Source organism: Oncorhynchus gorbuscha, linkage group LG15, assembly GCF_021184085.1.
Source record: "Oncorhynchus gorbuscha isolate QuinsamMale2020 ecotype Even-year linkage group LG15, OgorEven_v1.0, whole genome shotgun sequence".
Lineage (NCBI taxonomy): Eukaryota > Metazoa > Chordata > Actinopteri > Salmoniformes > Salmonidae > Oncorhynchus > Oncorhynchus gorbuscha.
In genome coordinates this window covers 76,617,112-76,689,200 of record NC_060187.1, presented here as the reverse complement: position 1 = coordinate 76,689,200, position 72,089 = coordinate 76,617,112, and the positions used below count along the sequence as shown (strand labels likewise).

Genomic DNA, 72,089 nt, shown 5'->3' with positions numbered 1-72,089 from the left:
CTTCTCCTCCTTCCCATTTCCCTTTCCCTTTCCCTCCCTCCATCTCTATCCCTTCTCCCACTCCCTTCTCCTCCCTCCCCTTTCCCTTTCCCTCCCCTCCATCTCTATCCCTTCTCCCCCTCCCTTCTCCTCTCTCCCCTTTCCCTTTCCCTCCCCTGCATCTCTATCCCTTCTTCTCCTCCCTCCCCTTTCCCTTTCGCTCCCCTCCATCTCTATCCCTCTCCCCTCCCTTCTCCTCCCTCCCTTTCCCGTTCCCTTTCCCTCCCCTCTATCTCTATCCCTTCTCCCCCTCCCTTCTCCCCCTCCCTTCTCCCCCTCCCTTCTCCTCCTTCCACTTTCCCTTTCCCTCCCCTCCATCTCTATCCCTTCTCCCACTCCCTTCTCCTCCCTCCCCTTTCCCTCCCCTCCATCTCTATCCCTTCTCCCCCTCCCTTCTCCTCCCTCCCCTTTCCCTTTCCCTCCCCTCCATCTCTATCCCTTCTCCCCCTCCCTTCTCCTCCCTCCCCTTCCCTTTCCCTCCCCTCCATCTCTATCCCTTCTCCCCCTCCCTTCTCCTCCTTCCCCTTTCCCTTTCCCTCCCCTCCATCTCTATCCCTTCTCCCCCTCCCTTCTCCTCCCTCCCCTTTCCCTTTCCCTCCCCTCCATCTCTATCCCTTCTCCCCCTCCCTTCTCCTCCCCCCCTTTCCCTTTCCCTCCCCTCCATCTCTATCCCTTCTTCCCCCTCCCTTCTCCTCCCTCCCCTTTCCCTTTCCCTCCCCTCCATCTCTATCCCTTCTCCCCCTCCCTTCTCCTCCCTCCCCTTTCCCTTTCCCTCCCCTCCATCTCTATCCCTTCTCCCCCTCCCTTCTCCTCCTTCCCCTTTCCCTTTCCCTCCCCTCCATCTCTATCCCTTCTCCCACTCCCTTCTCCTCCCTCCCCTTTCCCTTTCCCTCCCCTCCATCTCTATCCCTTCTCCCCCTCCCTTCTCCCCCTCCCTTCTCCTCCTTCCCCTTTCCCTTTCCCTCCCCTCCATCTCTATCCCTTCTCCCCCTCCCTTCTCCCCCTCCCTTCTCCCCCTCCCTTCTCCTCCTTCCCCTTTCCCTTTCCCTCCCCTCCATCTCTATCCCTTCTCCCACTCCCTTCTCCTCCCTCCCCTTTCCCTCCCCTCCATCTCTATCCCTTCTCCCCCTCCCTTCTCCTCCCTCCCCTTTCCCTTTCCCTCCCCTCCATCTCTATCCCTTCTTCCCCCTCCCTTCTCCTCCCTCCCCTTTCCCTTTCCCTCCCCTCCATCTCTATCCCTTCTCCCCCTCCCTTCTCCTCCCTCCCCTTTCCTTTCCCTCCCCTCCATCTCTATCCCTTCTCCCCCTCCCTTCTCCTCCTTCCCCTTTCCCTTTCCCTCCCCTCCATCTCTATCCCTTCTCCCCTCCCTTCTCCTCCCTCCCCTTTCCCTTTCCCTCCCCTCCATCTCTATCCCTTCTCCCCTTCCCTTCTCATCCCTCCCCTTTCCCTTTCCCTCCCCTCCATCTCTATCCCTTCTTCCCCCTCCCTTCTCCTCCCTCCCCTTTCCCTTTCCCTCCCCTCCATCTCTATCCCTTCTCCCCCCTTCTCCTCCCTCCCCTTTCCCTTTCCCTCCCCTCCATCTCTATCCCTTCTCCCCCTCCCTTCTCCTCCTTCCCCTTTCCCTTTCCCTCCCCTCCATCTCTATCCCTTCTCCCCCTCCCTTCTCCTCTCTCCCCTTCCCTTTCCCTCCCCTGCATCTCTATCCCTTCTTCTCCTCCCTCCCCTTTCCCTTTCGCTCCCCTCCATCTCTATCCCTTCTCCCCCTCCCTTCTCCTCCCTCCCCTTTCCCTTGCCCTCCCCTCTATCTCTATCCCTTCTCCCCCTCCCTTCTCCTCCCTCCCCTTTCCCTTTCCCTCCCATCCATCTCTATCCCTTCTCCTCCCTCCCTTTCCCTTTCCCTTTCCCTCCCCTTCATCTCTATCCCTTCTCCCCCTCCCTTCTCCCCCTCCCTTCTCCTCCCTCCCCTTTCGCTTTCCCTCCCCTCCATCTCTATCCCTTCTCCCCCTCCCTTCTCCTCCCTCCCCTTTCCCTTTCCCTCCCCTCCATCTCTATCCCTTCTCCCCCTCCCTTCTCCTCCCTCCCTTTCCCTTTCCCTCCCCTCCATCTCTATCCCTTCTCCCCCTCCCTTCTCCTCCCTCCCCTTTCCCTTTCCCTCCCCTCCATCTCTATCCCTTCTCCCCCTCCCTTCTCCTCCTTCCCCTTTCCCTTTCCCTCCCCTCCATCTCTATCCCTTCTCCCACTCCCTTCTCCTCCCTCCCCTTTCCCTTTCCCTCCCCTCCATCTCTATCCCTTCTCCCCCTCCCTTCTCCTCTCTCCCCTTTCCCTTTCCCTCCCCTGCATCTCTATCCCTTCTCCCCCTCCCTTCTCCTCCTTCCCCTTTCCCTTTCCCTCCCCTCCATCTCTATCCCTTCTCCCCCTCTTCTCCTCCCTCCCATTTCCCTTTCCCTTTCCCTCCCCTCCATCTCTATCCCTTCTCCCCCTCCCTTCTCCCCCTCCCTTCTCCTCCCTCCCCTTTCCCTTTCCCACCCCTCCATCTCTATATCCCTTCTCCCACTCCCTTCTCCTCCCTCCCCTTTCCTTTTCCCACCCCTCCATCTCTATCCCTTCTCCCCCTCCCTTCTCCTCCTTCCCCTTTCCCTTTCCCTCCCCCATCTCTATCCCTTCTCCCCCTCCCTTCTCCTCCCTCCCCATTCCCTTTCCCTTTCCCTCCCCTCCATCTATATCCCTTCTCCCACTCCCTTCTCCTCCCTCCCCTTTCCCTTTCCCTCCCCTCCATCTCTATCCCTTCTCCCCCTCCCTTCTCCTCCCTCCCTTTCCCTTTCCCTTTCCCTTGCCCTCCCCTCTATCTCTATCCCTTCTCCCCCTCCCTTCTCCTCCCTCCCCTTTCCCTTTCCCTCCCATCCATCTCTATCCCTTCTCCCCCTCCCTTCTCCTCCCTTTTCCCTTTCCCTTTCCCTCCCCTCCATCTCTATCCCTTCTCCCCCTCCCTTCTCCTCCCTCCCCTTTCCCTTTCCCTTTCCCACCCCTCCATCTCTATATCCCTTCTCCCATCCCTTCTCCTCCCTCCCCTTTCCTTTTCCCACCCCTCCATCTCTATCCCTTCTCCCACTCCCTTCTCCTCCCTCCCTTTCCCTTTCCCTCCCCTCCATCTCTATCCCTTCTCCCCCCCTTCTCCTCCCTCCCCTTTCCCTCCCTCCATCTCTATCCCCTCTCCCCTTCCCTCTCCTCCCTCCCCTTTCCCTTTCCCTTTCCATTTCCCTTGCCCTCCCCTCTATCTCTATCCCTTCTCCCCTCCCTTCTCCTCCCTCCCCTTTTCCTTTTCCCTCCCCTCCATCTCTATCCCTTCTCCCCCTCCCTTCTCCTCCCTCCCCTTTCCCTTTCCCTCCCCTCCATCTCTATCCCTTCTCCCCCTCCCTTCTCCTCCCTCCCTTTCCCTTTCCCTCCCCTCCATCTCTATCCCTTCTCCCCCCTTCTCCTCCTTCCCCTTTCCCTTTCCCTCCCCTCCATCTCTATCCCTTCTCCCACTCCCTTCTCCTCCCTCCCCTTTCCCTTTCCCTCCCCTCCATCTCTATCCCTTCTCCCCCTCCCTTCTCCTCCCTCCCTTTTCCCTTTCCCCCACCCCTCCATCTCTATATCCCTTCTCCCCCTCCCTTCTCCTCCCTCCCCTTTCCTTTTCCCTTTCCCTCCCCTCTATCTCTATCCATTCTCCCCCTCCCTTCTCCTCCCTCCCTTTCCTTTTCCCACCCCTCCATCTCTATCCCTTCTCCCCCTCCCTTCTCCCCCTCCCTTCTCCTCCCTACCATTTCCTTTTCCCACCCCTCCATCTCTATCCCTTCTCCCCCTCCCTTCTCCTCCCTCCCTTTCCTTTTCCCACCCCTACATCTCTATCCCTTCTCCCCCTCCCTTCTCCTCCCTCCCCTTTCCTTTTCCCACCCCTCCATCTCTATCCCTTCTCCCCCTCCCCCTTTCCTTTTCCCACCCCTCCATCTCTATCCCTTCTCCCCCTGCCTTCTCCTCCCTCCCTTTCCTTTTCCCACCCCTCCATCTCTATCCCTTCTCCCCCTCCCTTCTCCACACTCCCCTCCCCTTTCCTTTTCCCACCCCTCCATCTCTATCCCTTCTCCCCCTCCCTTCTCCTCCACTTTCCTTTTCTCACCCCCTCCATCTCTATCCCTTCTCCCCCTCCCTTCTCCTCCCCTTTCTCCCCCCCTCCATCTCTATCCCTTCTCCCCCTCCCTTCTCCTCCCTCCCATTTCCTTTTTCCACCCCTCCATCTCTATCCCTTCTCCCCCTCCCTTCTCCTCCCTCCCCTTTCCTTTTCCCACCCTACATCTTTATCCCTTCTCCCCCTCCCTTCTCCTCCCTCCCTTTTCCTTTTCCCACCCCTCCATCTCTATCCCTTCTCCCCTCCCTTCTCCTCCCTCCCCTTTCCTTTTCCCACCCCTCCATCTCTATCCCTTCTCCCCTCCTTCTCCTCCCTCTCATTTCCTTTTCCCACCCCTCCATCTCTATCCCTTCTCCTCCCTCCCTTCTCCTCCCTCCCCTTTCCTTTTCCACCCCTCATCTCTATTCCCCCCTCCCTTCTCCTCCCTCCCCTTTCCTTTTCCCCCTCCATCTCTATCCTTCTCCCCCTCCCTTTCCCCCTTTTCCCTCCCCTTTTCCCATCTCCATCTCTATCCCTTCTCCCCCCTTTTCCCCCTCCCTTCTTCTCCATCCCCTTTCCTTTTCCCTCCCTCCATCTCTATCCCTTCTCCCCCTCCCTTCTTCTCCATCCCCTTTCCTTTTCCCTCCCCTCCATCTCTATCCCTTCTCCCCCTCCCTTCTCCCCCTCCCTTCTCCTCTCTCCCCTTTCCTTTTCCCACCCCTCTGTCTCTTTCCTCCACCCCCCCACCTCCCTCCCTCTCTCCAGAACTCGCGCTACCAGACATACCAGCGCATGTGGAACTACATGCACTCCAAGCAGCCCAGTGTGTTTGTGAAGAGCACAGAGGAGGGCATTGCCCGCGTGGTCAACTCTAAATATGCCTTCCTCCTGGAGAGCACCATGAATGAGTACTACCGCAAACTCAACTGTAACCTCACCCAGATAGGTGGTCTGCTGGACACCAAGGGCTACGGCATCGGCATGCCACTGGGTGAGAGAGGGATGGAGGTATGGGGGAGGTATGGGGAGAGAAAGGGATGGGGGAGGGAGGTATGGCGGAGGTAGGTATGGGGGAGAGAGGAATGGAGGGCGGGAGGTATGGGGTCAGAGGGATGGAAGGAGGTATTGGGAGAGAGAGAGGGATGGAGGGAGGGATGGGGAGAGAGAGGGATGGGGGAGGGAGGTATGGGGAGAGAGGGATGATGGAGGGAGGTATGTGGGGAGAGAGGGCTAGAGGAGGGAGGTATGGGGAGAGAGGGCTAGAGGGAGGTATGGGGGAGGGAGGTATAGGAGGAGAAAGGGATGGAGGGGGAGGTATGGGGGAGAGATGGTTGGAGGGAGGTATGTGGGGCGAAATGGGAGAGAGGGATGGAGGAGGGAGGTATGGGGAGAGATTAATGGAGGGAGGTATAGGAGGAGAGAGGGATGGAGGGGAGGTATGGGAGAGAGATTGATGGAGGGAGGTATAGGAGGAGAGAGGGATGGAGGGGGAGGTATGGGGGAGAGATTGATGGAGGGAGGTATGTGGGGAGAAATGGGAGAGAGGGATGGATTGAGGGAGGGAGAGATGGGTGGGAAAGAGGAGAGATGGAGAGATGGGAAAGAGGAGACATGAGAAGAGATGGGAAAGAGGAGAGATGGCAAAGAGAGAAGAAGAGATTGGGTGAGAATGGTGGTGAAATGGAGGGAGGATGGGAGACAAGGAGAGACGGGGGAGTGGTAAAACCCACAACATCTGGATGAGAAGGGGAGGAGACCACAAGCCTTTTAATTCCTCTTCCTCTCCATCTTTAATACCCTCTTTCTCCTTCTCCCTCTTTCCTTTCATCCTCCCAGGATCTCCATTCAGAGAGGAGATCACTATGGCCATCCTGCACCTGCAGGAGAACAACAGGCTGGAGATCCTGAAGAGGAGGTGGTGGGAGGGAGGACAGTGCCCTAAAGAAGAGGATCACAGAGCCAAGGGTCAGTACACTACTCTGTTTCCAGTGTCTTTGCAGATTTGTATCTCAACTAATGTCTGAGTGTTCCGAATGTACGAATGTACTGTAAGATGGGAGATTACCAGGGTCTGTGGTTTTGTGTGTGTAACTGTTCTTGTGTCATATCAGGGGCATATTGGTGGTACTGTATGTGTGTGTATTAACCATCATGCCTCTCCTCCACAGGTCTGGGCATGGAGAACATCGGGGGTATCTTTGTGGTGTTGATCTGTGGCCTCATCATCGCTGTGTTCGTGGCCATCATGGAGTTTGTGTGGTCGACGCGCTGCTCTTCAGAGACAGACGAGGTACGCCCTCAATCCTGCCCTCGCCGACACCACAGACCCACCTCAGTAGGTCCCCATGGCAACACACCAACCCTGACTCCCCATCCTCTGCCGTGCAGTGTGTGTGTTTGTTGGGCCGCCTCTGAAACTGTGTGTGTTTGAATATGTGTTCGCCGGGCTGCTTCTGGCACCATTTGTGTGTGTGTGTGTGTGTGTTAATCAGTGTGTCTATTCTGTGTGTTTCACTGTTGGGTTTGCTATGTATTGTGCATGGATGATGAGGGTTGCTATTTTTACAACTGAACTTCAAATGAAGCAGGACAGATTTTTGTGTTGGCATGCTATAGTACTAGCGTTGGTGTGTGATCGCGGGAGGGTATTTTGACTGTGATCAGAAAGTGTTCATGTTTAGTACAGGGTATGGATAAGCCAATATTGTGATGCCAATATTTGCTTGCAGTGTGTAATGATTTCCCTGGCATTAAATGTCACAATCTATCTTCTTTTACATGCCTCACATGCTGGTACTCTTCGTTTCCATTCTTGGATCACTCCTCTCTCTGTGTGTCTGCCACACCCGTCATTCTGTCAATCAGTGTCTGTTTTCTGATAAGGAATACTGTTTCTGTTTGTGTAAGAGTATTATTCATCATTGTTTTGATTTTGTAGATTAGAATATTCCATAATGTCTATGTCTATGTGTCCTTGGTGCATTTTGTTGGAACGTTTTGTGCAAGTGTGTGATGCTGTTGGAATGTTAAGAGGTGTGTTTGTGTCTGTTTGTGTGTGTGTGCGTGTGTGTGTGTGTGTGTTTGTGTTGTTTGTCTACATGCACCTCAGTTTGCTGGCCTGCCTGTTTGTTCATAGTTCATTATGCACTATTATATATTATATGTAATGTGTAATGAACACAATTTGTTGTGCTCAGTTGGTAATTTGCATGGATTGTATTAACTCTCTCTGCTCTTTGGATATTCTCCAACCTCTCTACACCTCATTATCTCCAAATCATTTCTATTCATTAACACTTTCATTGCCATCCCCCCATTTCTACCTTTCTATTCCCTCATTCGGTTCTCCTCTCCTCCTACCATCTCTTTTACTCCACCTCCGCCCTGTTTCTGCTTTCCTTCTCTTTTTTTACCCCTCTATCTCTCTCCCTTTGCCTTCCCTCTTTTCCCCCTGTCTGTCTACTTTGCTTTTGTGGCCCCCTCTCTCTCCCTATTCTCCCCTTCCCATCGTCCCTCTCCTCTGTTCTCCCAGGTGTCTGTCTGTCAGGAGATGCTCACCGAGTTCCGAAACGCTGTCTCCTGTAAGAAGAGTTCCCGTTCCCGTCGTCGCCGCCCCCTGGGCAACTCTGCGGCCCTCCGCCACCCCACCCGCATCGCCCTGGGGGCCCAGCGGCCACTCCGCCTCGTACGGGAGATGCGCCTCAGCAACGGCAAGCTCTACAGCGGCTCAGGACCCCTGACTGGTGGAGCAGGGGGGCCAGGAGGGGGTGTAGGGGCTGGTGGAGGTCCCTCAGACATGGGCCCCGGGCCTCAACGACTCCTGGAGGACCCTCTGGGGGCCAACACCACCCCTCCTCACCCGCCCCAGCCGCAGGCCGCCATGGCGCTCCCTCGCAGCTGCACGCACGTCAGGATCTGCCACGAGTGCAGGAGGATCCAGAGCCTGAGGTCTGGGATGGGGTCCACGAGGATCCCCCCCTCATCTGCACCCTTGCCCCGCCTGCCCCCTCCTCCTCCCCCCTCCTCCTCCAACACAGACAGCGAGGGGGGTGGTGGGTCTAGCCCCCGGCGGCTCCCCCACAGCACCCCTGCACCCTGCCTACCTATACCACCCCCACAGAGCAGCATCGACACAGACCTTCTGGGGAAGCAGGACTAAGACTGATGATCTAGGAGGGGCGGGAGGGTACTTAACGGTGACTTAACTGATGTTTTGAGCTGCTCAGTGACACACTATTGTGACCCCCTCTGTACATTGGCCTCCAGGAGGGAACTACAGGGAGAGAAGGAGGGAGAAAGAGAGAGAGAGAATTAGAAGGCTCAAAGACGTTGTGAGACGTGTGATGAAGCAATGGAAAGGATATATTTGCACAGATGCCAAAAGACACACCCATACAGAAGGAGAGAGAAGGAGAGACTTCCTTTGCTCTCCAGTGCGCTGCCCAGCTGGGTCTGATGTTAGCCCAGTCTGTTCACACAACCATGCTCCATTATGTTCTGGCTTTGTGATTTACCTGAAGATGGCTGCTCGGTTCTTATCTTGACTTACCAGTGGATCAATCAGGACTGAGCTACACTGGATAAAGTAGTCAGGTAACGCACATCATTTGATGCCAGACCTACTGGTTTCTCTGTTGGTCTCTCTCTGTTCTCCCCACTCTCTATCTCCATCTCTCTCTCTCTTTCCCTTTCCATGGTACCACAGACTCACCTAGAGCGTCCAGCTCTTCCTCTCTGGACGGTGACCACTGGAGGAGGAGCCCACATCAATCCTGGAGGACCTTTAATCTATGTAACATACAACAACAGAAGACTTTAAAACTGACTCAGAGAATTATATGATTTTCCAGATTTTTTTGTTGTTGTCTTTGTCGTTTGGTTACCATTGTTCTAAGTGGAAGTTAAAGAAAAATAAAGACTATATATGTGACTAATGTGGTGGATCACGACACACTATGAAGACAACACTCCCCTGAGGTTTACTGTGTGGAGGAGGTGTTTTGTCCCTCTGTGGACCACCTAGCTGCTTTTGAAACGACATTGAAGAAAGCAGATTTGGCTGGAAATGAGTTGCAACAAAGTCTGATATGCATAATGTGTGTGTGTGTGTGTGTGCGTGCGTGCGTGCGTGCACACAGAGGTCTGTCCTTACAGTAAGTGAGAGAAACAAATGATCATACCATTTCCGTGTAAGTATATGATAATCAGAGGCTTTGCGATGTGAAATGACTTGTTATCCTGGAGAATACTTGCCAAGCCTTTTCTCCTCTTTACCTCTGTTCATAGCACAGAGAGAGATGACGAGGAGAGAGGAAGAGGAGAGAGAGAAAAAGGAGAGAGCAATGGAGAGATGAAGAAGAGAGAGATGAAGAGGAGTGGGAGAAAGAGAACAAATAGGAACGCAACAGTGAGGAACAGAGAGATAAAGGTGGACTGTATCAGAATGACAAATCCCTAATTGAACTTCTTCCATCATGAGATCTCTCCTGATCTGGTAATTCTGGGCAGCATCTTGCTGGGGGCTTGGCTCTGCTGCCCGGAGGCTGGGACTAAAGCTCCCTGCTCTACATCACGTTGAACTGGCTGTTTGCAGCACAGACGCCTGCCAGAGCTCCACACAGAGCTCCACACCACCCTGAGCCCTCTCATTACAGCCTGTGGAGCTTTAGATCTGGTAATTATTCCCCTTTAATAACTAATAGCCACACAATGACTACGGAGGAGACTGAGGTCATGGTTTAATGTTATAAAAGTATGACTGGGAATGATGTTAGGGTTCAAGCCTCTCTGATGATTTCTGCTGCCTCTCTCACATATACACCACAGATCATCTCACACACATGCACACACGCACACGCGCACACGCACACACGCACACACACACACACACACACACACACACACACACACACACACACACACACACACACACACACACACACACACACACACACACACACACACACACACACACACACACACACACACACACACACACACACACACACACACACACACACACACACACACACACACACACACACACACACACACACACACACACACACACACACATAATTATCTCTGTGTTCTTCTATTGAACCCACAGTGCAGCAGTGAGCCAGACACACACAGCTGCATAGGTCACCACATTGTCTGTGATCTCCCTCTAGTCTCAACTCAATGCTGTGAAACCACTGGATGGCTTTGTTCCAATACACTTCATTGGCCACCTTTCCTCATCTCCTTTCCTACACAACAATTGATCTTACAGTTTGATAGACAATTGATAGACAGGTGAAAGCACTGGTGCATCTCTAACCGGTCCTTTCACCTATCAGTGGTGAAGAAGGAAAGGAGATAAGAAAATGAAGACCTTTGAGTATTGGAACGCACACCAATGCCAGGGGGAGGGAAGGAGGGGTAGCCAAAGTGAATCAGAGGGGTGTCTGTGAGGGGAGAGAGTTTACTCAACAAAAAAAACATTGTTTTTGTTTACTTTTCTGTTCTCTCTGTTATTTTTTCATATTTATATACCAGTGCTAAATGGATTATTAAAAGAATGAAGTTGAATATTATGGATACATTTGTTTTAATATTATTGCTGTTACGTAACTAGGAGTGGTGGGTGTGGAGTCAGGCGCAGAGAGCAGAGGTCTAAGGAAAACCGTATTTATTCCGGTGAGAAAAGGTCATGCCAAAACAAATAAATAACCGGCCCAAAACAGGACACAAACAGTCCGGAAAAATACAAACAATTACCATCCACAAAACAGAACAGAGAAACAAGCCCGCACAAAAGCAGGCGGGCATAACAGGCTTAAATAGCCCTAAACCAAACCCCAAACGAGAAACAGGTGAAACCAATAAGACATAACTAACAAAAATGGAACGGTGGCAGAAACGGTGGCAGCTAGTAGACCGGTGACGACGACCGCCGAGAGTCGCCCGAGCAGGAAGGGAAGCCACCTTCGGTGGAAGTCGTGACAATTGTTCCTATTGAAGAACGGATAGGAGGTTGCTGCTGTTTTGGGGAGATGTGTGGGGCAGGGGTGGGTTGATAGAGGTGAGAGGTGACAGGTACGTCCTCTCCATAGCAACCACCTGGTGTTAAAGCCTATAGACACACTAACTTGTTTGGAATAAAAAAATATTCAAACTGTCCAAGCTGGCATAATGTATTGTCTCTTCCTGCAGTGTTGAAGTGTGTGTCTGTGCGCACGTGCATGTGTACGTGGGCACTTGTGTATTTTGTCTGTGTGTGCACGAGTGTGTCTGACAATTTGTCTTGTAAATCAAATCAAATCAAACATATTGTATGTTTCTCAGTTTCAGGCTGAGCACCTAATTATTTTTGTGGTATCCATCTTACCTGGGTCTTTCCACTGATAGTGTCTTTTGGGTAGTTTAATAACTATTGATTTCACTACATTTTAACATTCTGTCATAAAGAGCACATGTTCAACTTCATAACAAACATGTTTTATCTCCAGAGGTTAAAAGAAGAAAAATGACCATAAAAGGTTACAATTATAGTAACAGGGTTGAATGTAACAGGTTTGACGATTTCATCTTAATCCAGCCAAATTTGCTGTGTGCAACAGGGAGGGGAAACTGAATGTAAGTTTATCAGAACATTTGAACTTGTTTTGAAATGTGTATTTATTTATTTACAGTATGATGAGAGTTTATAAGTCCAATGAAAATAGCATGTGCAGGAGAGGTAAGAAAAAACATTTGAGAGGCTTGTAGGCACCTCCCTCTTTCAAATATTTATAAAAGATAACATACAAAAAAGTATCTTAGTGCAGATTAGTGCTAAAATGACCGACATCTGTTCAATTACTTGAATTCCATTTAGTTACTTCTCTAGAGGGAAATCAAATCACTCACCAAAGAAATCAAGTCAAGAACTATGTGGGACGCTGGGTTGAAGGGAGTTGTAATTTTCATTAAGCAAATATTCACCCTTATTCAGAGCAGAAACTTGGTAATTAACTACAATGACCCTAATCCATTGCGCATGTTGTTTCCAGCTCAAACAGAGACTGTTGTCACTAGTTGCCACTGCCACTGCCACAAAGTTATAAAACCCTACCTATTTCTACAATTTCTCTTCATAAAATGTGATTTTAAACCTAACCTTAACCTCACTGCAAACCTTATGCCTAACCCTCACTTTATGACCAAAAAGCTATTTTTTTTTTTTCATGAATTTGCACAATATAGCCAATTTTGACTTTGTCGCTGTGCTATCTCATGGAAACTCACAGAGACTTATACAGTTTTAATTAACTAGGCAAGTCAGGTAAGAACAAATTCTTATTTACAATGACGGCCTACCACCGGCCAAACCCGGACAACGATGGGCCGCCCTATGGGACTCCCAATCACCTCCAGATGTGACACAGCCTGGATTTATACCAGGGGTAGTACTAGTGACACCTCTTGCACTGAGATGCAGTGCCTCAGACCGCTGTGCCACTTGGGAGCCGTTAGATACACACCGATCACATGAGAGAGGAATGTACACAACACAATGACTAGAGGGATAGAGAAAGTTGGAGAAAGTATGCTTTATCTAATTTGAACAACTAGTAAAATTATTTCAGCTCTGGAGCCGCTACTACTTGAGCAGAAATGAGATGACGACTTTAAGGAATGAAAAACAATATAGTCATCAAATAAATACTAAGTAATATACACAACTGAAATATTTTATTATTTCATAGTAATTTTCATTGTAATGTTTCATGAACTGAAATAAAAGAGCCCAGAAATGTTCCATTCACACAAAAAGCATATTTCTTTCAACTTTTGTGAACCAATTTGTTTATATTCCTGTTAGTGAGCATTTATCCTTACCAAGATAATCCATTTACCTGGCAGGTGTGGCATATCAACGTTGATTAAACAGTATAGTCATTACACAGGTGCACCTTATGCAGTTCTGTCACACAACACAATAGCACAGATGTCTCAAGTTTTGAAGGAGCGTGAAATTGGCATGCTGACTGCAGGAATGTCCACCAGAGCTGTTGCCAGAGAATTTAATGTTAATTTCTCTACCATAAGCCGCCTCCAATGTTGTTTTATAGAATTTGGCAGTACGTCCAACCGGCATCACAACAGCAAACCACGTGTAACCACTTCAGCCCAGGACCACCACATCCAGATACATTTTGAATTTGGCCTTTACCATTATATCCCATGGAAACACTGAAACACATATTGAATCACATACAGTATTAATAGTTGGCAAAGAGACAGTCAAAAATCGAATAATGAGGAATAAAGTTTTGAAGTGTCTGTCCTATATTCAGACCCCATGACTTTTTCCACAGTTTGTTACATTACAGCCTTATTCTAAACTCGATTAATTACTGATTCCCCTCCTCAATCTACATACAATACCCCATAATGACAACACAAAAACAGGTTTTTAAAAATGTTTGCAAATATATATATATATGTATTTATATAAGTATTCAGAACCTTTGCTATGAGACTTGAAATTGAGCTCAGGACAGGTGCATCCTGATTCCATTGATCATCCCTGAGATGTTTCTACAACTTGATTGGTAAATTCAATTGATTGGACTTGATTTGGAAAGGCACACACCTGTCTACATACAGTTGAAGTCTGAAGTTTACATACACTTAGGTTGGAGTCAATAAAACTCATTTTTCAACCACTCCACAAACTTCTTGTTTAACAAACTATAGTTTTGGCAAGTCGGTTAGGACATCTACTTTGTGCATGACCCAAGTAATTTTTCCAACAATTGTTTACAGACAGATTATTTGACTTATAACTCACTTCCAGTGGGCCAGAAGTTTACATACACTAAGTTGACTGTGCCTTTAAACAGTTTGGAAAATTCCAGAAAATGATGTCATTTGAGTCAATTGGAGGTGTACCTGTGGATGTATTTCAAGGCCTACCTTCAAACTCATTGCCTCTTTGCTTGACATCATGGGAAAATCAAAAGAAATAAGTCAAGACCTCAGGAAAAAACATTGTAGACCTCCACAAGTCTGGTTCATCCTTGGGAGAAATTTCCAAACGCCTGAAGGTACCACTTTAATCTGTACAAACAATAGTACGCAAGTATACAGACCATGGGACCACGCAGCCGTCATACCACTCAGGAAGGAGACGTGTTCTGTCTCCTAGATATGAACGTATTTTGGTGCGAAAAGTGCAAATCAATCCTAGAACAACAGCAAAGGACCTTGTGAAAATGCCGGAGGAATCAGGTACAAAAGTATCTATATCCACAGTAAAACAAGTCCTATATCGACATAACCTGAAAGGCCGCTCAGCAAGGAAGAAACCACTGCTCCAAAACCGCCATTAAAAATCCAGACTACGGTTTGCAACTGCACATGGGGACAAAGATCGTACTTTTTGGAGAAATGTCCTCTGGTCTGATGAAACAAAAATAAAAATGTTTGGCAAATTCAAACCTCCGAGCTGACAAGGTAAATATCTGTCGTTCTGCCCCTGAACAAGGCAATTAACCCACTGTTCCTAGGCCGTCATTGAAGATAAGAAATTTGTTCTTAACTGACTTGCCTGGTTAAATAAAGGTCAAATAAAAAATGTATAAAAAATTAATAAAGGGTCTATTTATGAAAATGTGATATTTCCATTTTTACAAACATTTAAAAAAAAAATGTTTTTGCTTTCTCATTATAGGGTATTGTGTGTAGCTAGATTGATAAGAATATATATATTTTAATCAATGTTAGAATAAGGACTTAACAAAAAGTGAAGGGGTCTGAACATTTTCTGAATATTAGAAAGCTCAGGATTTGTTTGTTTTTGTTGACACCCCTTATTTTTGGGGGGCACAAAACTACCTCCATACTTCCACACATTCGTATGGGTCCTGTGACACGTGTGGTTGTCATAGCAAAACAGAGAACACCATTGTGTTTGTGAGAGTCTCCCTTTCCATAGAGGGGTCATAATAGTTTTGTAGGCCAAACCATTTGGACGCTACAGATGTTTCGTAAGAAGACCAATTTTCGGGATGTCTCATGGACTGACAAACACCACTGTAACTCCAAATAACACAGAGCCAAAAATGAACCCAGAGGCAGCCAGTTCCCAGGACCTTGTTGCCATGCTGTCCCACCACCAGGAGACTGTCCAACGCCACGAAGCTGCCCTGGTTCAGCAAGAGGCCTTAATGGCTATACATTCTCATCTTCTGTCGGAGATGCTGACTTCCATAAAGCAGATATCTGATCGACTTACCCTGGCAACAGTTCCCGTCCCAGTACCTCAGATTCACGTACCCATGGCAGTTAACCCTCTGGCTGAACCTCGTCTTCCACCTCCCCAATGGTTCTCAGGTGATCCAAGTGCTTGTAAAGGGTTTCTCACCCAATGTTCTCTCTCCTTCGATCTGCAACCCTCGCCAGCCCCACCGACCGGTCTAAGATCGCATATATCATCACCCTGCTGTCGGAAAAGCCCTGGCCTGGGCTAGCTGTGAAATGCCCATAGTTCCTGCTGTGCCAGCTACTCTGCCTTTGCTGAGGAATTCAAACAAGTGTTTCAAGGCCCAAGCAGTGGTCCTGACTCAGCCAAACAGCTCCTGACTCTCCACCAAGGTCGGCGCAGCGTGACGGACTATGCCATCCAGTTCCGCACGGTGGCAGCAGCGAGTGGCTGGAACAACGAGGCGCTCACGGTGTGCTTTCTGAAAGGCCTTTCCGACACTATCCAAGATGAACTGGCCACTCGGGAACCACCGGACAATTTCGAGTCCCTGATCAAGTTGGCCTCACGCATTGACCAGCGTCTGAGAGAGAGAGAACTCAACCGTAGACCTCTAGCCCCTATCAGTTCCAGCTCCGAGTCCCCACCCTTATCCTCGCTGGCTCCACCGGAACCCATGCAGATTGGACGCATCTCCCAGGCTGAGAGAGACCGCCGGATGAGGAGCAAAATAACTTTCCCATATTTTCTCCAACCGGGCCATTTCTGTTCCACGTGTCCCGGGCTCCAGGGAAACGCTCTGTCCCGTATAGACCGGGGGAACTGTAACGGGAAACATAACCTCCTCCCATCCGTCCAACTCCCGTCTGCTCATTCCAGTCACCCTTTCCTGGGACAACCACAAGCTTCACCTTCAAGCCTTGGTAGACTCTGGAGCCGCAGGTAACTTCATGGATGGTGTCTGGGTGAAGGAGAATGCCGTTCCCTCTGAACCTCTAAGTGACCCCATGAGGGTTACTACATTGGATGGAAGCCCTTTGGGATCTGGACTTGTCACTCATGTCACTACCTCCTTGCGACTTTCAGTTTCACAAAACCCAGCAGCATTGCAGTTCTTTATGCCAACAGTGTGCACCTGGCACCTACAGCCATACTCCATTCAAGGCACTTAAATCTTGTGTATTTCCCATTCATCCTCTGAATGGCACACATACACAATCCATGTCTCAATTGTCTCATGGCTTAAACATCTTTATTTAACCTGTCTCCTCCCCATCATCTACACTGATTGAAGTGGATTGAACAAGTGACATCAATAAGGGATCATAGCTTTAACCTCAATTCACTTGGTCATTGGAGGAGCGGTTGTCAGGATTTGGCCAGGGTTGTTCCGTTTTTGGTCACTAGATGCCCCCATTGTGCCTTTTGACCTTTTGTTTTCCCTTGATCCCCATTATTTGCACCTGTGCCTCGTTTCCCCTGATTGTATTTAAACCCTTTGTTTTCCTCAGTCCTTTGCGCTGTGTTTGTATGTTAGCACCCAGCCCTAGTACTCTGTGAACTCTTGTTGATCCCGTTGGACTCTCTTGTGGAATTCTGTTTTTTGTTCTTGTTTGTTTTTTTGGAGTATTTTTATAGGCTTTTTGTGCTTTACCTTCCACCTTGTGGATTTACCTTTTTGTCTTGGAGGATTACCTTTGTTCTTGTGGAATTCCTTTTGAGGTTGTGGAGTTACATGTTTTCCTGAAGAACTTCACTTTTTACTTCATTAAATACACCATCTGAAGTACTGCTGTGTCTGCCTCATCTTCTGGGTTCTGCCAACTATTCGTGGCTCAGTTGGTTAAGTGACTGTTTCTCACTCCGGAGACCCGGGTTCGTAACCGGGTCCTGACAGCGGTTGTCTTTAATGTTTTGTACACTCAGTGTAAGCCTCAATAGAGAAATCTGTACACAAATGTTCACAGACAAAATGTAACAATCAGTAACAATCATCATTCATTGTGATGTGACAACAGTATTCAAAAGGCACTCGCACATCTGAGCAATCTTTTTTTGCAGGTGCATGGCAACAATTGAACAAGATGAATGAAAAAGGAAACCGCACACTGCTCTTGATAGTATCACTGATATTTAATAAGCTTACGTATCAGCCACACGGCCTTTGTCAGAGCTCTTGTGATTACAAAAAATGTGCACCCTTGTGTAGACCTGGTCCCACCCACATCCGTTCTACACATCGAAGGGGGTTGGAGGCAAAGGAAAAACAAATAAGTGCTACCAAATATAACAACATGCATTTCATAAATATTACAAAAGTGCATAAATAAGGTGTATTGAACATGTCTGTAAAATCTCAATGAGGACATAGTAAGTTTTCATTAGTCACTGGGTACATCGTTCGAAAAACGTCAGAATAATCTACAAGAGACACATATTTCCTGTTCAAATCCACAACATAACATACATAGGCATTTCATCATTAAGACCTTTAGGAAATAATGTCTAGAGGGTGAAAATCCCCAAACATTGTCTTTTACTCAGAGTATTATTAATATCTCCTCCCCCTGTCTGATATCTTAACTTTCTCTATGCCACAAAATCTAAAGGTGGAAATGTCATGCTTCAGGTCATTGAAATGTACAGCGACTGGATAATCCCTGTCGTTTCTCCTGATATAACTTTTATTTTCACTTCAATTCTCTGTTTGAGAGAGCGGGTGGTTTTACCGACATAACAAAAGCTCTGACGAAGGCCGTGTGGCCGATACGTAAGCTTATTAAATATTGGTGATACTATCAAGGGTGATGTGACAGCAGTAAAAACACATATTGCAGAATTTGGTATTTCTAAGATTTAAAAAAATATTTTATACTGTAGGTATTGAATGATACATTTCTGACATAAATCATTCTTAATCTGCTAGCCCTACTCTGGGCAGACTTGAGAGAGGATAATGTCCATCATGTTCTTGATGATGATAGGAGGTGGGTGGAGGGCATGGGGGAGGTGGTGGGCAAGGGTCATCTCCCAGGCGTCTATCAGTACAACATCCAGACCCTTGAACATAGCCCTGAGCACCCCGTCCAGCTGCACTGAGAACCAGTCACTATTGTACAGGCTCACTTTCGGGTCCAGGGCCTGGAGGTTGGCAGAGCGCAACACCACCAGGGTCCCCGAAGCTCGGTCCAGAAGCCGCACCACCGCCCGCCGAATGTGGCGTAGTCGGCGAATGTATACCTGCACAGGGAAGGTGCTGAAATGGGACCATATGCTGATGAACACCACAGTATTTGACCCACCAGTTAGGCCATCCAGCTCATTAGCTACATAGCGCATCTCACTGGCGATGACAGTGTTGAAGCGGATTGGAGGACCATGACAACGGTATTTCAGCAGGATGTTGTGGGTGCTGTCCACTGCCATGAAGGGCCCCACATTCTTAGGACTGTAAAGGTTGAACTCCTTCAGGTCTGTCACAAAGAGGAAGGGAGACTTGGGAGTTGGACAAACAGAAGAGAGTGTTAGAAAGCACAGTAGAGAGTGAAAGATGCCGCAAGACTCACCTGGTACTAAGGTGTTGAGGTACTCGAACCACTGTCTGACAGTAGAGTCTCCGTACATGTACACCACCTTGCCCTTCAGACACTGAGTGGCAGATGAGATGTTAAACTGGCGCATCACACCACCACCCAGAGCTCGCCATGACCCTTGGAAGTAATATCCGGAAGGAGTGATCCTGGTAGACTCTGTCTTCATGCTGCTTCTCTCCACGTCTGCTTTGTCTGAAAGAGAAAAGCAAGCATCTTGCACCAGCTAGCATCATCACTTTACAGGCAATAGGAGTGCTAGGGCTTTCCCACCTTACATTACTGTAGATGCAGTAGTTGGCTCAAATACTGTCCTGCACACCCAGAAACTCTCCAGAGTTGAAGTAAACAGCCACACAGCGGAGCAGAGCAGTTAGTAGGCTGGTTAACTAGTGTTAAAAAGATAAACACATAGTTGTACTGTGGTATCTCCTTGATTGCCTACCTTTTTTCTCAGGCAGCACAATGACACTGTCAGACCCTGAAGGATGAATGGGAACTTTGATGTTTACACCACTGAGAAAAAGTGGAGAAAGAATCATATTTCAATGTTAAATAAACACATTTCAGCAAGAAATCTGATACATTGGAAACAAAGTCTGAGAATACATTTCACACACTTTTAAACTCATTCACTTGCATACTGTAAAACTCACTAACCTTTGAAAGAGCAATGCCTCCTTGTTCACGAGCAGATGGTTCACATAGGGTCCCCTGGCATGGTTGATCCGTGTGTCACAGCTCAGCAGCTTGGGCTTGTAGCAGTACCAGGGCTCCCCTGTGTGAGGGTCTGTGTAATTGCACAACGGCTTCTGGTTTGTCGGCAGACACAGGTTACACACAGTTGTCTGGGACAGTTTTCCAGAGCGGAACAGACTCTGAAAGGGAATCCGGTCGGGCCGTTCCTCTCGTATCCGTCGTAGAACATGAATTGCCTCACTAGGATGGACCAGTGTCACCTCCACCTGTGCAGACCCCTGCCATAGTAACGGGAAAATGGCAGAGTAGGTCCCATTCCTGTGGTCCAGCACCTGTCCGGCAACGCCTGCCCCCAATGTGGAGGAATGCAGCCGGGCCAGCAAGAAGTCTCCACCATAGCTTTTGGGACGCCCCTGGAAGTCATGCATATGGACCAGAGCCTCCAACTGGTTCCCCACGTGCCACTCTCTCCTGCCCCCTGCTGGCAGGATCACAAAAAGGCTGTGTGCAGGGTCACTGGTCTGGTTCAGGGACACATTCACAGAATGGGCCTGAGGCTGTGGCCAGGCGATGGACTCTAGGAGGTCACGCTCCTCCAGAGCCTCCTCCGGTGAGGGCTCCTGGCTACAGTAGCTCTGGTTGCGGTCCAGAGGAGAAGGGCCCTCTGGGAGCAAAGATGAGTGGATGTTGCTTTGGTGCTGGTAGAACATTGACACTGCTTGGCAGTTGAGCTTCTGCTGAGTAAAGAGGAGAGGTCACTAACAGGCATGCTACACTGGACACTAGCTTTTGTAGAGCGTGTGACGCTTCCATTAATTTTAATAAAACCTGGACATAAGCAGCATAGCTCTGTGAGAGGCTTGCGCTGTTCAGTGTAAAATGACTCTCTGGTACTATTTTCAAGAATTTGATGCATGACTCACACCCAAGAACACTTGATAAAGTTGGCTTGCATTCTGCTGATGCTGGCAAAATCTATGCATCAAATGTAGCATCTAAAAACCTACTGTTTTCGTGACGCCCTTCCTGCTCTTAGCAATGTGGGTGTATTTACATACACTAGCTTTGCTTTCAATTGTATTGGGTTGTAAAAAAACATTAAATCCATTTCAACTTACTGTGCCGATGGGTAGGACTGTTGGTCATTATGAAGGCTGACTTTGAGTAAAAAATAGCTAAAGGATCGTAATTACAGATTTTCCAAATGTGGGTCTGTTGTCAACCGACTTCCTCTGCTTAACTCAGGTCAAAATAAAAGTCCTTCACGTGTGCCATATGTGGACAGAGAGGAAGTGGGTCTACAACAGACCCACATTTGGAAAGTCTGTTTAATAATACGATTCTTCAGATATTTTGTCTCAAATTCCAAACTTCATAATGACCAACATTCCTGCCACCCAGCACAATAAGTTGAAAAGGAATTGTATTTAACTTAATTAAGGCAACGCAGTGGACTGTTTTTGTGCCACCCAATATAATTAAAAGCGACACTAGTGTATGTAAATACACCCACGTTGATAAGAGCAGCTAGAGACGCCCCAGTGTAGCTCCCCTGATGAGGGGGAGAGGGTGATAGAATTCATGTGAGATTGGTTCGTATTAGGCCAGATGGATTTACCCTACCTCCAGAATGTTAATGTTGCTGAACAGGAAGAAGAGGCCTGACAGGGCCAGCAGGAAGAAGATGCATATATATCTGGACAGGCTCCTCCACATGGTGTCCATTCTCTGTCAGTCAGCCTGATATTGACACAAAGAAGCTGGTAAGGGACCGATAATAATTGTATTTAATTCTGCTCAGCCATTTTCTTTGACCAATTTAAATTGTAAAAAATAGTTTTAAAATGTAACATTTTCTTTCTTATAGCTCTCAGATATAGGACAGAAACAAAGACCTTTCTTCTGAAACTCGTCAGTCTATTCTTGTTCTGAGAAATGTGTACAACTCCCTTCACTGAGCAGTGCAAACGGGCTCTAATCAGAATAGAAAGAGGAGTGGGAGGTTTCAGCCTTATCCTAAAATGTATTAAATTATTTTTTTCCCTCATCAATCTACACATAATACCCCGTAATGACAAAACAAAAACAAGTTTTTAGAAATTTTTGCAAATGTATAAAAAAAAATGAAATATCACATTTACAGAAGTGCTCAGACCCTTTACTTTGTACTTTCTTGAAGAACCTTTGGCACCGATTACAGCCTTGAGTCTTCTTGGGTATAATGCTACAAGCGTGGCACACCTGTATTTGGGGAGTTTCTCCCATTTTTCTCTGCAGGTCCTCTCAAGTTCTGTCAGGTTGGATGGGGAGAGTCGCAGCACAGCTATTTTCAGATCTCTCCAGAGATGTTTGATCAGGTTCAAGTCTAGGCTCTGCCTGTGCCACTCATCCTGACTAGTCTCCCAGTCACTCCTGCGTTGCCCTGGCTGTGTGCTTAGGGTCGTTGTCCTGTTGGAAGGTGAACCTTTGCCCCAGTCTGAGGTCCTGAGCGCTCTGGAGCAGGTTTTAATCAAGGATCTTTCCCTCGATCCTGACTAGTCTCCCAGTCCCTGCCGCTAACAAACATCCCCACAGCATGATGATGCAACCAAGATGCTTCACCATAAGGATGGTGTCATTCCTTTTGGTGCCTTTTGGCAAATTACAAACGGACTGTCATGTGCCTTTAACTGAGGAATGAATTCCATCTGGCCACTCTACCATAAAGGCCTGATTGGTGGAGTGCTGCAAGATGGTTGTCCTTCTGGAAGTTTCTCCCATAACCAGAGGCAGCCAGCTCCAGGAAGAATTTTGGTGGTTCCAAACTTCTTCCATTTAAGACTGATGGAGGCCACTGCCTCAACACAACACAATCCTGTATCTGAGCTCAACGAACAATTCCTTTGACCTCATGGCTAGGTTTTTGCTCTGACATGCCCTGTCAACTGTGGGACTTATATAGACAGGTGTGTGCCTTTAAAATCATGTCCAATCACATGAATTTGCCACAGGTTGACTCCAATCAAGTTGTAGAAACATCTCAAGGATGATCAATGAAAGGAGGCACCTGAGCTCAATTTTGAGTCTCACATAAAGGGTCTGAATACTTATGTATATAAGGTATTTCTGTGTTGTATGTTTAAAACATTTGCAAACATTTCTAAAAACCTCTTTTCACATGATGGGTTATTGTGTGTAGATTGATGAATAAAAAGAATGAGAGAAAGAGAGGGATAGAGGTGTCATGTCTGTGCTGTCTTTCTCTTCCATATCCATATTGTGATGCAAATCTTCCCCCATTCAATACAATACATTCACATAGGCATAAACTCTGTGACCCATCTTTTCCCATTCAATGTAATGCCAAACATCCACCCCGTGACACACCTCTTTTTCCATCGACTGCAATGTACTGAGAAAAACGTCAACCCTGTGACACTCATCTTTTCCTATTGACTGCAATGTATTGCGAAAAACAGTGACATTTATGTTTTTTCAAAACAGTTTCAGAATGCCGCCATCAGGCTGATAATGGGCTGTCTCAGTCCACTTCATCCGCCCTTGTCATCCTTACACATCTGCTGTGGAAGATGGGAGAGCTACAGCAGTGTTTGTCAGACCAAGAATCTAAAATAACCTAAAATCGGTCTTCTCACGACAACGTCTGAATCGTGCGAACTGAAATCCATACTCGCACGAACACAATGGTGTTCTCTGTTTTGCTCTATGACCACCACAAGCGTCACAGGACTTGTCTGAAGCCAGTACCGCAGATATGCTAACGTCTGTCTGTAGCGTCCAAGCTGTTTGGGCTACACACTAATATTTTTATATTTTTATATTTTATTTAACCTTTATTTGACTAGGCAAGTCAGTTAAGAACAAATTCTTATTTACAATGATGGCCTACCCCAGCCAAACCCTGACCCTGACCCGGACGATGCTGGGCCAATTGTGCGCCACCCTATTGGATTCCCAATCACAGTCGGTTGTGATACAGCTTGGAATCTAACCCGAGTCTGTAGTGACTCCTCTAGCACTGAGATGCAGTGCCTTAGACCGCTGCCCACTTGACAGCCCTCCATCGAAAGTTGAGACTCTCACGAACATGTCTGTTTTTCTCTAGGATGCCCACAAGCCTCAGAATTCTCCTCTGAAGGTAGCCTGGTACCAGTTTAAAATGTTTTATGGAAGTACAGTGCATTTGGTAAGTATTCAGACCCCTTGACTTTTTCAAAATGTTGTTACGTTACAGCTTTATTCTAAAATTGATAAAATGATTGTTTTCCCTCATAAATCTATACACAATAACCCATAATGACAAAGCAAAAACAGGTTTTAAGAAATATTTGCTAATGTATTAAATAGGTATTCAGACCCTTTTTTACATAAATATTCTGAACCTTTGCTATGAGACTCAACATTGAGTTCAGGTGCATCCTGTTTCCATTGATCTGTCATACCCTGATCTGTTTCACCTGTCTTTGTGCTTGTCTCCACCCCCCACCAGGTGTCTCCCATCTCTCCTCATTATCTCCTGTGTAATTATACCTGTATTCTCTGTTTGTCTGTTGCCAGTTTGTTTTATTTGTCAAGCCTACCAGCGTTTTCCCCCTTGCTCCTGTCTGTTTTTTATTCCTGTTTACTAGTTTTCCATTATGCCTGCCCTGACCCTGAGCCTGCATGCCGTCCTGTACCTTGTCCCACCACTCTGGATTACTGACTTCTGCCTGCCGTTGACCTGTCGTTTTGCCTGCTCCCTGTTCTACTAATAAACTTTTGTTACTTTGACACTGTCTGCATCTGGGTTCTTCCCTAAAACGTGATAGTACGAACTGGGCATGACCGACACAGCAGATTCAGACCAGCTCCACAATGCTGTCTCTCTGCCACCATTGGACGACACAAGGAGTTACTGCAATGTCTTATGGAGGGACTCCATACCCTGGCAGAACGCCATGCCCAGGTATTCGAGACTTTGCTGGAGCAATTCTGCGGATTCCTCACTGGGCAGCGGTGAGGAATCAGCTGTAATCAGCTGTAATCTCCCAGCCTTCCCCAGTGTCCCAAGAACCCCTCTTACCTCCTCCGGAGTGCTACACTGGATATTCTGGAACCTGCCGGGCTTTTCTCTCCCAGGGCTCTCTCATTTTCAAGCTGCAGCCTTCTTCGTTCCCCTCGGACCGCTCAAAGATAGCGTCCATCATAACGCTGATGTCCGGGAGGGCACTCACCTGGGCTACGGCGGTGCAGGAGCAACTGTCCTCCGTCTTTCTCAATCTAGATTTGTTTGTGGCAGAAATTGTGAAGGTGTTTGATTCTCCGTTGTCCGGGAGAGAGGCTGCTTTTAAGCTGCTCCAGCTACGTCAAGACTCCCATAGTGTGGCAGACTACACAGTGGATTTTTGCACGTGGCAGCTGAGTGTTTCTGGAACCCGGAAGCATTGTTCGACATGTTCCTTCACAGATTATCGGAGGTGGTCAAAGATGAGCTTGCAGCCCGGGAGCTGCCCATTGACCTGGACTCCCTCATAGCCTTAATCGTCCGGATCGATGGGCTGCTTCGAGATCGTAGGAAGGAGAGGGAATTTGTGCCCTGTTGCCTGCATTCACCCTCGATTCCCACCTCGCCTCCAAAGAATCCCGGAGACAGCTGACGTCTACAAGTCTGAGAGAACCCGACGTCACCCGAGATCTCTTGGGAATCACCGAGTGCTGCCGACTCCTTCAATCTAGCCCTGGGCAGGGCTAGATTGACTCCGGCTGAGCCTTTACGCCAACTCCACACCCAGAGCTGTCTTTATTGTGGAGCTATGGGTCAGTTCCTGGATGGGAGACCAGATGCTGCTGGAAGTGGTGTTGGAGGGCCAGTAGGAGGCACTCTTTCCTCTGGTCTAAAAAAATATCCCAATGCCCCAGGGCAGTGATTGGGGACACTGCCCTGTGTAGGGTGCCGTCTTTTGCATGGGGTGTTAAAACGGGTGTCCTGACTCTCTGAGGTCATTAAAGATCCCATGGCACTTATCGTAAGAGTAGGGGTGTTAACCCCGGTGTCCTGACTAAATGCCCAATCTGGCCCTCAAACCTTCACGGTCACCTAATAATCCCCAGTTTAAATTGGCTCATTCATCCCCCTCCTCTCCCCTGTAACTATTCCCCAGGTTGTTGCTGCAAATGAGAACATGTTCTCAGTCAACTTACCTGGTAAAATAACAAATAAATAAAATGGGACATTTTGTAGCTACCTGCCCATTAAAAAACCAGGCTCATCAAGAAGGGGCGAGTACTCTGGTGGGCCTTATTCCTCTCCCCTTACTCGCACCCCTTTCCATGCCATCCTGCTGTATGGGAACCAGTCAAAATCTTTCCGTGTACTCATAAATTCTAGGGCCGATGTGAGTTTTTGGGACACTACCCTGGCATCCGAAATGGACCTCCCACTCAGCCTCTCTCCATTCCCATGGACGTTAGAGTGCTGGACAGGCGCTCTATAGGCCGGGTCACTAACTATACCACTCTCATCAACCTACGAGTGTCAGGGAACCACAGCGAGGCAATCCAATTTATGCTGATTAAGACGCATCAGGTTCCTGAGGTATTGGGATTCTCTTGGCTCGAGCGGCACAATCCAATCATAGACTGGACTTCTGGTGCTATTATGGGCTGGAGCCCGTTCTGCACGCTCGTTGGGTCGTCGGGCCTGCCTGTCGTCCGGGTTCCACCCCCAGTCTAACGGCCAGTTGGAGCGAGCCAACCAAGACTTGGAAACGACTCTTCGCTGCCTGGTCTCCACCAACCCCACCACCTGGAGCCAGCAACTAGTGTGGGTCGAATACTCCCGCGACACCCTTCCTTGCTCTGCCATAGGTCTCTCGCCCTTTGAGTGTTCCCTGGGCTATCAGCCCCCACTCTTCCCTGAGCAAGAGGAAGACGTTGGCATACCTTCAGCCCAAGTGTTTGTCCACCGCTGTCATCGTACCTGTAAGAGAGATCCCGATCGGCCCTTCTTAAGACCACCTCCAGGTATCGATGACAAGTGGACTGCCACCGGACCCGACTCCCTTGCTATCGATGAAAGTGGAACGCCACCGGACCCCGGCTCCCCAGTATCAGAAGGTATGGCTGTCCTGCAAACGTTCTCCCCGGTTCATCCCCACAGTTCATCTGCCCTTTCCCCATCTCCAAGGTCATTAGCCCCTCTGCTGTTCATCTCCTGTTGTTCCGTACCCTCCATATACATTCCACTTTTCATGTGCCAAATATCAAACCCATGTCTCACAACCCTTTGTGTACATACCCCAACCAGAAGCCATGGATTACAGGCAACATTCACACTGAGCTAAAGGGTAGAGCGGCCGCTTTCAAGGAGTGGGACTCTAACCCATAAGCTTATAAGAAATCCCGCTATACCCTCCGATGAACCATCATCCAGGCAAAGCGTCAATAAAGGACTAAGATTGAATCGTACTACACCGGATTCGATGCTCGTCGGATGTGGAAGGACTTGCAAAATATTACAGACGACAAAGAGAAGCACAGCCAAGAGCTGCCCAGTGACACAAGAATACCAAACGAGCGAAATAACCTCTATGCTCGCTTCGAGGTAAGTAATACTGAAACATGCATGAGAGCATCAGCTGTTCTGGACCACTGTGTGATCACGCTCTCCGCAGCTGATGTAAGACCTTTAAACAGGTCAACATTCACAAGGTCGCAGGGCCAGACATATTACCAGGAGGTGTACTCTGAGCATGCGCTGACCAACTGGCAAGTTTCTTCACTGACATTTTCAACCTCTCCCTGTCTGACTCTATAATACCAAAATGTTTCAAGCAGGCCACCATAGTCCCTGTGCCCAACAATACTGAGGTAACCTGCCTAAATGATTATCGACCCGTAGCACTAACGTCTGTAGCCATGAATTGCTTTGAAAGGCTGGTCATGGCTCACATCAACACCATTATCCCAGAAACCCTAGACCCACTCCAATTTGCATACGACCCCAACAGATCCACAGATGATGCCATCTCTATTGCACTCTCTATGTGAGAATGCTATTCATTGATTACAGCTCAGCATTCAACACATTTACATTTACATTTAAGTCATTTAGCAGACGCTCTTATCCAGAGCGACTTACAAATTGGTGCATTCACCTTATGACATCCAGTGGAACAGCCACTTTACAATAGTGCATCTAAATCTTTTAAGGAGTGGGGGGTGAGAAGGAATACTTTATCCTATCCTAGGTATTCCTTAAAGAGGTGGGGTTTCAGGTGTCTCCGGAAGGTGGTGATTGACTCCGCTGTCCTGGCGTCGTGAGGGAGTTTGTTCCACCATTGGGGGGCCAGAGCAGCGAACAGTTTTGACTGGGCTGAGCGGGAACTGTACTTCCTCAGTGGTAGGGAGGCGAGCAGGCCAGAGGTGGATGAACGCAGTGCCCTTGTTTGGGTGTAGGGCCTGATCAGAGCCTGGAGGTACTGAGGTGCCGTTCCCCTCACAGCTCCGTAGGCAAGCACCATGGTCTTGTAGCGGATGTGAGCTTCAACTGGAAGCCAGTGGAGAGAGCGGAGGAGCGGGGTGACGTGAGAGAACTTGGGAAGGTTGAACACCAGACGGGCTGCGGCGTTCTGGATGAGTTGTAGGGGTTTAATGGCACACTGAAACACTGTCATAAATCCACGATAATTGAACATTTCAATAAGCATTTATCTATGGCTGGCCATGCTTTCCACCTGGCTACCCCTATCCCGGTCAACTGGCTTGCACCCCCCACAGCAACTTGCCCAAGCCTCCCCCATTTCTCCTTCACCCAAATCCAGATAGCTGATGTTCTGAAAGAGCTGCAAAATCTGGACCCCTACAAATCAGCCGGGCTAGACAATCTGGACCTTCTCTTTCTAAAATTATCTGCTCAAATTGTTGCAACCATTACTAGCCTGTTTGACCTCTCTTTCATATCATCTGAGATCCCCAAAGATTGGAACGCTGCCGCAGTCATCCCCCAAAGAGGGTGACACTCTAGACCCAAACTGCTACAGACCTATATCTATCCTACCCTGCCTTTCTAAGGTCTTCGAAAGCCAAGTTAACTAACAGATCACCAACCATTTCGAATCCCACCATACCTTCTCCTCTATGCAATCTGGCTTACGAGCTGGTCATGGGTGCACCTCAGCCACGCGCAAGGTCCTAAACGATATCATAACCGCCATCTTTAAGAGACATTACTGTGCAGCCGCATTCATAGACCTGGCTAAGGATTTTGACTCTGTCAATCACAACATTCTCATTGGCAGATTCAACAGCCTTGGTTTCTTAAATGATTGCCTCACCTTGTTCACCAACTACTTCTCTGATAGAGTTCAGTATGTCAAATCGGAGGGCCTGTTGTCCGGACCTCTGGCAGTCTTTATGGGGGTGCCACAGGGTTAAATTCTCGGGCCAACTCTCTTCTCTGTATACATCAATGATGTCGTTCTTGCTGCTGGTGATTCTCTGATCCACCTCTATGCAGACGACACCATTCTGTATACTTTTGCCCCTGAATGTTTTAAAGTAGTTTTGGATACGAGTGATGGACATATGGCTTACATATTCCAACCTGAGGATTCTACTGTTAAGATTTTCACAGACAGCGGACCCAAACCCCTTTATCATGCAAAACCCAGGAGTTTTTCTCCTGCGCTGCGTATGAGAGAATGGCTTAAGATAAGGCTAGTGCTCTGTCAAATTGAACAGGCCCTGAGTGGTACAAACATGCCTTGCTTTGCATTGGAAGAGGTTGTGTGCGGGTGCAGTGATTTGAAAGCCATAAGGATCTCTTCAATGGCGTATAGACATTCGGTAACGATAGACATTCGGTAACGGTGAACCCTCATCGCTGTAACCTTGTTCATATTTTTTGCCGAAAACACCCCTTAACTTGGATATACGTACCAAGTCCCCCACTATGAATTTAAAATCAATTTTTTTCTTACGGGGAACAGACCATATAGATTTTTAAAGACTTGAAAAGAGTTTTCAGAAGAGACCTCAGAGGGCTTCATCCGTATACTCTTATGGTAGCTGTTGTTGTACCCCTTAACTAAATCTTGAACTATATCAATATATCTATGCATGTTGTGAGCTGTAAAATATCGCCACATCCCAGTAGCAAAATGTACTATATTGTGCTTCTTCATAAGTTTCTGAAAAGTCTTATTAAAAAAGTATTTTCTGCCATCAGTCTGCACTTTCTTGGGGGCTCCTCCTTCCTTTAAGATAGAGTCTAAGGCCCGGGTCACCTCTGCCCCGCTCTTATTTTTTAAGACCCTTACAAATGCTATTTTAGAGAAAATATCTATAACCGTTAGCATGTAGCGATTTCCATCATTTTTATCTGCAAGGGCCTGCATGTCACATAGATCCGCCTGAAATTGGGACAAGGGATGAGTAGAAAAAACTCTATTTCTTGGAAATTTTCGTACAGGTTTATGTAGAGTATTAAGCATCCTGCTCTGCTAACCACTCATTCAGTTGAGCAGTGCTTAACCGGCTACTTGTTTCTTCGGCTATAGCTCTCTGTAAACGCTCCTTACCCCCATAAGACCCGGGGTTAGAGGGGGTATAATAAATGTTTTTCAACGTCTGCTCCGCCATCCTTCTTGCCTCTCTGAGGTACAATAACTTTAATGAACCCCTTTCAAATAACTAAAACATTTCATTTTCATTTCAATTTTTTTTGATGTTGCAAACATCAAGTTTTAAGTACACAGACAATTCAGGATTCGTTGCAGGATACTTGTACCCGTTTCTCAACGATGCCAGCATGCGACACCTTGTATATTTGGTTTAGATTTACAGGCTTCTGTCGCTGAACTTTTAAAACACACACTGTCACGCCTTGGTCATTGTATTTTGTGTTTTTGTTATATGTTTGGGTAGGCCAGGGTGTGACATGGGTTTATATGTTGTTTTCGTATTGGGGTTTGTATTATTTGGGATCGCGACTGATTAGGGGTGTTGTTAGGCTTGGCTGCCTGAGGCGATTCTCAATCAGAGTCAGGTGCTTATCGTTGTCTCTGATTGGGAACCGTATTTATGGAGCCATAGTTTCGCTTTGTATTTCGTGGGTGATTGTTCCTGTCTCTGTGTTGTGGTCACCAGATAGGCTGTAATTGGTTTCACGTTCCGTTTGTTGTTTTTGTATTTAGTTATTTAATGTATCGTTTAGTTTTCTTCATTAAAGATCATGAGTAACAAACACGCTGCATTTCGGTCCGACTCTCTTCCTTCAACAGACGAACGCCGTTACAGAATCACCCACCACTTACGGACCGAGCAGTGTGTATACTGGCAGGAGCGAAAGGAGGACGTTATGGACGGTAGAGGCATGGAGTATACGACGTGGGAAGAAATCGACAGGTGGGCGGCCGACCCAGAGAGAGTGCAGGAGCCCGCCTGTGATTCGCTTCAGCAGTGCGAAGAGGGCTATAGGCGGATGGAGTCAAAAAGGAAAACACGACGACGCAGAGCGAAAACCGAAAGTAACCCCCAATTATTTATTGGGGGTTGGCGCAGAGAGAGAGTGGCTGAGTCAGGGTTCAGACCTGAGCCAACTCTCCCTGTTAATCGTGAAGAGCAGTTGCAGTGGGAGAGGCTGCACTACTTGGAGAATTGGACATGGGAGGAGGAATTAGACGGTAAAGGACCCTGGGCTCAGCCTGGAGAATATCGCGCCCCAAGGAAGAAATAGAAGTGGCTAAAGCGGAGAGGCGCTGGTATGAGGAGGCAGCACGGCGACGCGGTTGGAAGCCTGAAAAGCAGCCCCAAAAAATTATTGGGGGGGGCTAGAAGGGAGTATGGTTATGCCAGGTAGGAGACCTGCGCAAACTCCCTGTGCTCACCGTTGGGCTAGAGAGACCGGGCAGGCACCGTGTTATGCTATGGAGCGCACAGTGTTTCCAGTGCGGGTGCATAGCCAGGTGCGGCACATACCAGCCCTTCCTATTGGCCGGGCTAGAGTGGGCATCAAGCCAGGTAAGCTTGGGCAGGCTCGGTGCTCTAGAGCTCCAGTGCGCCTGCACGGTCCGGTCTATCCAGAGCCACCTCCACACACCAGTCCTCCGGTGGCAGCTCCCCGCACCAGGCTTCCTGTGCGTGTCCTCGATCCAGTACCACCAGTTCCAGCACCACGCACCAGGCCTTCAGTGCGCCTCGCCTGTTCAGCGCAGCCAGCGCTTTTCTCCTCTCCTGCGCTGTCGGAGTCTCCCGCCTGTTTAGCGCAGCCAGAGCCTTTCTCCTCTCCTGCGCTGCCGGAGTCTCCCGTCGGCCCAGCGCCGCCAGGGCTCCCAGTCTGCCCAGCCCCGCCAGTGCTCCCAGTTTGCCCAGCGCCGCCAGTGCTCCCAGCCTGCTATTGTTATTTTGTATAGTTTTGTTCAGTGTTGCATTCGTTTAATAAATTAGAATGTACGCTTATCACGCTGCGCCTTGGTCTCCTCCTTATGACGACCCTGACACAGGGGTAACTTTCCAACGGGTCTGGTAGCCCAAGAACACACTATACTCCTTTGTGATAACTCTCAGTTCGGCACACACAACCTTGGGAAAAACCGGCCATTCTTCAAGCCCGTAGTCCACTCCTATAGTCTGGTCTGTATATTCTTCTCCTTCAGCTACCGTATAGAGTTTCACTCTACAAGCCTGGTAATCAAACTGATACCCCCATTGCTGTCCATTAGACATCCTCACTTGATCTTTCATGTGAATGTGAGGGCAGTTCCTTTCCTGCAGTCGAATGACAAAAGCGCCCTCTAGTGGCCTCATGAGTAGAAAGTCATTAATATTCTTCATTTCAAATCCGGTGTTTCTACGTCAAACGGTTTTGTTATATTTCAGTCTTCTGTGATGTAAATAAAGTGTAATATTGGGATGCAAACTCAAAACTGAATACATTTCAAGTCTACAGTATATCTGACCTGGTGCAGGTGTCTAATTTATTTTATGCCCACAACCCTGTGTGAGGTGTATAATTTTGTTTCAAAGTAGGTTTGTATAAGACGACCAAGAAACCCTCTACATGACCCTGATTTAGCCCAGGTTTTAAGAGGGTCTCGAATAAGAGCCATAGTTTCCCCCTGTACATTAAACACACACACACACAATATTGGATCTTTAGTTAGACATATCCTGGATTTCTGTCAAAGTTTTCTGGCCAGATGAAATAATGCATCATCGTCATTATTATGGATCTATCTAAGTAAATGCCATTAGAAAAAAAGCAAGTGTAGGCGTGTCGTTCCATGTGGAATGTTTGACGTGACAGAGTTGAAATCACCAGGTAGGCCAAAACTCCATCCCACCAAAACAGGCTGAATTTTCATGCAGTCTTTTCTAACAGCTCTTACACTAAATCGGCATTATCATTATTTTCACAATTTCGCAGTATTGCTACATCCTCATAGTGTGGGAATATATATAAAACACAGAAAAATCACGTTTTTACTGCACAGGGCCAACCTGTTTTCTTTTTACCCAGGTGTTAGGCTTTAAGGTATCCGGATAGCACTAACTCCAAAATAACTAACTACCAGATTTCTGTCCGGACTATTTCCTCTGGTGGAAGAATTCAATTGTATGAATTGACTTATCAAAATAAAGTTTCATGAAAATGTGTCATTCATTGTCATTATAATATGTTGGTAAATGCTATATAAAAGCAATAAGGCACGCGAGGCGGTGTTGTACTGTACCTCTGCTTTCACCTCGAGTGCCTTATTGCTTAATTAAATAGTTGTGGCTAACGGCATACAATTTGATAAACCTAGTTATAATGAGTGTTATAGAATACTGTTCATCCTTTTGTCATACGCTCCAATGCCACCTGTTAAGAACAACTGCTATTCAGTGGTGTGTTACTTAAGTAAAAATATTTTACTACTTAGTAGTAAAAGTACTACTAAGTACCACTTAGTAGTTTTTGTGGGTATCTGTACTTTACTATTTATATATATTTTTGACTACTTTTGCTTTTACTTCACTACATTATTTAAGAAAATATTCTACTTTTTACATACATTTACCTTGACACCCAAAAGTCCTCTTTACATTTTGAATGCTTAGCAGGACAGGAAAATGGTCCAATTCACACACATATCAACAGAACATCTCTGGTCATCCATACTGCCTCTGAATTGGTGGGCTCATTAAACACACAGGCTTCATTTGTAAATAATGTCTGAATGTTGGAGGTTGCCTCTGGCTATCCGTAAATGTAAAAAACAAATGTAAAAAACATAGAAAATGGTGCCATCTGGTTGGCTTAATGATACATAAGCATGTTTTAAACAAAATACTTTGACTTATACTCAAGTAGAATTTTTACTGGGAGATTTTTTACTTTTACTTGAGTCATTTTCTATTAAGGTATCTTTACCTTAACTCAAGTATGATAATTGGGTACTTTTTCCACCACTGCTGCTATTACACAGGCTGCATGACAACTTATTTCATATGTTGTTACATGCAACATAACGTCTGCATACCAGATGTTATAACAAGGTGTTATGTAATTTACCAACCTCTGTGCCACATTATTACAATGAATGGAATGATGGGTGTCGTAACATGTTATATGCCATTATAGAGTGTTCACAGACACCGGCTTAAGTAAAGTGATGAATTTGAGACGTTATAAAATAGCTACGAAATTGATTATATACCACAGGATGAGTTGAAAGGATCACGTAAGGCCTAGGTGGGTGCAACTTGGCATGATGGTAAAGGCTCATGGGCCATACTTTTTCATGCAATGCCATGTGAATTGGCCACATTGTGGCGCTATAACAAGGGATTGAAGATGCAAACTTTGAAACATCATGCCCCCTGTTTGAGCTAGAGTCCAGAAATTCAGTACAGGGATCCCTCCCCTTACAAGGTCCTCCATGATGTATTTTACCTCATTTAAAAATAATAATCATAAAAAAAATGCTTCTTCTCTTAGTCCAGTAGATAAGCTAGAACATTTTTTTTGATTTGGTATAGAAGTGTGAAAATAGGCGCTGAACAAAACCTGATAGAGTGCCATTTTAGCTAAGCCTTGGTCAGTATGCTGAAAATGCACTCTTTTACATTTTGTGTAATGGCTTCCCCTGTGTTGGGTCTACACAACCTCTAAATAGCTTAAAATGTTTGTATTGGTTTGGGGAACACATTTAATTAACAACTGAATCCATATTGTCTTTGTTTTTACTTTGATGATTGCAACAATGATAAACATGTATTTTACATTGCTGTGCAAATGGGTATTTCCTTACTTTGAAAGTGATGTATTAAATACAAAGTTACCTTTTACACTGTAAAAAAGTTAGGTTCCCTGAAGTCTACTGATTACAATGATATATAATATATGTAACTGGAGTTTCCAGCTGAACAAAAAGGAGAGCAGTCAGGGATAACTTCAATAAAAATATGTTCTGTTTAATTATAAGTTGCAAGAGGGAGATACCTCCAACACAGAAGCAGAGGAAATGTTGAATAGGCCCTGAGAAGAGGCCCTAAGATATTAATGAACAAAAAGGTGAACAATTATCAGTGTCTCCTCAACGAAGTCTGGCAGCAAACTTTAACCAGAACATTCAACACTGGCAGACATTTGATACTGGCAGATAAACAGGACAAAGGTAGGAAGGTCAGTACTTAGTTATAACAGTATATACTTAAATGCAAGAAAATAATGACTCTAATAAATTACAATTACAATATGATATAAAATGCCAAAGAAATGTGTCAAGAAACCTACCCTGTACACATCACTCCAAGTAAATGATGACTGTGGACTTCAGGAACCAGAATAGGGAGCACCCCCCTATCTACAACGACGGGACCACAGTAGAGAAGGTGGAAAGCTTCAAGTTCCTTGGGTTACACATCACTGACAAACTGAAATGGTCCACCCACACAGACAGTGTCTCTTCAACCTGAGGAGGCTGAAAAAAAATGTCTTGGCACCTAAAACCCTCACAAACTATTACAGATGCACAATTGAGAGCATCCTATCGGGCTGTATCATCTTGGTACGGCAACTGCACCGCCGCAACAATAGGGCTCTCCAGAGGGGGGTGCGGTCTGCCCACCGCATTACCGTGGGCAAACTACCTGCCCTCTAAGACACCTACAGCACCCGATGTCACAGGAAGGTCAAAAAGATAATACAACAACCACTGCCTGTTCACCTCACTATCATTCAGAATGTGGGTTCAGTACAGGGGCATCAAAGTTGGGACCGAGAGACGGAAAAACAGCTTTTAACTCAAGGCCATCAGACTGTTAAATAGCCATCAATAGCACGTGGGCAAACTGGAATCACTGGCCACTTAAATAATGTTTACTCCAAGACACCTACAGCACCCGATGTCACAGGAAGGTCAAAAAGTGTGTGTGTGTGTGTGTGTGTGTGTGTGTGTGTGTGTGTGTGTGTGTGTGTGTGTGTGTGTGTGTGTGTGTGTGTGTGTGTGTGTGCAGGTGCATAACTTACAGGTGGGACAAGGGGTCATGACCCCCACCCACCCCAATATTAGAGAAAGGTCAATTTGACCCCCTCAATAATATACCATGATGAATTTGATTGATTTGAAATTATTTTCCTACCATAAAGTGCCAGGCAGCTACTGGTTTTCTGTGGCTTTACATGAAGTTATATGACTGCTACTTTGATATTACACCATAATACCAAAATAACACAAACTCAACCATCCCAACATACTGCCGTCTAACTTCGCCCCTTGACGAAAAACAAGTCTATGTGAGTGTGTGCAATGGTGGTGGAATCCATGTATTCACATGTTGTGTGTCTGTTTTGTGCTTTGAGGATGTCTCTGCCCACATGTGGTCTAAGTACGCCTCAGCTGTTTGATACATTCTGTATATCCCCCCCATGTTCCTGCCATGGTTTTTAAGTGTATGTGTATGTGTGTGTGTACAAGGAAACAACAACACTGACCAATAAACATTTAATTGTAACATCAACTATTTATTTATCTAGGTTTCTTTTTTATAGCTGCCATTGCTACTGTAGCCTGCACATCTACATTTCTTCACAGCTGTCACAAATCCTCTTGTGCCCCAGAAACCTTTTATTTTGTTGTAAAATTCTATTTGCTTCCATTTTGTTTCAATATATTTATGTTATGTTTGTTATTATTAAAACAACAAAATACATTTTGTGAAATATTAGCTTTTGTCTGAAGCTGAAATAGACAGGAAATTGAAACGCTAATTTGACCTAAGCACTAACAAGACTTTTCAGCGTACGAAGGTTTGACACATGCTGGAGTACTGTAGTTTTATTGCAACAAGATCTCATAGTTTCACTTACATATTCGACGTATTATGGAAGCATTAATTCCACATGGTTACACGGTTAAAACAGAAACAACTCAAAGGATTAAGCTTAGGTATTCATGCCGAGTGGTTTAGGTTAGGGATATGGTTTGGGATAAGCTTAAAACAAAATCATTAAAAACAATGCACTGTTTCCATCAAGTATCATCATGTATTCTCATGGCTTGCAAGAGCATTATGAACTGTCGTAGCGCAGTGGTCAGAGCAGCATGCTCTGGTCGGCGCGCTTTGCTTCTGAGCATCAATAGTTGCATGAGTGCTCGGCAAGAGTTAAACAATTTGTGAGCGCCGAAGGCGGCATATATCAACGTTCTCAGGGCCGTTTCAAATGTCCAAAGTCTATTTCTAGTGATCAGCCTGCTTTATTGATCTAATGTACTTCAACAACAGAATTACTCACATTGAACAAAATGAAAATGTTAACCATAATCAGAGACTAAAAAGTGTTGGTTTACAATTACATTGTTTATGCTCTATTCTTACAATAAAAGTGACTCAAATGACACAATTCAGTTACTATTGGGCAAAATACAATCCAAAACACAATCAAAACAAACTGCAAATGCATCCAACAAGTTTGTACAGTCAAAAGCTTGATGTAACTTTGGACTATACTATAAGTGTCAAAAGATTTCAAATGGGGGGACAAGATACATAAAGTGTTTTCATTTCTAAATGGTAAAAGAGATGTATTAAAATACCCTCAAAACACGGGGGGAGGAAACACAAAGACCAGAAGACCATTATTTTTGGCACAAGGTTCATTAGGTTGATTATAATGCCAGCAGGGTGTAGGTCTCTGCAATCAATGAGAAATGGCACTTCATCAATAACCCGTTAAGGAACAGACCAAGCAAAAATTAATGATTGGCTCTTTGCATGTCATTTCTTTACTATAATCCTTGATTCCACATTTACTGTGAAAATATCAATACAATGCAGCCTGTACCAACATATTAAATATGCTCATGTGGTTCCAGTTATAATTGATTAAGTTAGTTAATTGTGCTGTAGTTGCTTACCGTTTATGTATTGTCCCTCTTTGTCCAGAGTAAATTATTTACGAAGTTGATGTCCTGTCCACTGTTATTCGAGGCTGTCTGTCTGAAAAGCATTCATATGTCCTTTACACCCATAGAGGTAGATAGAGAGCGCATTCAGGGCTGTGTCAGTATTGACATTTTGTCCGGCAGTTATTGTCATGCAAATGTCTGCTGGTCTTACGGTAATTGACTGTTAATTAACAAACACGTTCAGCATCTCCAGGCCTCCATGCATACAAGCCGCTGATGTGCACCTAAGGAACATCTACATTTAAAATTCTAATAAAAATATACACCATCACAATATATCCATTATTTATTTTAGGCAGGTCTTAAGAAACATTATTATATGAAGAAAATGTATTTCAGAAGAACAGAATATGAGTCAGTCTACTCCTGTATGTTTTCTGTCTATGCATCCATACCATAGGCTGTAGGCTAGTTCAATTAGCAGACAAGATATGCTTATAAGTTCCATGCCATTATTTTATATTATATGATTTTATAGTAACAATATAATGGAACTTACCTGAAAAAAATATAACAGATTTTTACAACAGTCTTTCTGGGGCAAGTGCACATATGAAGTGGCTATGTTGAGTGTAAAAGTTACCATTTGAAATATGTCCTATATGCTCGATTTTGTGTTATTTGGCTACTTTAGTTGTGAATTATACAAACCTTAGAATGTCTTAGAAATCAAAACATGTATGGGCTACATGATGCGACTATAGGATATTGATTTTAGAATGTCTCAAAAAAAGCTTGTGCTCTCTTCCTTGCCTCAGGCTGTTCTCTCATCAAGTGATCATATTATCACCCTGTCATGGAAATTCTTACACAGGGACACTCGAAGTCTATCTTAAATGAATCATGGTTTATTAGTCAGCACGCTGGAGGGGTTCCAACCAACTCAATTCACCATAATACACATGTCAATCAGGAGCTCTCTAAGCTGAGACTTTGAAACTGAGATATCTTTAGTTTGTTCTCAAAACAAGGTCTGGGTGTACTGCCAATTTTTAGTTACTGATAAGAGGAGGATTTGTTCAGTCAACCACTTGCATGAACACAGAAATTGGTTTATAGAACAGCACATGAATTGAACAAAGAAACTATTTACAAGAAAAGCACAAACCTTAAAATTCCCATTGTAACACTATTCTCAATGTAATATTGTCTTTACTAATATGTCAAATTAGTTTAGACTTAGAATGGCTCGTTATCAGGAACAGGGGCAGTGGAAAAAAGGCACTTGAATAGGGAATGGAGGCCACTTTCCCCCGGATAGGCTACTGAGGTTTTATAGTGGATCCTGTGTTTAATAGCAGCTGAGAAATAAATATAGTAGCAGCTGGGATCCTCCTCTTTTTAGTGACAACCATCAAAACTATTCTTTCACACAGAATTGCATATATAAAAATGTCTGGGCTTATAAGAAAGCACTTGGCCTATTTCAATCCAGGCATCAACGACTGTTTGAGGAGCATGCAGCCACTTGCTGCACGACAGGTGATATTCCACCCAAACTCTGCATGCCATGGGCTCTCCATCCCTGTTCCTGCAGCTACCCAGTGAACAGCTTTTTGCAGGAAAAATTCCAAACTGTTAAACTTAGAGGAGTGACCCTGACGTCCCAGAAGAGCTAAACAGACGGGATAGAAAGCTTCATTTGGGAAACCAAGTGAAATCTGTTCGGGAACTGTCATGTTATGTCTTGTCCCTGTGCTTTCTCTTCTCTTCGTTTCCCCCTGCTGGTCGTATTAGGTTTCTTTCTCTCTCTCTTTCTCTCTCTCTATCGTTCCGTTCCTGCTCCCAGCTGTTCCTCATTCTCCTAACGACCTCGTTTACTCTCTCACACCTGTCCCCTCTTTTGCCCTCTGATTAAGTCTCTATTTCTCTCTCTGTTTCTGCTTCTGTCCTTGTCGGATTCTTGTTTGCTTTTGCCCTTGTTCCGTCCTGTCGTTATCTGCCTCTTCATCAGATGCTGCGTGTGAGCAGGTGTCTCTGTCCTCTACGGCCCGCGCCTACCCGAAGGGACCTGCAGTCTGTTGCCGCTAGCCCTGCAATTCTCATCTACTACTAGAAGGGGGACTCTCCTGTAAAGATAGAGGATTTATGTTTTCCCTGTTTGGACATCTCCTGTAAAGATTGAGGATTTATGTTTTCCCTGTTTGGACATTAAAAGATTCTGTTTCTGTTAAATCGCTTTTGGGTCCTCACTCACCTGCATAACAGGAACATTGATACCAACATGGTTTCACAACGAAACATAATGTATTTTATTAAACTGTTGACCACCTCCCTCTCTGCGCCCTCGTGAATGGAACAAAGGAGAGAGAGGAGGAGATGACAATGCTTGGTTGTGAGATTCTCAGATCAAATCAAACTTTATTTGCCACATGCGCTGAATGCAACAAGTGTAGATTTTACCGTGAAATGCTTACTTATAAGCCCTTAACCAACAGTGTAGACTTTACAGTGAAATGCTTACTTATAAGCCCTTAACCAACAGTGTAGACTTTACAGTGAAATGCTTACTTATAAGCCCTTAACCAACAGTGTAGACTTTACAGTGAAATGCTTACTTATAAGACCTTAACCAACAGTGTAGACTTTACAGTGAAATGCTTACTTATAAGCCCTTAACCAACAGTGTAGATTTTACAGTGAAATGCTTACTTATAAGCCCTTAACCAACAGTGTAGACTTTACAGTGAAATGCTTACTTATAAGACCTTAACCAACAGTGTAGACTTTACAGTGAAATGCTTACTTGTAGACTTTAAGAAATGCTTACTTATAAGCCCTTAACCAACAGTGTAGACTTTACAGTGAAATGCTTACTTATAAGCCCTTAACCAACAGTATAGATTTTACAGTGAAATGCTTACTTACAAGCCCTTAACCAACAGTGTAGACTTTACAGTGAAATGCTTCCTTTATAAGCCCTTAACCAACAGTGTAGACTTTACAGTGAAATGCTTCCTTATAAGCCCTTAACCAACAGTGTAGACTTTACAGTGAAATGCTTCCTTATAAGCCCTTAACCAACAGTGCAGTTCAAGAAGAAGAAAATATTTACCAAGTAGACTAAAATAAAAAGTAATAATAAAAAGTAACACAATAAGAATATAGAGGCTCTATACAGGAGGCACCGGTACCGAGTCAGTGTGCAGGGGTACAGGCTAGTTGAGGTCATCTGTACATGTACAGTTGAAGTCGGAAGTTTACATATGATGGCCACTCCAATAACTTGACGTTGTGTGCACCAGGCCCTCCTGCAGCAAATCACCCCCACAGCATGATGCTGCCACCTCCGTGCTTCATGGTTGGGATGGTGTTCTTCGGTTGCAAACCTCCCCCTTTGTGATGGCCACTCCAATACCTTGACTTTGTTGTCCTTAAGCCATTTTCCCACAACTTTGGAAGTATGCTTGGGGTCATTGTCCATTTGGAAGACCCATTTGAGACCAAGCTTTAACTTCCTGACTGATGTCTTGAGATGTTGCTTCAATATATCCACATAATTTTCCTCCCTCATGAAGCCATTTATTTTGTGAAGTGCACCAGTCCCTCCTGCAGCAAAGCACCCCCACAACATGATGCTGCCACCTCCGTGCTTCATGGTTGGGATGGTGTTCTTCGGTTGCAAACCTCCCCCTTTTTCCTCCAAACAAAATGATGGTCATGGAGGCCAAACAGTTCTATTTTTGTTTCATCAGACCAGAGGACATTTCTCCAAAAAGTACAATCTTTGTCCCCATGTGCACACCGTAGTCTAGCTTTTTTAATGGCGGTTATGGAGCAGTGGCTTCTTCCTTGCTGAGTGGCCTTTCAAGTTGTCAATAAAGGACTTGTTTTACTGTGGATATAGATACTTGTGTACCTGTTTCCTTCAGCATCTTCACAATGTCCTTTGCTGTTGTTCTAGGATTGCACTTCTCGCACCAAAATATGTTCATCTCTAGGAGACAGAACGCGTCTTCTTCCTGAGTGGTGTGACGGCTGCGTGGTCCCAGCGTGTTTATACTTGCGTGCAATTGTTTGTACAGATGAACGTCGTACCTTCGGGTGTTTGCAAATTACCCCCAAGGATGAACCAGACTTGTGGAGGTCTACAATTTCTTTCTGAGGTTTTGGCTGATTTCTTTCGATTTTTACATGATGTCAAGCAAAGAGGCACTGAGTTTGAAGGTAGTCCTTGAAATACATCCACAGGTACACCTCCAATTGACTCAAATGAGGTAAACTAGCCTATCAGAAGCTTCTAAAGCCATGACATTATTTTCTGGAATTTTCCAAGCTGTTTCAAGGCACACTCAACTTAGTGTTTATAAACTTCTGACCCACTGGAATTGTGATACAGTGAATTATAAGTTAAATAATCTGTCTGTAAACAATTGTTGGAAAAATTACTTGTGTCATGCACAAAGTAGATGTCCTAACTGACTTGCCAAAACTATAGTTTGTTAACAAGAAATTTGTGGAGTGGTTGAAAAACGAGTTTGAATGACTCCAACCTGCATAGGTAATAAACAAACATTGAGTAGCTTCAGTGTACAAGAGGGGGGAGGGGTAATTGTAAATTGCTTGCTGACGATCTTCTCCACTTTGGTGTCCTTGGCAGTCTCTAGGGCTGGCAGGGAGGTCAAAGGGTACACGGTGACAGGGTCCTGAATCAGCTGCACATTCCCTGGTTTCAACGGAAATGGTTATTTTGTGTTTGTGTGTCTGAAAGCATGTCTTGTATCTTATGTTATCTGTTTCAGACTGAGCACCCATTTGTTTATGTGTTATCCCTCTCCTATGTCAATACTTTGGAGAGTTTAGTGCATATTTTGCACTAAACATGATGATATAAAACAGAAAGATACTGACCGAGTACTTTCTCACTTTCATTTGAGGCTTTTATTGAACAACAATAACCATAAACACAAACTCTTGCTCTATAAAATTAAAGATCCTATCTCTATCTATGTTTTCTAACATGCTAGTCTACTATCCTTGGTACAATCATGGAGAGACGGGCAGCGTGAAGGACTCACCATTGATTTTGCTGGAACGGTGAGCAATTGTGCTTTCCCATGGTATTAATATTACAGTTGACCTGGAAGTATAAAAAATGTTGGCCGCTAAAATAAGGTCAAATGTACGGAACACTGATGAACGGAGGTTCTCTAGCTACCGTTAATTAGGTGCCCTTCCCAACAATGCAGAGAGAAGGGAAATTGAGAAATAGCAGAAAAGTAAAACACGTAATAAAAGTCATAATGAATATACAAAATGAGCAACAATAACTTGGCTATATACACGGGGTACAAGTACAGAGTGGATGTGCAGGGGTACGATGTAGTTAAAGTAGTTACAGTATGTACATAGAACTAGTAATAAAGTGACAGATAGTAAACAGTAGCAGCAGTGTATAAGTCAAAAACGTTAGTGCAAAAAGTGTCAATGCAGATTGTTAATGAGTCTGTGTAGCTATTTGGTTTACTAACTATTTAGCAGTCTTACAGCTTGGGGGTAAAAGCTGTTCATGGTCCCCTTGGTTTCAGACTTGGTGCATCGGTACCACTTGCAGTGCGGTAGCAGAGAGAACAGTCTATGACTAGGGTGGCTGGAGTCTTTGGCAATTATTAGGGCCTTCATCTGACATCGCCTGGTATAGATGTCCCGGGTGGCAGGAAGCTTGGCTCCAGTGATGTACTGGGCCGAGCAGTTGCCATACCAGGCGGTGATGCAACCAGTCAGGATGCTCTCGATGGTGCAGCTGTAGAATTTTGAGGATCTGAGGACCCATACCCATGTCTCTTGAGGGGGAATAGGCGTTGTCGTGCCCTCTTCATGACTGTCTTGGTGTGTTTGGACCATGATAGTTTGTTGATGTGAAGCTTGAAGCTCTCATCTTGCTCCACTACAGCCCCGTTGAATCCATCCACCTTACAAGAATGAGGATTGCATACCCTTACCACCTGGATTGGATCCTGTTGCAGAGGGAGGTGTTTAGTCCCATGGTCCTTAGCCTAGCGATGAGCATTGAGGGTACTATTGTGTTGAACGCTGAGCTGTAGTTTTGACAAGAGATGAAAAGAATCTGCCCACTCCATCAAGCAATGGGGACAACAACACAGGGCATTCACGGGACCTCATGGAACCAAGGACCACACCTGCAGAAACTGGACAACGGGGGGAAGCAGAGGAGATACCTATCATAGACTTCTCCCAGCTGACGCTTGACATACCACCTACGCCACCTCCAGTGGTAGAAACAACCAGCTGGTATGATTGAGTAGAATCAGCCAACAGTAATATGGAAGCAGCAATGTGAGAGTCAGTAGTGCATGACCTTAAATGGTAATAATAGGAAGCTTCCGTTTAACACACAGGCCTAAGGTTACGTAGGTCTACAGCCCTAGTGGGAACTTCCCCTGTAAAAAGGTATATAAAGAGACAGCATAAGCATAAGACAGCATGATCCTCACTGACATATGAGACACAATTAATATGGAGAATCATCACAGGTAAATTTACTATTGCACTATACGCTTTTTGTTAGACTATAACAATATTTAAGAACTGGATTATTTTGCCTAAGTACTTATTGGATCACTATCTGAATATACTTGGTTGAATTTAGTGACCCCGAGACTGAGTCTACGAAACACAGAGGTCTAAACGCCTCTTGAATACAGTTGAAGTGGCAGTCACTCAGTGAGACATCAGGTACAGATGTGATTGGCAATACAAGGAAACAGCAAAGTACCAGTTACAATATATTGAGTCCATACACAGAGTTGGAAGTGTATAGAGATATTGGAATTTGGAGTCTAGTGTCATAGCTGTGAGAATACCAATTACAGGAAAGTGACCAAGGGGCTGAGCATTTAAGGTAATTGAACTATTTTTGCTATTTAGTCAATATTGTTAGAAGTGTTAACGCATTTAAAGTTTCGCAATATTATCTGGCATAGCTTAAAGCATTAAGGAATGATTGAGCATTATTGTTGTATTGAGAAACTGTATAACCATTGAATTGTAATGATGTGTATAAGACAAAAACAGAGTGACTAAATAAAAGCTTGAAACTTTGACAACTAGGCCAGGTTAACGATCTGGAGAGCAAACGCCTTTGACACTCTCACTGAACAGAAAGTAAAGCAACGTCAGCACAAGAACTGTTCGCCGGGAGCTTCATGAAATTAGTTTCCATGGCCGAGCAGCCACACACAGGCCTAAGATCACCATGCACAATGCCAAGTGTCGGCTGGAGTGGTGTAAAGCTTGCCGCCATTGGACTCTGGAGCAGTGGAAACGCGTTTTATGGCGTGATGAATCACGCTTCACCATCTGGTAGTCCGATGGACAAATCTGGGTTTGTCGGATGCCAAAAGTACGCTACCGGACCCAACTGTAAAGTTTGGTGGAGGAGGAATAATGATCAGAGGCTGTGTTTCATAGTTCGGGCTAGTCCCTTAGTTCCAGTGAAGGGAAATCTTAACACTACAGCATACAATGACATTCTAGATGATTATGTGCTTCCAACTTGGGAAGGAATGTTCCAACATCTAGTGGACAGCCTTCCCAGAAGAGTGGAGGCTGGTATAGCAGCAAAGGGCGGGACCAACTCTATAGTAATGTCCATGCTCTGGAAATGAGATATTTGACGAGCAGGTGTCCACATACATTTGGGCCATGTATCTCCATGGGGCGGGTTGATATAGGTGAGGGGTACGTTCTCTCCATAGCAACAAGCTAGTGTTAAAGCCTATAGAGTCACACACTCAAATGGAATAAAAAAAACATTAAAACTGTACGCTCAAAACCACAGACCCAGTGCATGGGCGAGCGGTTTGCTTATGTCAACGTTGTGAACCGAGTGCCCCATGGTGGCTGTGGGGTTATTGTATGGGCAGGCATAAGCTATGGTTAACAAACACAACTGCATTTTATTGATGGCAATTTGAAGGCACAGAAATAACGTGACGAGATCCTGAGGCCCATTATTTTTTTTTATCAAATCAAATTTTATTTGTCACATACACATGGTTAGCAGATGTTAATGTGAGTGTAGCGAAATGCTTGCGCTTCTAGTTCCAACAATGCAGTAATAACAAACGAGTAATCTGACAATTTCACAACAGCTACTTTATACACACAAGTGTAAAGGGATAAAGAATATGTACATAAAGATATATGAATGAGTGACGGTACAGAGCGGCATAGGCAAGATGCAGTAGATGGTATAGAGTACAGTATATACATATGAGATGAGTAATGTAGGGTATGTAAACATATAAAAGTGTCATTTAAGGTACAGTATCTGTGACCAACATATGCATATCTGTTATCTGTATTCCCAGTCATGTGAAATCCATATATTATGGCCTAATGCATTTATTTAAATTGACTTGTTTCCTCATATGAACTGTAAAATCTTGGTAATTGTTGCATTTATGTTTTTGTTCAGTTTATACTAGATGTGTTACCATATTAACACAAGAGTTCTAGAACCCACAATATTAAAGCTGATCCACCCCCCCCCTCAAACCTGAGGGGCTTTGTCAAAACAACAAAATAACTAGGGCTTCACAATTTATTTTATTTAACTAGGCAAGTCAGTTAAGAACAAATTCTTATTTACAATGACAGCCTAGGAACAGTGGGTTAACTGCCTTGTTCAGGGGCAGAACAACAGATTTTTACCTTGTCAGCTCAGGGATTCAATCCACCAACCTTTTAGTTACTGGCCAAATGCGCTAACCACTGAGCTACCTGCACAATGGTGAAAACTTGGGAAAAACTTAGAGAGTTTAGTAATAATCAATTTAGTATAAAGGGAAATAAACAAAAAAAGGTGGTCCTCCTGTTGGTGAGCAGATGTTTCACATAGTTTCCTCTGCTAGCGTGGTTGATCTGTGTGTCACAGCTCAGCAGCTTGGGCTTGTAGCAGTACCAGGGCTCCCCTGTGTGGGGGTCTGTGTAATTGCACAACGGCTCCTGGTTTGTCAGCAGACACAGGTTACACACAGTTGTCTGGGACAGTTTTCCAGAGCAGAACAGACAAAAAAAATCAAATCGGGCCGTTCTTCTCGTAACCATCCTAGAACATAAACAGCCTCACTAGGATGGACCAGTGTCACCTCCACCTGTGCAGATCCCTGCCATAGTAACGGGAAAATGGCAGAGTACGTCCCATTCCTGTCCTGCAACGCCTGCCCCCAACTTGGAGGAATGTAGCCGGGCCAGCAAGAAGTCTCCACCATAGCTCTTGGGACACCCCTGGAAGTCATGCATATGGACCAGAACCTCCAACTGGTTCCCCATATGCCACTCTCTTCTGCCTCCTGCTGGCAGGATCACAACATGGCTGTATGCTGGGTCACTGGTCTGGTTCAGGGACACATTCACAGAATGGGGCTGAGGCTGTGGACAGGCGATAGACTCCAGGAGGTATTGCTCATCCAGTAGCTCTGGTTGCGGCGCAGAGGAGAAGGACCCGCTGTGATGAAAGCTGGGTGGATGCTGCTCTGGAGCTGGTAGAACGTTGACATCATTTGGCAGTTGTGCTTCTGCTGAGAAGAGTAGAGGTACAGGTGTGCAACACTGGAAGTATAAGTTTTATAGAAAGTGCTACGCTCAAATAAATGTCAATTATACCTGGACGTAAGCAGCATTGATCCGTGAGAGGCTAGTGCTGGTCATTGTAAAATGACTCTATTTTTGTGTTTTCAAGAATGACACATGGCTCACACCCGAGAACATTTGGTAAAGTGGCTTGCTCTCTGCTCACTCTGGCGTAAAAAAATCTTTGTCCAGTGTAGCAGCTAAAAACCTACAGTTTTCGCTAAGCCCCAGTGTAGCTCCCATGTGAGGGGGAGAGGGTGGTAAAGGAGGTCAATTGTGATTGAAGCCATGTGAGAAATAAATCATGTTTGACCTGTAACTTATTTTGAGTGCAGATGGATTTACCCTACCTCCAGAATGTTGATATTGCTGAACAGCAAGAAGAACCATGACAGGGCCAGCAGGAAGAAGATACAGATATATTTGGACCAGCTTCAGTCCCCCTGACGTTAACACAAAGAAGCTGGTAACTATTTGCTCTATGAGTATTTGCAAGTGTGCATAAATAGAGAAGAACTGCATTAATTTAGCATAGCAGGCTTCACAAGGATGACGCCGAAGAACATGGCTTACGTTTTACATTCTCCCAACCAATTGTGCAATTTTTTGTGTGTTTTATGTAACTTTTTAAATTTTTTACTTACTGTGTACATAATGTTGCTGCTACCGTCTGTTACGACCAAAAATAACGCAAACAGGAAGAAACTTTTTCCTTTAAAAACATCTTAGTTCTAGGCTCCTTTTTTTCTCAATTTCCACCTGAATGACGTGCCCAAAGTAAACTGACTGTTGCTCAGGCCCTGAAGCCAGCATATGCATATAATTGGTACCATTGGAAATAAAACACTTTGACGTTTGTGGAAATGGTAAAATAATGTAGGAGAATATAACACAATATATACGGTAGGAGACAATCAAAAAGAATAACCAACCAGAATTTCTGTTTTACAATGGCAAGTATAAGGGCATACTCAATTCTAGCTCCCATGATGCAATTCCTATGGCATCCACAGGGTGCTAGCAGTCTATATTCAAGGTTTCAGGCTTGTAACTTCGAAAACGAATAAGAAATGTCAGTTTTAGTACAGGGACACAGTCTTGGAAATTTGTGTTTGCATGCACGATGAAGACAGGACGCACCTGCTAAAAAAATGGTTTCCTCTTGACATACTTCTTTCCGTAACAAATATTATAGTTTGATTACATTTTAGGGTATCTGAGGTGTGAATAGAAATGTATTTTGACTTGTTGAAACAAAGTTTAAGGGTAGATAGTCGGATTCTTTTCTCTGCATGTTGAACAAGTAGATTACTCAAATCGATGGAGTCAACTAAACTGACTTTTTGGGATATGAAGAACAATTTTATCTAACAAAACAACACTATGTTATAGCTGGGATCCTTTGGATGACAAATCAGAGGAAGATTTTCAAAAAGTAAGTGAATATTTAATCGCTATTTGTGAATTTATGAAACTTGTGCTGGTGGAAAAATATTTTGATGTGGGGAGCCGTCCTCAAACAATCGCATGGCATGTTTTCACTGTAATAGCTATTGTAATCGGACAGTGCAGTTAGATGAACAAGAATTTAAGCTTTCAACCGATATGACAATTGTATGTACCTACATTATTTTTTTAATTTAACCAGGTAGGCTAGTTGAGTACAAGTTCTCATTTACAAATGCCAAGATAAAGCAAAGCAGTGCAACACAAACAACAACACGTGGAATAAACAAGTTTACAGTCAATAACACAATAGAGAAAAATAAAGTCTATATACTGTGTGTGCAAATGGCGTGAGGTGGTAAGGCAATAAATAGGCGATAGTAACAAGTATATTGTGTATTGCTACCACTGTATCAAAGGTATTATCTAAGTGAGTTTCAGACAGTCAGAATAGGAATGTCATCTGTACCAAGCAAGTTATTGACTTCATGGATCTTGTTTCTCAAGCTGCATATGTTAATATGGCAATTTTTTCTGGGTTGCTTGATTGTTTTAAATGCTTTACTGGGAAGCTTATCAGAAGTAGACTTGATAGTGCAGGATGAGCTGCACAAAGTGGCCTTCCTACTAGGGCACACAGCCTCAGTGCTAACAGTGTAACTCTGGTTCATAGGCTCATGATTACTGCATCCAATAGCTATATAATTAACAAAGGTATTCTGGGAAATTAGGGGGACATACATTAAGTTACTTACATTGTGTCTGCCAACACCCCAAGGATAATGTACATTTGATGCAACATTATGATGACTCATTGTTATAATGGTAGGGATTATTAAGTGAGCTGGTTGTGTGTCATTGATAAGTCATTGTTTCAACACCTTGAAATGCAAGGACAGAGTCCAGGAGCTGATTTGGATGGACTCCTGTAGAGAATTTTCTGTTTCCAGAAGGTGTCAACATTATCTATAAAAGTGACTCCAGCAGAGCTACAGTAATCCTTTAGCCTGCTGAAGCTATCACACGATGGTACCGGACCAGAAATTATTGGACGTTTTTTGGATTATTTTAATACTAAAATTAGTTCTTTAAAAATCAATTATCAGATGTTCCGAGCTAGACCTCCTGATGTCATTTGACCCCACATGGACTACAAGTGTCAGCTCCCAGCATCTGTTGTAGAGCAGTCGGAAGCAGCCTTATGATGTACTCTACTTGTACTCCAAGCCATACATGTCTCAAGTTGAGGGAGAGTGCAATTGGCATGCTGACTGCAGTAACATCCACCAGAGTTGTTGCCAGAGCATCTAATATTCATTTCTCTACCATAAGCCGCTTTAGAGAATTTGACAGTATGTCCAAGAGGCCTCACAACCGCAGACCATGTACAACCAATGCAGTCCAGGACCAAACTGTCTCATCTGCGTGTTCATTGTCCTCACCAGGGTACCGTGACAAGACTGCAGTTCGGCATTGTAACTGGCTTCAGTGGGCAAATGCTCACCATCGATGGCCAACAGCAAAGTGTGCTCTTCACAGATGAGTACGGGTTTCAACTGTTCCGGGCAGATGGCAGACAGTGTGTATGGCGTCATGTGGGAGAGCGGTTTGCTGATGTCAACATTGTGAACAGAGTGCCCCATGGTGGCAGTGGGGTTGTGGTATGGGCAGCCATAAGATACAGACAACAAACACAATTGCATTTTATCGATCGTAATTTGAATGCATAGAGATACCGTGACAAGATCCAGAGGCCCATTGTCGTGTCATTCATCCACCACCATCAACTCATGTTTCAGCATGAATAATGCACAGCCCCATGTTGCAAGGATCTGTACACAATTCCCAAATCTTCCATGACCTGCATACTCACTTGACATGTCACCCATTGAGCCTGTTTGGGAGGCTCTGGATCGACATGTATGCCAGCATGTCCCAGTTCCGGCCAATGCCCAGCAAATTCATACAGCCATTGAAGAGGAGTGGGAAAACATTCCACAATAAACAGCCTGATCTACTCTATACAGAAGAGATGTGTCACGTGTAATGAACACAATGGGAGACAGAGTTGGTTTCAAGCGCAGGGTGTAAATTTGTAAAGGACCAAAATGAGGAGCCAGGTAGCTGGGTCCAGGGGCAGGCAGAAGGTCATACACAGAGGGTCCAAAAATTCAACAGTATAGGCAGGGAAAAGGCTAGTAACTTTGTTTGGAAGATCAGGTAGGCAATAGGTTGATAACAGGAAATCCAATCTGCTAAAATACAGGCAGGGAATAGGCAAAGTTAGCGAGGCAGGCAAAAACTATCTAACACGGGAGGATTCCATTACAGGAAACCCAGCACTTTGACTGAAAGTGTGTCACAAAACAAACAATAGCTCACAATGACAGGGTGCAAAGAACTGAACTAAATAGGGTGTGATAATGACATACAGGTGTGTGAACAGGTGATCAGAATTCAGGTGATTAGGATCTGGAAAGAAAGTTCCGTTCAGGGGATCTATGTGTTTGAGAGTGTGAGTTGGAAGCAGACGTTACATCACGCTGCATGAGGCAAATGGTGGTCACACCAGATACTGACTGGTTTTCTGATCCACACCCCTACTTTTCTTTTTAAAGGTTTCTGTGACCAACAGATGCATATCTTTATTCCCAATCATGTTAAATCTATAGATTACAGCCTAATTTATTTATTTCAATTGACTGATTTTCTTATATGAACTGAAACTCAGTAAAATCTTTGTTTGTTGCATGTTATATTTCTATTTTTGTTCAGTGTATTTATAATAAAGGGAAATGTTACCAAAAACCTAACATTGTCTAACAAATGTGAGTAATTGGCTAATTGAGGGTGTTGCTGTCCAGGTAAAGACTGAATAAAGTTACAACTAAACTAGAGCTTGTTTATTGGATCATTGTGGGGGTTGCTTCTCAGCCAAGGGAGTGGGTGAGAAGCATTGGATTCAATAAAAGCTGTAGTTTTGGTCCTCATCCTTGTGCCCTAACTTCATTCCGGATCATGGTCCACAGCAAGGCCCAATCCTGAATGGCGAATAACATTAATGAATGACGATGTTAGGAAAAGGTGTGTGTTTATCTGCCATGCAGATCATTATCCAGTTACCGAATTCCTGCCCTCCATGTACAGTAAACCATAAATATCTGTATCAAAATAACATTACAGGGCCATTACCTGAACGGACACAAAGGTCACTGCAATGTGGCTTACAGTAAATGGGGAACTTCCTTGTCACCTGGCTGGCAGCTCTAAAAGATAGTACCTCAGCCAATTCTAGAGCATCATACTGTGAGTGTACTAGAAGCACTTTCTAAATCTGGAACAGAACAAGGTATTCCAACAGCAATGCAAACTGCAGTAGCCATCTCTCTCACTCTGTTCATACTCACAGTAAAGCAGAAATCTTCTTTATCTCTTTAAACCCCGTTGTTACCTAGGCCATGCTTTACAGCTCTTTGAGTTGAACATTTACAGTCTCGTTACATTAAATGGTTTTCCTTCCCCCTTGTAATTGCACGTAGCCCTAACTGCACAATAATTGCACTCGTTGCTAATTTCATACAGCTACAGTTTCCTTTCATTGAAATTAAATTATTGTACTATAGATTACTGTGTACAGTAGAGTACAGTAATTACACACGTTTTACACCTTAATCAAGTAAACATGGACACAACAAACCACTGGATGACCAGCCAAGAAGACTAGACACTACTGTACTCCACCTCTGATGAGACACTGGTCTTTGTACACCTCAGCCATCCAGCTATGTCTCATTGCTCAATGTAATATAGACCAGGTAACAGCACACTGAGACACAAGGACAAATTGTATCCCCTTAAATTGCACACACTCATTTGAATGAGGAGGACTCAGACCACCATGATTCAGACCCTCAGACCATAATGACCTGTGTTACATTAAATGCCATCAGGGGAGCTTTCATAGAAACTTCCTACACTGAACCACATTACACATGTAGCAGATGCAACAGCTGTTTTTTTGCCTCTGTAAGGGGGAAGTTTGAGTGATCCTGCTATGCTTGCTGACTCCTAATCCACTACCTATGTGGTTCTGGCCAAAACTAGTGCACCATATAGGATGCAGAAGATTAACTGAAATTCCAATAATGGAATTAGATATTTTATTAATCTCATGAACTGAACCCTGCTCCATGTATGGATTTTGTTTCTCTAAACTCTGAATAGAATAGGAATGGCGTTATAGGCCTACTCAGGCTGGTTATAGGAAGACTATCACATTATACCTACACCATAGTAGACCATATAGCCAATCTAATCCTGTTTTAAAAGGACTGAACACAGAAAGAGATAATTTGGTTCCATTTCAACATATTTAAAAGTGAAACCAAATGGCTGTAACATATAAATTAAACCAAATAGCTTATTACACACACCAGAACTTTTCAAATGTTCAAATAAAAAGGTTATTGCACAGACACATGTGGAATGTCGGGTGCATAACAAATTCAGAACTGCTGGACAGCAACATAATAAACTAAAGCACTGATCATTGAGAATGAAATCAGAATGACTGCTAAGGCTTGAAGCATGAATTAGATAATTAAATAGGCAGCCTAGCCTACAAAACTAACACAATCTGTTCAAATCAAAAGGCCTGATTTAACATGACATCAATAACGCAGCCACATCACGAGTCCCCTGTGCCAACACATTCAGAAATCAAAAGGCCTGATTTAACATGACATCAATAACGCAGCCACATCACGGGTCCCCTGTGCCGACACATTCAGAAATCAAAAGGCCTGATTTAACATGACATCAATAACGCAGCCACATCACGGGTCCCCTGTTCCAACGTATTTGGAAATTAAAAGAATGTTTAAAAGCTCTTACGAAGGTCAAAAAACTATTTTCCAGTGAGAAAACAGAAATCCACTTTTTTTAATAACTTCTGTTTTCAAAGATGTAGTCTACGATGCAATAGTCGTGATCATTTTAAGGAGAACAAAAAGTATTTAGTCTACATTTGAACAACTGCGGTAAAGACAGTTTCAAGCTGGATATTCAATGGATATTCGCGCTTTCAAACCTTAATAGCTTTCAAACCACTTGAGTCGCAGACTCCAACTAAGTGTCATGATGTTTGAAAAATTGCGCACAATATTGCACAGGTCTTATTTTCACCTTTTGGACATGAATTTGCTTTCCAAAGCTAATAAACATGTGGAAATGTGAGCAGCATTTTGTATTCCTAGTTGAATTAGTTAGGGAGCGTAAACAAAGTACAAACTTTTTTTACATTCTAATTTCAATAGCTACTTGGTCATGTGACCTACTTAACTCAAACAAGGTTCAGAATGTCCACTGACTACCCTTCTATATATATTTTCAAATATACTAATTCAATAGCTCCTTGATCATGTAACCTACTGGACTCTAAAAAGGTTCAGAATGTACAGAGGGCCTACACATTGCACAGCCTTTAGTATGTCCATTTTCATCTCACTTGTTTTGACATGATTTCTCAAATTTACAAATGTCAGTAGCTCCTTGGTCCTACTGGACTGAAACAAACTTTCATAATGCCCACGGACTAGCCTTATATATTGCACACTCTTGTTTGTGTACTGTAAAATCACACAGTGTAACATACATTTTTACATTTCAATAGCTCCTTGGTCATGTCAATTACACACCTAAGCATGCAGTGGATATACACCCATATCGCAGACTCAACTTTTAAAGGCTCAGTGTGACTGACCTGCGTTTGAACCAAGGTCACGTGCTCAACAAGATCAAATCAAACATTATTTGCCACATGCACTGAACACAACAAGTGTAGATTTTACCGTGAAATGCTTACTTACAAGACCTTAACCAACAGTGTAGACTTTACTGTGAAATGCTGACTTACAAGACCTTAACCAACAGTGTAGACTTTACTGTGAAATGCTGACTTACAAGACCTTAACCAACAGTGTAGACTTTACTGTGAAATGCTGACTTACAAGACCTTAACCAACAGTGTAGACTTTACTGTGAAATGCTGACTTACAAGACCTTAACCAACAGTGTAGACTTTACTGTGAAATGCTGACTTACAAGACCTTAACCAACAGTGTAGACCTTACCGTGAAATGCTGACTTACAAGACCTTAACCAACAGTGTAGACTTTACTGTGAAATGCTGACTTACAAGACCTTAACCAACAGTGTAGACTTTACTGTGAAATGCTTACTTACAAGACCTTAACCAACAGTGTAGACTTTACTGTGAAATGCTGACTTACAAGACCTTAACCAACAGTGTAGACTTTACTGTGAAATGCTGACTTATAAGCCCTTAACCAACAGTGTAGACTTTACTGTGAAATGCTTACTTACAAGACCTTAACCAACAGTGTAGACTTTACTGTGAAATGCTTACTTACAAGACCTTAACCAACAGTGTAGACTTTACTGTGAAATGCTGACTTACAAGACCTTAACCAACAGTGTAGACTTTACTGTGAAATGCTGACTTATAAGCCCTTAACCAACAGTGTAGACTTTACTGTGAAATGCTTACTTACAAGACCTTAACCAACAGTGTAGACTTTACTGTGAAATGCTTACTTACAAGACCTTAACCAACAGTGTAGACTTTACTGTGAAATGCTGACTTACAAGACCTTAACCAACAGTGTAGACTTTACTGTGAAATGCTTACTTACAAGACCTTAACCAACAGTGTAGACTTTACTGTGAAATGCTGACTTACAAGACCTTAACCAACAGTGTAGACTTTACTGTGAAATGCTGACTTACAAGACCTTAACCAACAGTGTAGACTTTACTGTGAAATGTTGACTTACAAGACCTTAACCAACAGTGCAGTTCAAGAAAAATAAAATATTTACTTCGTCTTTGCTTATGGCATTAGAGTTGGTTTGAGAGCGATTTTAGTGCAAGCTTCTCTTTGTGGTAAATAGATGGCTACGAATAATACAGATGAGTACTCTCTTGGTAGATAGTGTGGTCGACAGCTTATCATAAGGTACTCTACCTCAGGCGAGAAATGCCTCAAGACTTGTTTAATATTAGACACACACACCAGCTGTTATTGACAAAAAGACACACACCCCCACCCCTCGTCTTACCAGAGGTAGCATCTATGTTCTACTGGTGTCACGGTCTGACCATCGTTCGTATGTGTTTTCCTTCTTTTTGTGTTGGTCAGGACGTGAGCTGGGTGGGCATTCTATATTGTGTGTCTGGTTTGTCTATTTCTATGTTTGGCCTGATATGGTTCTCAATCAGAGGCAGGTGTTAGTCATGGTCTCTGATTGGGAACCATATTTAGGTAGCCTGTTTTGTGTTGGGTTTTGTGGGTGATTGTCCTTAGTGTCTTGATGTCCATATGCTGTGTGTATGTGCACCAGTATTAGGCTGTTTCGGTTTTCGTTAAGTTTATTGTTTTGTAGTGTTTAATGTAATTTGTGTTACTTTTGTTGAATAAACATGGATCGCACTCTACACGCTGCATTTTGGTCCGACTCTCCTTCACCAAAAGTGAACCGTTACAACCGGTGCATGATTTTAAATATTGACTGGCTCTCATCAAGCTGACCACTCAAGAAAATGTTTTAAACTGTAGCCAGTGCCTGCAACCTGGTTCAGGTTGTCAGTCAACCTACCGGTGGAGTTACAAATCGCACATGAAGGATAATTATCAACATGTATTGATTACATCTTTACTAATGCTGCAGAAATGTGCTTTAAAGCAGTATCCAAATCCATAGGATGTAGTGATCACAATATAGTAGCCATATCTAGAAAAACCAAAGTTCCAAAGGCTGGGCCTAATATAGTGTATAAGAGGTCATACAATACGTTTTGTAGTGATTCATATGTTGATAATGTAAAGAATATTTGCTGGTCTGAGCAACCAGACGGTGCTGGTCTGTGGTGTGTAATGAGGAGCAACCAGACGCTGCTGGTCTGTGGTGTGTAATGAGGAGCAACCAGACGCTGCTGGTCTGTGGTGTGTAATGAGGAGCAACCAGACGCTGCTGGTCTGTGGTGTGTAATGAGGAGCAACCAGACGCTGCACTTGGCACATTTATGAAATTGCTTATTCCAGTTACTAGTAAGCACGCACCCATTAAGAAAATGATTGTAAAAACTGTTGAATCCCCATGGATTGGTGAGGAAATTAAAAATTGTATAGTTGAGAGGGATGAGGCAAAAGGTATGGCACATAAATCTGGCAGCCCAACTGATTGGCAAACATACTGCAAATTTGGAAATCATGTGGCTAAGCTAAATAAAAATTAAACTATACTATGAAACAAAGAAATTATATAAAGAATGATAGTAAAAAGCTTTGGAGCACCTTAAATTAAATTAAGGAAAAAAACCAACTCGGCTCCTTCATTCATTGAATCAGATGGCTCATTTATCACAAAACCCACTGATATTGCAAACTACTTTAATTACTTTTTCATTGACAAGATAGCCTGTCTTTTTACTGTTGTTTTATTTCTTAACCTACCTATTGTTCACCTATCACATTTTCTGCACTATTGGTTAGAGCCTGTAAGTAAGCATTTAACTGTAAGGTCTACCTACACCTGTTGTATTCGGCGCACGTGACAAATAAACTTCGATTTGATTTGATTAACAACAATATCAACAAGGCTGGTCCTACGGGCCTTGGTTTTGTTGCACCTGGACTACTGTTCAGTTGTGTGGTCAGGTGCCACAAAGAGGGACTTGGGATAATTGCAGTTGGCTCAGAACAGGGCAGCACAGCTGGCCCTTTAAAAGTACATGGCGAGCTATCATTAATTACATGCATGTCAATCTCTCATGGCTCAAAGTGGAAGATAGATTGACTTCATCATTACTTTTTTTGTAAGAGATGTTGACATGCTGAACGTACTGAGCTGTCTGTTTAAAATACCAGCACATAGCTCAGACACCCATGCATACCCCACAAGACATGCCACCAGAGGTCTCTTTACGGTCCCCAAGTCCAGAACAGACTATGGGAGGCGCACAGTACTACATAGAGCCATGACTACATGGAACTCTATTCCACATCAGGTGACTGACGCAAGCAGTAGAATCAGATTTAAAAAGCAGGTATAAATACACCTTATGGAACAGCTGGGACTGGGAAGTAACACAAACGTAGGCACAGACACATGCATACACACACACACATGATAACATAAGCACTATAAACATGCACACATGGGTTTTTGTATTGTAGATAAGTGATAGTAGAGTAGTGGCATGGGGGAACACAATGTGTTGTGAAAATTGTTATGAAATGCAATGTCATGTAATATTTTAAATTGTTTATAACTGCTTTTATTTTGTCGGATCCCAGTAGCAGCAGCAGCTAATGGGGATCCATAATAACTAAAATTGCAAATGACATTGTGTTGTGTGAAAAAACTGCACATTAGAGTGGCCTTTTATTGTCCCCAGCACAAGCTGCGTCCATGCACCCGGAGCGCCAAGACTAGGACCAAAAGGCCCCTTAACAGCTTCTACCCCCAAGCCATGATACTGTTGAACAATTAATAAAATGGCCACCTGGACTATTTACGTTGACCCTGCACCACCTTTTTTTATACTGCTGCTACTCGCTGTTTATTATCTATGCATATTCACTTTACAACTACCTACTTGTACAAATGACCTCAACTAACCTGCATCCCTGCACATTGAATCGGTACCGGTACCCCCTATATATAGCCTCGTTATTGTTACTTAATTGTGTTACTTAATTTTTTAAACTTTAGTTTATTTGGTAAATATTTTCTTACCTCTTTCTTGAAATGCTTTGTTGATTAAGGGCTTGTAAGTAATTATTTCAAGGTAAGTGTTACGTGTTGTATTTGAAACGTGACAAATAAAGTTTGATTTGATTTGTAATGGTCATGCTGTTTAATCAGCTTCTTGATATGCCACACCTGCCAGGTGAATGGATTATCTTGGCAAAGGAGAAATGCTCACTCCAGGGATGTAAACAAATGTGCAAAAAATGTAGAGAAATAAGGTTTTTGTCTGGAAAATGGGAAAATTACTGGAATGTTTTATTTCAGCTCATGAAACATGGGACCAACACTTAACATGTTGCATTTGTTTTTGCTCTGTGTAAAGGAATCTTTCATTACATGTACCCTGGATTGCTTTGATACATTTATATATATATTTAATCATAATATTTGATATAAAGCCCAGGTAATATTGCAGTTTGACAGGCTAAATCTCTACATATTAAAACTAACGACAGGTTTGATTCTATACAACATCCTCTTGTCCAGAAGATTTCAAATCAAGATTGTCCTTCATCAGCAAAGAGGCTCTGGGGTTGTCAAATCTACAGAAATATTTACAACAAAACATGTTTTACACAGAGTAACCAACACAAAATCATGGCCATTATTATAGCAACAACAACAAATATGCTATTATTATAGAATTGTTTTTCATTATCAATAAATTGATGAAATATTACTACATAATGTCATACAATTCTGTATTCAATTGCATAAATGTAAGACTTAAAAAAGAATATTTAAACATTAAAACATGTAAACATACTCATCATATTTATGACAGCATACATCACATTCATCCTCACCCTTCTTGTCCCTGTCTCTCCTTTCAGACATCTACAGTTGTGGCAGTCCCACTGCCAGGACACTGGTCACCATCAAAGCAAACGACCAAATGGGGGCAGCAGAGGAGCCTGTAGAGGGGAACAAGTCATATCACCTGCTCTGGTATGAAGCTAGTCAGGTCAGTGCAGTGATCTCAGGGATAAACCTTATCCAGCAATTCCAGTGAAATTCCAGAGGAGTGTAAGGCACGAATAAACCCTTTGTGTTTACACAAATTAGATTGACTGAAATATCAGGTTTGCAACTTATTATCCAGGCTCAGATTATAGAATACAAAGTAAAGGTACAATACCAAGTCACAAAGTTCTAGCTGTCTTACTTTACACAATACACATATTTTGTTAACTTATATGTGTTGTGCACTTATTCTTGGATACACTTCATTTTTCCATGAATCCTAACTGCAACATCGAGCTGTAACTAACCCCTCAGCTTGTGGACCACAGAGTCTTTCAGTCCGGTGATGTTATTGGTGGCAGTGCAGGTGTAGTTCCCAATGTGTAGCGCCTCCATCCTCTCTATGACGTACAGGGTGTTGTTAACACCTGTCTCTGTCCTGTTGAACATCCAGGTAAATGTAGCAGGAGGGATAGAGTAGGCCGAACATCTCAGAGTTACCCTGTATCCTGTTGGTGCTGCTATTGGTCCATATACTGAAATGTTCCGGGGTCCAACTGCAACATAGTCAAATAAAATACGGATCAATGCAATAAACAAAATATTTATTCCATGGGTCTATACACTGTTTAAAAGCAAAGGCAACATCCAGTGAGTTGATAATTGACACAAGGTTATCAAGCACAATCACAATCACTCCTGGAATAGTAAGCAGTACTCACAGTTGACGGTCAGGTTGTGGGATGCTGTCCGGTTGCTGACAGGGTTGCTGACTAAACACTCATATTCTCCGTTGTCAATGTCCTGAACAGGACTGAGATAGACTGTCCTGTTGTCTGCAGAGAAGGTGATATTGTTGCTGCGACACAGAGGGAGGCCATCTTTGACCCACTGTATGCAGCTGATGTTGCCAGCAGCCTCACAGGTCAGGTTGGTGGAGCTTATGCCAGCTATCAGGGTGGCTGGGGAGCTATTGATGCTGGCAGCAGATAGCAACACTGTAAAGAGGTTAACAGTATGGGGAGAGTAAGACGGGTACAGTACATATGAATAATCTGTCTTAATGTATACCATTTTTATATTCATAGCTGAAAAAAAATGCCTCGGTGAGTCTAAGATACGGTGATGTGACTGCCAAGAATAGAACTGTGGCCCACCATAGACATCCAGAGTGGTAGCTCCTTGTAGCTCCAGAGCCCCGTCTGGTATGATGCTGACTCTGTATTCCCCTTGGTCCCTCTGGCCCAGGTTCCACAGCTCCAGAGAGCCAGTGGTTCTGTCCAGACTGATCCGGTCTTTGTGGTCAGCATTAGTAATGTTGACCGTAGTAGAGGTGATGATGTTGACCCTGTTGAAGGTCCAGCTCACTGAGACAAAAGGTTTGGCTGGTGGACTGAGGGTTGTGGTGAACTTCACTCTCCCTCCTATGGCTCCAGTCAATGGTCCTGGCGGTAACACACTCTGACCTACACACAGACCTGGACGGGACAGAGGGAGGAGGAAGGAAATGTAATAATGTACACATAAGACGTAACTACATGAAAAGAAAAACAAAACCTTGCTTGTGAAATACACAAAAGAATAGTATTGTCCAGTCTAGCTATAGCTAGTTCAATAGTTTCAGCAGGTAAAATATTTGAATAACACCCTTCAAAACCTATTATGTTTTGCATGTTAATTGTAGCAATAGGCATACCTGATGTTAGAAACACAATGGCTGCTGTGAAAAGTGTATAGTCCATGGTGAAGGATGGCTCTGTCTAATGGAAGTACCTGTAGTGTTGACCAGACTATGTCCCTACTCCTTTTATATTCCTATACCCCTCTAATTGTCCCCTCTGAAGACAAGGCCCGGCCCAAGCTTTATGATATTGCTGTGTACACACATTACAATGCCCTCAGGGCATTTCCACTCTAAGAAGTTATTGGAGGTCACGTTAATGAGTGGAAAATAACATCCATTTGCTTTGTAGAGTCTTCCTCTTTAGGTCTTTATCCGTACCATTTACCATTGAGACAATAACCTATCCTATTGATGATTCATTCCTATTGGCTTTAGTCTATCTGAGTGATCAATGGAGGCTTCAACAATTTAATTAACTCAATAAAGCCTAAAATGGAACTAGATGAAATGAACCCTTCTGTTTCTTAATCCAGTGCACTGTCTACAAACAATATATATAATGATCAAAGAGTAGAGGTGCTGAATATCAAGGAGATACTTGATAGAATCCTAAAATGCGATATTTGGTACATAATGGAGATAGTGTACATTATTTAGATACAGGTTAAAGGTCCAATGCAGTCATTTTTATCTCAATATCAAATTATTCTGGCTAACAATTAGGTACCTTACTATAATGGTTTCAATTAAAATGATCGAAAAGAAACAAAAATAATTGCTTTTTAGCAAAGAGTACTTTCTCAAGTAAGAATTTTGCCTGGACTGTCTGGGACTGGTCTGAGAGGGGAGGGGAAACTGAAAACGTGCTGTTATTGGTAGAGAGATTTGGAACTCTCTTTGTTATTGGTCTATTAACTAATTTACCACCTAGTGATGTCACCAGGCAGGCCAAAACTTGATCCCACCAAAACAGACTGAAATTTTGGGTGATCTTTTCAAACAGCTCTTACACTAAAAGGGCATTATCATCATTTTCACAATTTCACAGTATTATTCCAACCCCATAGTGTGGCAATATACTCTGAGTGTACAAAATATTTGGAAAACCTTGCTAATAATGAATTGCACCCCCTTTTGCCCTCAGAACAGCCTCAATTTGTTGGGGCATGGACTCTACAAGTTATCGAAAGCGTTCCATAGGGATGCTGGCCCATGTTGACATCAATGCTTCCCACAGTTGTGTCAAGTTGGCTGGATGTCCTTTGGGTGGTGGACCACTCTTGAAACAAACAGAAAACTGTTGAGTGTGAAAAACCCAGCAGCATTGCAGTTCTTAACATACTCAAACTGGAGCGCCTGCCATCTACTACCATACCCAGTTCAAAGGCACTTAAGTATTTTGTCTTGCCCTTTTCACCCTCTGAATGGCACACATACACACTCCATGTCTCAGTTGTCTCAAGGCTTAAAAATCCTCCCCTTCATTTACCCTGATTGAAGTGGATTTAGCAAGTGACATCACTAAGGTGTCATAGTCATGTTTTGGACACTTTGTGTATATAAAACACAGAAAATCAAATTTTTGACTGCACTGGGCCTTTAAACACATTTCAGTCAAAATGTACCTACATCAGTGATTCATACAACAGAAGTGGTCTGTTTACCAGGTTTACAAGGTTATGTTTGGAAGTTGTGTTTGAGCAGGGTCAGTCATGTGATGCATTCCAACGCAAGGAGGATCAAAGACACTAGACGAGTGGTAATGCACAGGGTCAGGTGCCACAATACGGAGCGAATGAAAATCTTCAAACAACCAAGAAAAACTCCACTGATTTATTTGGGAGACACTTGTCTCTCCCTATTGTACAACCATGAAAACCAGCTAGGTTTGGGCAAGATTTGTCAGTATGTCTGAAACCCAGGAAACAATGTTGTTGATATGATCCCTTGAGAGAGTATTGAAACTGATTTACATTTTTTAACACTATAACAAAGTTAACCTTAAATGCTAACTCCTGTCTTGTGGTCGCTCAAAAGGAAAATGCACGATTGTACATACTGTAGGTATCCTTTACAACACGTGTGATTGTACATACAGTGCATTCGGAAAGTAGTCAGACCCCTTGACTTTTTCCACACTTTGTTACGTTACAGCCTTATTCTAAAGTGTATTAAATATCATCAATCCACACACAATACCCTATAATGACAAAGCAAAAACAGGTTTTTAGAATTTTTTGCAAATTGATTTAAAAAAGAAAAAACAGGCTAGGCCACTCAAGGACATTCAGAAACTTGTCTCAAAGCCACTCCTGCATTGTCTTGGCTGTGTGCTTGGGTCGTTGTCCTGATGGAAGGTGAACCTTCGCCCCAGTCTGAGATCGTGAGTTCCATCGGGTTCTTGGTCACCTCTCTGATGAAGGCCCTTCTCCTCCGATTGCTCAGTTTGGCCAGGCGGCCCAGCTCTAGGAAGAGTCTTGGTGGTTCCAAACGTCTTCAATTTAAGAATGATGGAGGCCACTGTCTTCTTGGGGACCTTCAATAATGCAGACATTTATTGGTACCCTTCTTCAGATCTGTGCCTCAACACAATCCTATGTCAGAGTTCTACAGACAATTCCTTCGACCTCATTGCTTGGTTTTTGCTCTGACGTGCACTGTCAACTGTGGGACCTTATATAGACAGGTATGTTCCTTTCCAAATCATGTCCAATCAATTGAATTTACCACTGGATGATCAATGGAAACAGGATGCCCCTGAGCTCAATTTCAAGTCTCATAGCAAAGGGCCTGAATACTTATATAAATATTGTATTTCAGTTTTGTATTTGTAATACATTTACCAAAATTTCTAAAAACCTGTTTTCACTTTGTCATTATGGGGTATTGTGTGTAGATTGAGGAGGATATTTTTTAGTTAATCCTTTTTAGAATAAGGCTGTAATGTAACAAAATGTGGAAAAAGGCAAGGGGTCTGAATACTTTCCGAATGCAATGTAGGTACTAAACATGTGTGATTGTATAGAAATGCACAATTCCACATTGTCTAAATTGTCCAGGTAATCTGTGTCAGATGGTTCTCCATTTCCTGCATGGGTTTATGTGGGATCTTGGCGCCACCCTGACGTCACTATACAATACACACCTCAGAGTATTCACTGAAACTGGCCACTCCAAGTCAACACACATAGCTTCATAGACAGGAAGCATGAGGCCAGAGAACTTTATATGTAATGGGACCGGCCAACAAAATCTTTCTTTTAGTGCCCATTCCTTAAACGCACGCACGCACGCACGCACGCACGCACGCACGCACGCACGCACGCACGCACGCACACACACACACACACACACACACACACACACACACACACACACACACACACACACACACACACACACACAATATCTACTGTAGGTGTAGCTATGTTTTTTTTAATACACAAGGTTTATCTTTGTTGTTATATTTTGTTTTTACAACTGTTGCAGCTGTTGCCTTATAAATATGGTTTTAACAACATTATTAACAGAATTAGAGTACTCTAACTGCTGTCCCCTTTCTGATCCCACTTTACAGGTTCCTTTCCACTTTCCTTCTCTTAAGGCAAAAGCTACAACAGTTGAAAAAACAAAATATAACAACAAAGATAAACTTTGTGTATTAAAAAAATGTACATACACCTACAGTACATATATATGAAATATAGATAAGATAGAGATAGATAGACATACAGTTGAAGTCGGAAGTTTACATACACCTTAGCCAAATACATTTAAACTCAGTTTTTCACAATGCCTGACATTTAATCATTGTAAAAAATCCTTCTTAGGTCAGTTAGGATCACAACTTTATTTTAAGAATGTGAAATGTCAGAATAATAGTAGAGAGAGAGTGATTTATTTCAGCTTTTATTTCTTTCATCACATTCCTAGTGGGTCAGAAGTTCACATTCACTCAATTAGTATTTGGTAGCATTGCCTTTAAATTGTTTAACTTGGGTCAAACGCTTTGGGTAGCCTTCCACAAGCTTCCCACAATAAGTTGGGTGAATTTTGACCCATTCCTCTTGACAGAGCTGGTGTAACTGAGCCAGGTTTCTAGGCCTCCTTGCTCACACACAACTTTTCAGTTCTGCCCGCACATTTTCTATGGGATTGTGGTCAAGGCTTTGTGATGGCCACACCAATACCTTGACTTTGTTGTCCTTAAGCCATTCTGCCACAACTTTGGAAGTATGCTTGGGGTCATTGTCCATTTGGAAGACCCATTGCGACCAATCTTTAACTTCCTGACTGATGTCTTGAGATGTTGCTTCAATATATCCACATAATTTTCCTACCTCATGATGCCATCTATTTTGTGAAGTGCACCAGGCCCTCCTGCAGCAAAGCACCCCCACTACATGATTCTGCCATCCCCGTGCTTCACGGTTGGGATGGTGTTCTTAGGCTTGCAAGACTCCCCCTTTTTCCTCCTTACATAACGATGGTCATTATGGCCAAACAGTTCATTTTTGTTTCTTCAGACCAGAGGTCATTCCTCCAAAACGTACTATGTGCAGTTGCAAACCGTAGTCTGGCTTTTTTGTATGACGGTTTTGGAGCAGTGGCATCTTCCTTGCTGAGCGGACTTTCAGTGTCGATATAGGACTTGTTTTACTGTGGATATAGATACTTTTGTACCTGTTTCCTCCAGCATCTTCACAGGGTCCTTTGCTGTTATCCTGGTCTTGATTTGCACTTTTTGCACCAAAGTGCATTCATCTCTAGCAAACAGAATGCATCTCCTTCCTGAGCAGTATGATGGATGCGTGGTCCTATGGTGTTTATACTTGTGTATTATTGTTTGTACAGATGAACATAGTACCTTCAGGCATTTGGAAATTGCTCCCAAGGATGAACCAGACGTGTGGAGGTCTGCAATTGTTTTTCTGAGGTCGTGGCTGATTTCTTTCAAATTTCACATGATGTCAAGCAAATACACACTAAGTTTGAAGGTAGGCCTTGAAATGCATCCACAGGTACACCTCCAATTGACTCAAATGATATCAATTAGCCTATCAGAAGGTCAATTTAGTGTATGTAAACATCTGTCCCACTGGAATAGTGATACAGTGAATTATCAGTGAAATAATCTGTCTGTAAACAATTGTTTGGAAAATTACTTGTGTCTTGCACAAAGTAGATGTCCTTAAACGACATGCCAAAACTATAGTTTGTTATTAACAAGACATTTGTGGAATGGATGAAAAACATTGACAATTGATAAACAAGTTTTAATGACTCCAACCTAAGTGTATGTAAACTTCCAACTATATATCCACATATCTATGGGTGTTGTGAGCCGTAAAGTATTTCCACATCCTCTCCTTCAAAGTCTGGTTATAGCGTTCAACAACTGAAGCTTTCCGAACCTGTAGCAAAATGTGTGATATTGTGCTTCTTCATGAGTTTCTGAAATGTATTTTTTTGAAGTTATTTACCGCTGTCAGTCTGCACTTTCTTGGGGGCTCCTCCTTCCTCCAAGATAGAGTCAAAGGTCCGGGTCACCTCTGCCCCACTCTTATATATTATATTTTGAGAAAATGCCTATAACCGTTAGCATATTTCCATTTCCATCATTTTCATCAGCAAGGGCCCACATGTCACATAGATTCGCCTGAAACTGGGACAAGGGATGAATAGAAAAAGTATATTAAGAGGAAATTGTTTTCGCACAGGTTCCTGCAGAGTGTAAGCATCCTGCTCTGCTAGCCAATCATTCACTTGAGCATTGCCTAACCAGCAACCTGTTTCTTCAGCTATAGATCTCTGGAACTTCTCCTTCCCCCCATAAGACCCTGGGTTAGAGGGGGTATAATACATGTTTTTCATCATTTGCTCAGCCATTCTTCTTGCCTCTCTGATGTACAATAACATTAATGAACCTATTTCAAATAACAAGAACATTTCATTTTAATTTTTAATTTTAATTTTGCATACATTTTTAAGTATTACGTATCCAATTCAGGATACGTAGCAAGATATTAGTACCCGTTTTCTCAATGACCCAAGCATGCACTCCATGGTATACTTGGTTTACATTTACAGGCTTATATCTCTGAATTTTTAAAACACATACATCTTTTATATAAATATAACAACAAAAGAATATGATACATGTTATAATTAAATGATGGTTCAAACATATGAACTAAAATCTTAGACAAGGATGTTTCTAGTTCTTCAGAATCATCCACAAGACGGGATACCTGTTGTGACCAGTGTAGAGTCTTCCCCGTATGTCTTACATGACTCATGACTTGTTCCATTTTTAACACACGCTCTGCATTAACCCCTGTATTATTGGATATGTAGAGCGATACATAGTCCACTTTATTTTCAATAATTTGTTGAATAAGAGTTTTAAATTCTCTCAAAATATTTGTTTTATTTATTCTCTCTAACATAGTATGCAAATAGTTACCCTTTATGTTATGCTTTATATCACATTTAAAAAATGATAATAATGTTACATGTTTTCTTGGGGTTTATTGAGCCAGAAAGTCACCACATCAGCCACCAAAGCTTCCTTGTATTTGTTGTCGTCCACCAGTGCTTGCCTGATTTCTTTGAGTTTCTCATGGATGAAGATCGCCTCCTTCAGTTCATGTAGGAAAGCCTCTGTTACACCGTAAACCCTAGGAATACATGGCACGAGACCCATAGACTCTAGGGCTCTGAACATCGATGTTATAAAACAGCCGGACCACATTCTTTTCACCAGTTCCTCAAAGTGGATGAAGAAGAAGTGCTTTGGTGGGTCATATAAACAAGGATGTTGTCGCTGGCTGGGGTGATTGATCTCACAACCGGGACATGTTTCTCTTGTATACTCTCCAATCACCACATCTAAAAGTGTAGCTACAGAGGCCTTGATGGTGTCCACAAAAATAGTACTGACCACCCCATCAAACACATCCTCAGGCGGTGTACATGTAGGGACTGTCGGGGGGCATGCCTGGGGAGAGTAGATAGGAGGGCTGCGAGGCATAGAGTCCTTAGGGTCTGGTACCCATGACGTATTGGAGTCCTCATATGGTATATGAATATCCATAGTATATGCTGAAATGAAGAACCGTAAGAGTTATGGTCACCCCTTTTATTGTTGAAGCATTTCTTGGGGATCGGGGCATGGTTAACGCAACACCCACATACTTAGTTTTTTTTCAGCAGATGACCCTTCTGGGGGTTCCTTTGAATCAACATCCTTAGGATTCATATGTATAATGCATTTCCTTAGTTTAACAATACACTGCCGGCATTGGCTCTGTACAAATAGAGCATCCACTAACTCAACCATTTTCAATTCCATTACATCTCAACCTTTAATTTAGGGCAAGTCCCGTTTTTTCTCAATTTCCGCCTGAATGACATGCCCAAAGTAAACTGCCTGTTACTCAGGCCCTGAAGCCAGGACACACATATAATTGGTACCATTGGAAAGAAAACTCTTCTGAGTTTGTAGAAATGTTAAAACAATGTAGGAGAGTATAACACAATAGATATGGTAGGAGAAAATACAAAGAGACATCAATCAGAATTGTTTTTGTTGAGAGACCATGCTCTTCCAATGGCAAGTATAAGGGCATACTTAATTATAGCTCTCAGGATGCAATTCCTATGGCTTCCACTGGGTGTCAGCAGTCTATGTTCAAGGTTTCAGGCTTGTAACCTGAAAAACAAATAAGAATGTTTTAGCACAGGGACACAGTCTTAGAAATTTGTGTTTTCACGCACCATGAAGACAAGATGCACTTGCTAAAATTGGTTTCCTATTGAACGTACTTCTTTCCGTAAGAAATATTATAGTTTGATTACATTTTAGGGTATCTGAGGACTAAATAGAAACATATTTTGACTTGTTGAAACAAAGTTTAGGATTAGATTTTCGGATTCCTTTCTCTGCATGTTGAACGAGTTGATTACTCAAATCGATGGCGCCAACTAAACTGACTTTTTGGGATACAAAAAAGCATTTTATCTAACAAAATGACACTATATGTTACAGCTGGGACACTTTGGATGACAAATCAGAGGAAGATTTTCAAAAAGTAAGTGAATATTTAATCGCTATTTGTGAATTTATGAAACTTGTGACGGTGGAAAAATATTTTGATGTGGGGAGCCGTCCTCAAACAATTGCATGGCATGTTTTCACTGTAATAGCTACTGTAATCGGACAGTGCAGTTAGATGAACAAGAATTTAAGCTAGCGGAACACCTATCCCTGAGAGGATTTAAAAGGAATATTCATACACAACCGCAAATCCCAGGTCAGTCCATCATCACGGATGTTACTGTTGCGGATTTTGTCATTGCTGATATAGAACTCCACACATCCACAAGGAAGCCCATTCTTTCTTTGTATTTTCACCCTTTGAAATATTCTTCCAGAGGAGTCAGGGGCACCTTCCCAACGGGCCTCGAAGCCCGTGAACAAACTATACTCCTTTGAGCTAACTCTCAGTTCAGGACACACCACATTGAGAAACACATGCCAGTCTTCATTCCTGTAGTCCACCCCTAAGGTCTGGTCTGTATATTCTTCTCCTTCGTCTAAGGTATAGCATTTCAGTCTACAGACAGGGTAATCAAACATATATGCCCATAGTTGTCCATTGTATATCAACACTTGATCTTTCAGACCATTACAGGAGGTATTTGGGTTCTATCCAAATTTATAAAACACTTTTTTGGCGCATTGTATATTGCTGATTTATACTCGTCCCTTTCTCTATGTTTTAACCGTGGTCCTGCTTCTGATGTTATGGTTGTCACGGGCATGTCAGTACTTACCAAATCCATGTTTTATTTCTTTCTTCTTTAGGGTCTTCTGTGGTTTATCCCTCTTGAGGTTTCTTGTCGCTCGTAGTGTTCACAGCTCTTTCTTATACTGAGGCATACAGACCCCCGGAAATTACTGTTTCATATGCAAGATCCCCATACAGCAGATCCATAAGTTCACTGCAAAATTTCACAACTCTTTCAAATGTTCAAACACATTACACAGTTCAACAAGGACACTACACACCAATCACCAGGACAGCTTAAAAAAAAGACAGCTTTAAAAAAAAAAAAAAACGTTTTACAAGGTTAAAATCTGTCGTTCTGCCCCTGAACAAGGCAGTTAACACACTGTTCCTAGGCCGTCATTGAAAGTAAGAATATGTTCTTAACTGACTTGCCTAGTTAAATAAAGGTAAAGAGAAATAAAAATTATTGCCAACACAGGCTTTACCCAAAATAGCTCACTTGATAGCGTGAGAACATCCGGGCAGGATGTACATAAATGGGCATAACCACGTGACACACAAAATAGGTCATCAATCACTTTCGGACACAAGCCACCTACTATAATTATTCTTGCCTGCCCTGACCCTGAGCCTGCCTGCTGTTCTGTACCTTGTGACACTGCTCTGGATTACTGACCTCAGCCTGCCCTTGACCTGCCGTTTTCCTGCCCCCTGTTCTTATATTAAACTTGTGTTACTTCGTACTGTCTGTATCTGGGTCTTGTCCTGAGGTCTGATAGAGCTGGCTACTATATTGCGATAAACTCAACATTGGGCCTACAGTTGGAACTTAATTTGGCCAAAGACTGCACACAATAAAACATCCAATTTAATTTAGCCATTAAAAATGTCTCAACAGAATTTAATCAAATAGGTTTAGCATATTTAAAGATTTCTCTCTCTCTCTCATAAAAAGGTTGGATGGAAACCAGGTTAATGTCAAGCCATTTTGGGGATGCTGAAATTCTATTTTGGATGAACGTGTGCAGGCCTACAGGAGACATTTGAAGTAGCCTAATCAGATTCAAACATTCTGACTGGTTGTGTTTATGCCCCATATAAAAGGCAATACATTTTTAAAAGTTAAATGATAAATATTTAGGCTATATTGAAGCGTTAGGTTCTAGGAGAGGAGGCAGAGCGCATGTTAAGCTTTCCTGAATAACCGGGCCTGCCGGGAGCAGATGTGGCCACATTATTATAGGATGACTTGGGAGAATGATGATCTGAAACAGACGGCCCATATCAGAAGTAAAAATCCAGCCAGACTGGATCACAACTGTTCCATTCTAGACCTTGTCAACTGTCCAAATCAAACAAAACATTCAAATCACAGGAATTTTGCGCCCTTATTCAAATGACATTTTCACTGAAGTACAATTTTGTACTCACTTGAAAGTGATATATTATTAATTGCATTGTGGTGTTGTAGGCTAGTCTAAGTAAGAAAAGTGTGTTGTCCCCAAACAAGATCAATAGGGAAGCTTTTTGAGATGCGTGTTTCATGTCTTATCCTGTTTTGCAATGATGCACCTGGCCTTTCCCGCTACCTATTAGCTATTTCTAGTTGTTTTTGTGGATTCATATTACAATTGATACAGTTTTGAATGCTTTTATGTGTGGTATGATTGCTAGTTAGCATGTTTCAGATCT

General features: G+C 43.7%; 3 protein-coding genes across 7 annotated transcripts in view; 1 reads left to right on the top strand and 2 right to left on the bottom strand.

The window, feature by feature from the left end:
* The window catches only part of LOC123998078 (glutamate receptor ionotropic, kainate 5-like), a 151,622-nt gene extending 141,508 nt beyond the window's left edge, over positions 1-10,114 (top strand). The window contains exons 17-21 of one of the 4 annotated variants that reach the window (XR_006832220.1): positions 4,949-5,174; positions 6,020-6,148; positions 6,352-6,518; positions 7,716-8,776; positions 8,889-10,114. Coding sequence is in view for 3 of the 4 variants with exons in the window: in XM_046302955.1 (XP_046158911.1) it covers positions 4,949-5,174; positions 6,020-6,148; positions 6,352-6,518; positions 7,716-8,342 (1,149 nt within the window). In the remaining variant the exon portion in view is untranslated. Of the gene's footprint in view, positions 1-4,948; positions 5,175-6,019; positions 6,149-6,351; positions 6,519-7,048; positions 7,086-7,715 lie in introns of all 4 variants that reach the window. The other 3 variants (XM_046302957.1, XM_046302956.1, XM_046302955.1) reach the window with 3 other exon arrangements.
* A 7,216-nt stretch (positions 10,115-17,330) lies between these two features.
* On the bottom strand, positions 17,331-38,191 carry LOC123997147 (NXPE family member 3-like). Of its 2 annotated transcripts, none has more exons than XM_046301239.1 (6): positions 38,089-38,191; positions 21,329-21,445; positions 19,667-20,442; positions 19,452-19,522; positions 18,983-19,201; positions 17,331-18,889 (listed from the first exon to the last, which is right to left on the bottom strand). In XM_046301239.1, the coding sequence occupies exons 2-6, from the start codon at positions 21,428-21,430 to the stop codon at positions 18,345-18,347; spliced, it is 1,713 nt and encodes a 570-aa protein (XP_046157195.1). In that variant the 5' UTR covers positions 21,431-21,445; positions 38,089-38,191; the 3' UTR covers positions 17,331-18,344. The 2 variants fall into 2 exon arrangements, with proteins under 2 accessions (XP_046157195.1, XP_046157196.1); XM_046301240.1 differs by having other exon boundaries at positions 17,333-18,889; positions 19,667-20,439.
* A 21,099-nt stretch (positions 38,192-59,290) lies between these two features.
* LOC123996411 (carcinoembryonic antigen-related cell adhesion molecule 1-like) lies at positions 59,291-61,758 on the bottom strand. The gene is made up of 6 exons (XM_046299799.1): positions 61,675-61,758; positions 61,136-61,456; positions 60,701-60,976; positions 60,287-60,535; positions 59,822-59,929; positions 59,291-59,557 (listed from the first exon to the last, which is right to left on the bottom strand). The coding sequence occupies exons 1-5, from the start codon at positions 61,718-61,720 to the stop codon at positions 59,853-59,855; spliced, it is 969 nt and encodes a 322-aa protein (XP_046155755.1). The 5' UTR covers positions 61,721-61,758; the 3' UTR covers positions 59,291-59,557; positions 59,822-59,852.
* Between the last annotated feature and the right edge of the window lie 10,331 nt (positions 61,759-72,089).

Excerpts from the sequence above, each read along its gene's own strand:
- LOC123997147 (XM_046301239.1), bottom strand. The coding sequence starts at position 21,430 with ATGGACACCATGTGGAGGAGCCTGTCCAGATATATATGCATCTTCTTC. Across the intron at positions 19,523-19,666 it reads GAGGCATTGCTCTTTCAAAG|TGGTGTAAACATCAAAGTTC; the intron begins GTTAGTGAGTTT and ends ACTTTTTCTCAG. Across the intron at positions 18,890-18,982 it reads CCTCAACACCTTAGTACCAG|ACCTGAAGGAGTTCAACCTT; the intron begins GTGAGTCTTGCG and ends TCTTTGTGACAG.
- LOC123996411 (XM_046299799.1), bottom strand. The coding sequence starts at position 61,720 with ATGGACTATACACTTTTCACAGCAGCCATTGTGTTTCTAACATCAG. Across the intron at positions 60,977-61,135 it reads TACCACTCTGGATGTCTATG|TGTTGCTATCTGCTGCCAGC; the intron begins GTGGGCCACAGT and ends ACCTCTTTACAG. Across the intron at positions 59,930-60,286 it reads TGTGGTCCACAAGCTGAGGG|GCTCCTCTGCTGCCCCCATT; the intron begins GTTAGTTACAGC and ends TCCCCTCTACAG.